Source organism: Vitis vinifera, chromosome 2, assembly GCF_030704535.1.
Source record: "Vitis vinifera cultivar Pinot Noir 40024 chromosome 2, ASM3070453v1".
Taxonomy (NCBI): domain Eukaryota; kingdom Viridiplantae; phylum Streptophyta; class Magnoliopsida; order Vitales; family Vitaceae; genus Vitis; species Vitis vinifera.
In genome coordinates, this window is record NC_081806.1 from 6,934,213 (window position 1) to 7,006,301 (window position 72,089).

At 34.4% G+C, this 72,089-nt stretch overlaps 3 protein-coding genes, 1 long non-coding RNA gene and 3 pseudogenes across 5 annotated transcripts in view; 6 read left to right on the forward strand and 1 right to left on the reverse strand.

Moving 5' to 3' along the window:
* LOC100853585 (pentatricopeptide repeat-containing protein At4g17616) overlaps positions 1-3,755 on the forward strand; it is a 5,875-nt gene extending 2,120 nt beyond the window's left edge. The window contains exon 2 of the mRNA XM_010664398.3: positions 811-3,755. Within this exon, the coding sequence (XP_010662700.1) occupies positions 1,024-3,174 (2,151 nt within the window). The 5' untranslated portion in view covers positions 811-1,023 and the 3' untranslated portion in view covers positions 3,175-3,755. The remainder of the gene's footprint in view (positions 1-810) is intronic.
* An 8,926-nt stretch (positions 3,756-12,681) lies between these two features.
* On the forward strand, positions 12,682-20,639 carry LOC132252799 (uncharacterized; annotated as a pseudogene).
* Positions 20,640-21,424: 785 nt separating this feature from the next.
* LOC132252800 (uncharacterized) lies at positions 21,425-28,485 on the reverse strand. Of its 2 annotated transcripts, none has more exons than XR_009464569.1 (2): positions 27,870-28,485; positions 21,425-21,711 (listed from the first exon to the last, which is right to left on the reverse strand). It is a non-coding gene; the product is annotated as an uncharacterized LOC132252800 (long non-coding RNA). The 2 variants fall into 2 exon arrangements; XR_009464570.1 differs by lacking the exon at positions 27,870-28,485 and adding an exon at positions 22,960-27,863.
* A 10,483-nt stretch (positions 28,486-38,968) lies between these two features.
* On the forward strand, positions 38,969-40,870 carry LOC100853341 (cytochrome P450 81Q32). The gene is made up of 2 exons (XM_003635433.3): positions 38,969-39,903; positions 40,096-40,870. The coding sequence occupies exons 1-2, from the start codon at positions 39,004-39,006 to the stop codon at positions 40,720-40,722; spliced, it is 1,527 nt and encodes a 508-aa protein (XP_003635481.1). The 5' UTR covers positions 38,969-39,003; the 3' UTR covers positions 40,723-40,870.
* Positions 40,871-45,888: 5,018 nt separating this feature from the next.
* Positions 45,889-48,788, forward strand: LOC100261306 (pentatricopeptide repeat-containing protein At4g17616-like; annotated as a pseudogene).
* An 8,603-nt stretch (positions 48,789-57,391) lies between these two features.
* On the forward strand, positions 57,392-59,295 carry LOC100256210 (cytochrome P450 81Q32). The gene is made up of 2 exons (XM_059734072.1): positions 57,392-58,373; positions 58,569-59,295. Exons 1-2 carry the CDS (start codon positions 57,474-57,476, stop codon positions 59,193-59,195), a joined length of 1,527 nt encoding a protein of 508 aa, XP_059590055.1. The 5' UTR covers positions 57,392-57,473; the 3' UTR covers positions 59,196-59,295.
* An 11,810-nt stretch (positions 59,296-71,105) lies between these two features.
* The window catches only part of LOC100256657 (uncharacterized), a 5,165-nt pseudogene continuing 4,181 nt past the window's right edge, over positions 71,106-72,089 (forward strand).

A 72,089-nucleotide genomic window follows, 5' to 3' on the forward strand; every position in this document is an offset into this window, starting at 1 on the left:
TCACAAAATATTTGAATATTTGTGTATATGGTTGCCAAATTCGTAACAATATCCATGCTCAAACTTGTTCCCTGATTTAAATCTTTTTTCCCCTCAAATTTTAGCTGCCTATTGTAAATTGATTCAAGATGGCTAAACAATTCCAATTTTGATTGTTTATTCAGTCATTAGTGGTGGCCAAATTTTGAAAAACTAGCTTCATATATTAAAGGCAATGTCATATCTAATCAACAATAGTTGGGCAAAAAATGTAAACTTTGCTCTTAACAATTCCAATTTTGATTGATTATTCAGTCATTAGTGGTGGCCAAATTTTGATAAACTAACTTCATGTTAAAGGCAATGTCATATCTAATTGACAATAGTTGAGCAAAAATGTAAACTTTGCTCTACTACCAACAACATTGATTTTTTTTTTTTTTTTGTGATATATAAATGTCATACGCTTTCACTACATTTGTATTGGTATTTGCAGAAACTTTGTACGGGGATAGAGGGAAGAATAGAACACACACAAAAAAAAAAAAAAAAGGAAAAAATTTCTTAGCATGAGCTTTATGAACTAACATTTATAATTATAATAACAACAGAGAATAGAAAGGGTATGCCTTTGGTGGTTCTGTAAATAAAATGTTACAACTCATATTTCTCTTGTTTCTTCTTGGGTATGACTATGATATTGCTGAGCTCATTGGTTTTAGATGTTTTCTGCCCTCTTGTTTTCTAGTTTGGTATAACTGTAGTATAATTCACCTATTGGTTTTATGATTTATTCTTTTTGATACTAAAGATACCTTGTGCTTTATCCAGGTTAGTTCTTGAAACAGATTGGTAGTCAAATCTTTGTTGAAACAAGATGTGGCACGATGGAGTTTCTAGATGGGTCATAACTTATTAGATATATTTTGAATTATGAGGACTACCACTCATGGGTTAAGGCAGCTACCAATGTAGGTCTGGTATGTAGAATGTAAGACCCTTTTAGTGGTGCTTACAAACTATTGTGATTCTAATGGTCTATGAATGGCACTATCATTGAGAAAAGTGATCAGTGTCACGAAGAGTTGTTTATTTGTAAGATGCTTGACTTCAATTGGTCGGAAGACTGTCTTAAGGTCAATTGATCACAAAAGCTTACTGGATAGAAACTATTTTCAAAGGGTTATAGGATCAGATGTGCACCATAAAATGTGTCAGAACGTCTCCCTCCAGCATTTCTCTATCAGTAGTCAACCAGAGTTGATATGTTGGGAAGGTTCCTGTCATGCAGTTTTATTGAGAAAGCTTGAAATTGCTTTGAAGGATCATCAAGTAGATGAAGCATGGGAAACTTTCAAGGATATTAAAAGGTTGTATGGATTTCCTAGCCATTCTCTGGTGAGTAGGTTGATCACTGAATTGTCTTACTCTTCCAATCCACACTGGCTTCAAAAAGCATGTGATTTAGTTTATTTAATTCTTAAAGAGAAATCAGATTTACTTCATTCTGATTCTCTGACTAAGCTCTCCTTGTCCTTATCAAGAGCTCAAATGCCTATCCCTGCCTCTATGATCCTCAGATTGATGCTTGAGAAAGGGAGCGTGCCCCAAAAGAATGTGCTGTGGTTGATCATTCTGCATATGGTAAAGACAGAGATAGGGACGTATCTTGCATCCAATTACTTGGTTCAGATTTGTGACCATTTCCTGCTTTTAAGTGCAAGCAAATCCAATCATGCAAAACTTATAAAGCCTGACACAATGATTTTTAACCTTGTTCTTGATGCTTGTGTGAGATTCGGATCATCCTTCAAAGGCCAGCAGATCATAGAGTTGATGCCACAAGTAGGGGTTGGCGCTGATGCACACTCTATCATTATTATTGCCCAGATCCATGAGATGAATGGTCAGAGGGATGACTTGAAGAAATTTAAATGCCATATTGATCAAGTTTCAATTCAGTTGGCTTGTCATTATCGGCAATTCTATGATAGTTTGCTGAGCTTGCATTTCAAGTTTAACGATATTGATGGTGCTGCTGGGCTTGTGTTAGATATGTGTAGATGTTGGGATTCTCTTTCTATTCAGAAAGATAGGAATGATCCTCATAAGACTTGCCTTGTTCCAATTGGATCTTATTATCTCAAAGAAGGCTTGAAATTACAGATTGTGCCTGAGCTGCTTCAGAAGGATTCTGTCTTCAAAATGGATAGTAAACAGGAACTTCTGTTGTTTAGAAATGGGAAATATGTTCTTAGTAATAAGGCCCTTGCCAAGCTTATCATTGCATACAAGAGAGATGGTAGGATTGGTGAGCTTTCAAGGCTTATGCTAAGCCTTCAAAAAGAGTTGGGTACCTTGGAAGGAGGATTAATTTCTGATGTGATTGATGCTTGTATTCAGTTGGGGTGGCTAGAGACTGCTCATGACATCTTGGATGACATGGAACTGGCTGGAGCCCCAGCCAGTTCTATTACATACATGTCACTCTTGACAGCATATTACAAGGGAAAGATGGTTAGGGAAGCGAAGGCACTGCTTAAACAAATGAGGAAGGCTGGTTTGATTGTGGATTTGTCTGATGAAATGGTCATGACTACGTGCTTATCCGGAGTTGTGGATAAAAATAGAATGCACACAAGAACATCAACTTCAATTTGGAAATCAGGTTTGGCTGAGTCTTTGGTCCGAGAAATGAAAAAGCAGGAGAAAGCAATTCTTCCTGTGGTTTACAAGTTCAATTCTTCTATTTATTTCTTCTGCAAGGCAAAAATGATTGATGATGCATTGAGGATATATGGAAGAATGCAGGAGATGAAAATTGAACCCACCGTGCAAACTTTTATTAACCTGGTATATGGTTATTCTTGCTTGAATATGTATCGGGAAATCACAATCTTGTGGGGGGACATTAAGAGTAGTAGGAAGAGTGGAAGTTTAGTGGTATGCAGGGATTTGTACGAGTTCTTGGTACTGAATTTTCTTCGAGGTGGTTACTTTGAGAGAGTGATGGAGGTGATTGGTTGTATGAAAGAGCAAAATATGTACTGTGATAAGTGGATGTATAAAAGGGAGTTCCTAAAGTTTCACAAGGATCTCTACAGGAACTTGAAAGCATCAAATACTAGAACTGAGGCTCAAAGCAAGAGGCTTGAGTATGTTGAGGCATTTAGGACATGGGCTGGAATCGATTGAATTTCAAGCATGGGGTGTTTGAAAACAGTTTTGGTCCCTTGGGCTTGCTAATGTCTATCTTGAACTTGTGTGGAGACGACTGAAGCTGAAATGGTTAAAGTAAAGAAGCAAAGCAAGCAAAATGCAAGGTCAGGGTGGGTACCAATTTCTTAACACTTCCCAAATTACAAGGAAAGATGTTGAAAACTGGATATCATTAACTGGCCCAATCCCAAGATAGCCTAACTGCTGTGGAACTTCATTCTGGATGATCCCGCAATGTGAAACACTATCAATTGTAGGTTTGTAAACTTATCTAATCTAATCAGGAGATGGTTTTTGGAGGGAGCACAAAATTGTGGTCTGTGAGGAGTTAACAGAAAATGGTGTTTGGTGCTCCATGTTATTTGCCCGCAAAAAGCTATTGTGATTACTGAGTTCTTGCGGGTGGAATTAAGGATGAAGAATCCCTGGAATTAGAAGGTGTACTGGTACCTCACCATTTTTCTCATTCCTTTTTCATGTGATCGTAGTTGCACATTCCCGCAGCTAATATTATTTGAATTTCCATGAATATAATTTATGTCATTCTGAATATAAAAGGCTTTGGGTTTTTCCAAGTATGTAGTGAGAATACCTGGTTATTATTCCTGTATTTAGTAATAATACATATATGAATTAGGGAGATTAAGGTCAGCATTTCTCCTACCAACTATAGAAATCTTAACTGTTAATCACGCTTTGAGAATTAAATATGATAACCACTGGTTTATTGAGAATTAAATAGAAATTTATTCAGAGTTCAGACACAGTTGTATTGTGAGTCAGTTTTGAGGACTCCTAAACCTTAGTTTAATTGAGTCTTATTACCTGGGACACAGTCATTAATATTAATTGATTCCTGGTACCTGTTAGAAAGTCATCAATATACTATTTTTAAAATCAATGGGAAAAGAGTTTCTCCCCTTGGAAGAGAGACATGGTCAACCAAATTTTTTTATTTTTTTAAATCTGAAAGTTCAAAATTTCATCTCTTCAAGGAGGGTGGTCATGTTTCATACCTTTCAAACTCACCAAAGCAGGGTTAATGGTGCTAAACTTGAAATTTTGTCATGCCTTCTTCCAATAAAACTGACTCAATCCAAGCTTTTTCTAGTTCTAAAAAGATGGATGATCCACACCAGCAAAAAGAGTAGGCCTAATTAAAGAACTTGTTAATTAACTCAAAGTTTAGGAGATTAATATCACTAATGGTTTCTCCTTCTCCTCAGAAACAAAAACAGCAACTTCACCATATATCTCTCTCTCTCTCTCTCTCTCTCTCTCTCTCTCTATATCACACTAAAAGTCTTGGATTCATACGTATGGATCATGCATGCATGTCATGGCAGGCCACGTCTTCACGTCCTTCTCAAATATATATATAAGGACCAATCAAATAGATTAGGTAAATGCTGAATATTATTAAAAAGATATTAAAAGAGTCAATTAGACCCCATGATAAGCAATCGGAGTCGAATTAAATGGCGATTGAAATTAATTATAAAATATAACAAGTTGGGTGGTACATGCCTGATGAGAAAACAACTACACCAATCAATTAATTATCGATTTCCAGCTAATAAATACTGAGTTTTTTTACATACCAACCAAGATCCTCGCCTTCATTCCTTCAACCCTACAACCAAAATCTAAGAAGAATGTACAGATTTGATTTAAGATTTTGTGTTCCAGTTATCATAAACATTCTGAAATCCCAAGTTGGATGGGATCCATTCGACACAATTGGTCATCCCACTTGGACGAAAATCGGTTGCTTTCTTCTTATTATCGTCGCATTCTCTTTCACCTCCATTGAAGTGCCCCTCACCTGTTCCGTCATGGGAGGGTACATGCATCTCCGTGTGGTGGGAGAGTTCTCCGTGGCTATCACTGTATCAATGGTGGCCTCTTTCACTTTCCCTCAGGCATTGTTTTGGTACACTTATCCTATTATCATACTGGTGTCTGTTAAGTATGCTTGGGTTCTCAATGTGTGGTCAAGTGCTTTCTGGGGTGGCTACAGGCAATGGCCATTAGTGCTCCGGTTTTTAATATTATGATCAGTGCAACTCATCAACAAGAAGAAGAAGACGGGCTAATGAACAGTTCAAAAGATGGAGCTCTCAAAGCTATTATAGTGGAGCAATAGGGCAGCCATTGACGAGTTCGAAGTTGTTGCTTTCAAGTGCCTATGGTTTCAGCTAGTCATTTTTTTAGAGCTTTACTGGAGGATGCTTCTGGATACAGTTGTATGCACTTGGTATAAAAATTATATTTTGTATTAATTTTAAAACCTGATTTAAAATTAAAAAATTTAACCCAAGCACTACTAAAATTTTTTGAATAAAAACCAATTGAGAATAACTTTTTTATTTCTCCTTTGCATATAATTATATTTTTATGAATTTTCTAATTAGACAATGGATATGAAATTAAGTGAAACTTAACATATTAGATTTATTGATGAGTTTATTAATTTTTTAAAAATAATTTGGAGCTCAAAAATTGGTTCACTTAGTACCATAAAATCAAATAATTATAGATTCTTTAATAGATCAAAACTGTTATACTGTCCATAAGCAAATGGGATCTAAGTTGAAGACAAAATCAAATGAGACTTAATTTTTTAGATTCTTAAATGAATTTATTAATTTTTAAGAATGATTTTTAAATTTAATAAATTGACCTAATATATACCATATTAAAAAATTAGTTTAATTTTAAATAAAATACTATTAACCATTATTATTTTTACATTATTAATATTCATTTTAAAAAATCAATTGCCATTATTATTGAGGCCTCGTGTCCCTGGTGATTCACGTAGTTGCCAAAATGGATGGACGCACGATCTCAACCAATATAGGTTCTTGATTCAGTCGTTCCACCTGCAAAAGGCGTCCGGATGGGGGGTCCGGACGCACCCTTCGATGGTTTTGTCAGACATGGTCAGAGAGAGAGATAAATCAGTTGACCTTTTACTAGGTATAGCAAGCTTACATTCCTCTTTGTGTGAAGGTTGATATATATAGTATCAGAAGCTTTGATTCCTTCTTCAATGGTGGGGAGATATTTCATGTTGTCATGATGACACTAGGTGGTGGCAGGACCATCATCACCCTACGGGCAGTTTGACAGAGATCGTGGTAGGTGATGCGGCTGTCAGAGATCATGATAGGTGATGATGTGAAATGATTGTGGGAAGTGACTTATTGTCACTTCATCTTGTCCCTTCACTCTGCAGGTGGCGGACGTGGGCCATGACAGGCTGTTGTGATAACGTGTAAGACTTGCTTACTTCAGTCAATGATCCGGACAATTATACTCGGATGACTTATGCTGGTCATCCGGATGTACTTGTGGAATCCATCCGGATGTTCTATGCTTATAAGTGTCGTTTGAACTTCCTTGAGGCGATCCGGATACGAAAGGCACGTCACGTGTATCTGGATGAGGGTGATCCGATGGTAATGTGTGTCACGTGTCACCATGAGGTGCGTGACACGTGTTCTCAGGAAGAGGGGTCCCTACAATTATGAAGCCATTAATATTGATATTTTATGAAGTGACACCTTACACCCAAGAGTGAGTACTATTGAGTAAGGTAAGGTCGAATTTGATGCTTAAAATGGTTCATGTTTGAGTTTGTTGGTGGTAGGACGTGCAACACATTTTTTCAACACTTGAGTGGATTAATACTTATGAGCTCAACAAGAAGGCACAAGCTCATACCAGGGGGAGTCCTTGACATTGAGGCTAGCCTAACTAAGGGCCAGGTGGCAAGCACCAGGTCGTAAGCATATGGGCAACAATCTGCCCCTAATTGCAAGGTAGCATGGGCTATGAGCTTCGAGGAGGGTTGACACTGATCATGAGGCATAAACTTCATGTGGCTAAGGGGAGATAACAACAAAGGAACTTTGAATCAGTCATGCGACACGTGACAAATGGATGAAGAAATGAGGTCATTGAGGTGGTTGAAGATCCGTGAATTCAAAGAGGATTATTATTATAGATGTGCTATGCAGTTGGTTGATAAAGCCTATAAAGGTGTCACTAACCATTTAAAGCCATGAACTCAATGGAGTGAACATGAGTCTAATCAAGTGTTCATATAAACTATGTAAAGTAATACAAGTTGAGGGGAAAAAAAATGACCTTGTAATCTTATTGCCTTTAGAGTCTCTTTGTTTTTAAATTTTCCTTGTGCAATCTTATCCCTTCAATTTTTTCTTTTTAAAATTTTGAATCAAAATTAATTGCAAAATGAATCCAAAATTAACGTATCCATAATTACGAATTAAATGTGTATATATATATATATAATAAAAAGCTTGACTTAATTACGTATTAAAAAAACTTTGTTGAATTTGGAATTTATTTTTAATAAAATATTATTAATCATTATTACTTTGAAATTAATATTATTCATTTTTTAACAAAAAAAAATCACTTTTCTTCATGAACACATTAATAATAATATTTTATAATACATAATAAACTAGTATCAACGTTTAATAAAATATAATAAAAAATTATTTATTTTTATTTTTAATTATAAACTTATTTTGAAATTAAATAAATCTTGAATTAAATTCAATTAATATTCCATAAATTGGATTTAAAATTTTCTTATGAAATCAAAATAGAAAACTTGTTTTTAAGAACAACTAAAATTTATTAATCCAAGCGTGGTTTAATTTTTTTTGAAATGTGTTTTTAGAAACTACTTACCAAACACAATCTTTCAGAAAATATAAAAAAACATTAACTTAAAAATATACTTTTTAAAAAAAAATAAGTTTTAGAAAACATGATTAAAATAACTCTTAATATGTAAAATAACTTGCCAAAAGTCAAAGTATCGGTCCATAAGTATTCAATAGAGATGCAAAATTTTAAAACAATTTAAGAAAAATCTCAAATTTTAAATTTGAAACAAATACAGAAGTTTGGATGATTTTGAGGCTTGGTTTTTAAGTCCATCAATTAACCATCCAAATGGGTGTTTGAAACATGGTTGGCTTATTGTGAGTACCTTAACTCAAACGATGCCACCAAGGCTTTATGGAGTGACACCATACATTTAAGAGAGTGCCTATTAAGAAAGGCAAGGTGGAAATTGACGTCTCAAGCTTGATGACACCAAGGGCAAGTCACAAGGGACCTTGAACATTAGTAATGCACATGGATGAGTCTTATTAGCTCACATACATAAGCATAATGCCATGGGTATGGTGGAACCTTGGGCACAACAACATGGGCATGATTATGGTACACATATGAGCAAGGTTGACTTAGGTTACACTAATAATTAAGTGGGTTGATACATATATGAGCCAAAATAGAAACATGTGGTTGTGGGCTAAAAGATGGTTTAACACCGAGACATATTGCTCACGAGGACCAAGAAAGGGTTTGACAGGGACATGAGTTGCTTAGACACATAGACAATAGACTAATACCTACAAGGGGGCTTGACTAAACTAATGTTTGTGACTTCAACAATAAGGCACAAGTTGACACTGCGTATAGCGAACCGCTAAAGCCCTCCCCCCCTTCCAACTACCGCGCCTAGCACACTAGAGACTGAGGAATGTTCGAGCTGAGCAAAGACTTCAAAGTTAGTTCAGGCTGACCTCTAAACTAACCAAATCGTGCAGAACTTCATCGATAAGGGTGCTTGCCTTATCAGAGTCAACCTTCTCTCGATTTAAACAAAAGCAACTACATGAACAACGCCTTCCGGTGACAACGTAAAAAAGAAATTATTGTAGTTCTGCTTCTCATTCTAAAAAGAGAGATTTGTCGGAAATAGTCGGTTGGATTGGTCTAATCAAGAAAGGCATGGGAGTCTTTGGGCATTGCTTGATCTAAGTCAAGCTTGGGCTGAGTTAAGTAAAGACTGACCATAAACGAGAGTCTTAGCATTGAGGCTAACCTAGGCAAGGAAGACACCTTAGCATTAGGGCAAACACAAGAAAAAGGTTGTTAAAAAAGTCTTTGCACATGATGAGCATCTAGTGGCTGAGTTAGGAAGATACTTAACAACGATTAAGTCAAGCATCAAGTGGCAAGTACATGTGTAGCGCGTTGCTCCTAACATTGAATGAGGTGTGTAGACCCCCCGAACAGTAGCATTCTTTGGGGTGATATTGCTTTTATTGATTTATGCTTCTGACGACCCGGAAATGAGGCTGGTGGTGGCGGCAAGATGGGACATAAGACTGATGTGGGTTGCCTAGGGCAGAAAGAAGGAGAGGCTGGCCAGCAGAGAAAAGAAAAGGAAAAGGGAAAAAGAGGGGCGGCAGCTTGGAGCAGGGCAGAGTAGAGAAAGAGGGGAGGGACTCAGGCATTTTTCTGATTTGTTCCCGCTAGGAGAGAGCTCTTCCAGGTGCGAATATTATGGATCTTCTGTTTGCATTTTCTTGTTGCATTGTTCTTCATGCATTTTCCTTGATGTCTTTAGCTTTTATTCACTGTTTGGATGCAACTTTTCTGCTACTCTCTCGTTTTTTTTTTATGATTTTCACTTAAGGATATTTATGCATATGAGAGCATCAGAATCATACATATATTCTTTGTCCTTCCCTGTACGTGGAGCTTGGAGCATGCATGGATATCTCTATCTCTCTCTACCCGCACCCTCATGCATGTGTCCATCTAAACATATCGCCTAAAACCCATTCTTTCTCTGTATCCTCATGTCCTTCATCCACTCATACCCTCCATTTTTCCTCCTCATTTTCCTCTCATTTTTCTCACCCCTCAAAACACTAGAAGAAAACGTCTACCAGGACAGCAGCCGGAGATGCTTAAAACTCACACCCCATTTCGAACCTAGCGCCAAAGCTCCAAAATCCCAGCAAATGGAGAGCCTCGGATGCAGTTCTGGGAGCATGAGGCTCTCTTGCGGTGCTCCGGCGAGTCCCATGCACCTCGCGTTCTGCGTGAAGGTGCCACCATCAACTCTCCCCTCATCGTCGTCGCCCTTTAAAGCCACTCTACCCAGCCCGCCTGCTATAGGAACTCGGTGGCAACAGCATTGTCGGCGACGCATGTGGCAAACTCTCCCCCAGATGGCCAGGTTCGACCGAGGAAGCGTCCTCGGACGCTGACACCAGGCCGTGGCTGTTGGCTCCACTCCCGAACGCTGACACCAGGCCGCAGCTGCTGGCTCCACTCCCGGACGCCGACGTTGGAACACGACGGCGAACGTGGCATGGGTGGCGGTAATCGAGGCGGCGGGACGGAAAGTTGGCAGCTTGGACCAACTCCGAGGACCTCCGGCGACGCCTCTCTCACCTCCGCTTTCTCCGTCATAGTCTTCCTGAGGTGAAAAAGAAGAGCGTGGCTGAAGGGCCCAAAGAGAAAATGAGTATGGATTTGGATTTTAGTGGGTTGGGCCTAAAAGAGAAGCCCAAGTTTGTGAAGGCTTTAATTGCCTTGGGCTTGCCCATTGACACCTTTGGACTTGGGCTTGGATTGGGGCACTAGACCCAAGTTGGTGATGGATTATTGTATTAGGCTTGCCCAATGAAGACATTGGACTTGGGCTTGAGTTGGAGCCCAGGCCCAGTTTGTGTGGATGATAGGCTCCGTGCCAATCCTTCAAAAGAAAAAAATCCTAAGTTCAATTTAATACTTCAAAATCTTTGTTTAAATCATATTTTTATAAATCACATGATTATCCCTTAGTTATTATTTATTCAAAGTCCAATCTATAAATCAAAATCACATGTTTTAATTTAATTCTTCAAATGCTCTTTTAAATCTCATATTTATCAACTAGAATTATTATCTTATATTCTCCTATTTTACTTATATCAATCCTTCAAAAATCTCATGCTTTAATTTAATTCTTCAAACACTTGTTTAAATCTCATTTTCATAAAATCAAATCATCATCCCGTATTATTAGTTATTCGAATTCTAATCCATTAAGAAAATCCCATGTCATAATTTAATTCTTCAAATGCTCTTTTAAATCTCATATTTATTCAACTAGAATTATTATCTTATATTCTCCTATTTTATTTATACCGATCCTTCAAAAATCTCATGCTTTAATTTAATTCTTCAAATACTTGTTTAAATCTCATTTTCATAAATCAAATCATCATCCCGTATTATTAATTGTTCGAATTCTAAATCCATTAAGAAAATCCCATGTCCTACTTTAATTCTTTAAATGCTCGTTTAAACCTTATGTTCATCAATGAGAATTATTACCCTATTCATTCACCTATTTTATTTATACCAATCCTTCAAGAATCCCATGTTTTTAATTTAATTCTTCAAATACTTGTTTAAATCATATTTTCATAAATCGAATTATTATCCCACATTTATTTAGTTATTTAAAATCTAATCCTTCAAAAATCCCCTGTCTTAATTTAGTTTCTCAGTAATTCGTTTAAATCTTATTTCCATCAATTAGGATTATTATAACGTATTTGTCTATTTATTTAAAACCTAGTTCTTCAAAAATCTCTTGTCTTAATTCAATTTTTCAATCCTATAAATTCTACAGTTCGTCTAAATTTTATCCTCATCAATTAGAATCATTATTTTCATATCTATTCAAAATCTAATCTTCCGAAAACCCCATGCCTTAATTAAAACTTCAATCCAAAAAATTCTACTATCCATCTTTATTCACCGGAATGTTATTCTCGTTAATTAGTATTATAATCACGTACCTACCTATTTAGTCAAAGTCATATCCCTTAAAAATCCAACGCCCTAATTCAAATTCTCAATTAGAAAAATTCCACTATCCTTTTTTTTTTATTCGTTTAAACATTATTTTTGTTCATTAGTATCATTACTCCATACTTATTTACTTATTTATTTCGATCATTAAAATTCAATTCTTCAAAACCGGACCTCCAAATTTAACCTTGAGACTAAAAAATTCCACCATTCTCTTTTATTCATTCAAATATCATCTTTGTTATCATTGTTATAAATTCCACGTTTACTTATTTCTTTATTCTAAAAATTCCAATAATTAGAGTCCAATTATTCTAAGATCCGACTTTCAAACTTAATTTTCAAAATCCCACTATTCACTATTCATCCGTCCAAATATCGTTTTGATTAATTAACAACATTATTCCATATTTACCCATTTATTTCTCTTAAAAATCTCAATCATTAAGGTCTAATTCTTCAAAATTCCAATTTCTAAATTTAGCTATTTGAAACTTCAATTGTCCAATCTTCGAACTTAATTTTCAGTTTCCCATGCTCCAATTCCCGTATTTGTCCTGCTACTTATTATTATCATTAGGGAAAATTAGGTTTTGGGCTCTTGATACGGAATATTTATGGTTTTGAAAACCTAAGTGTATAAAATATGAGATGTCACTGTTAATATGTAAAATAATATACAAAACATGCACTATTTCCTGTTTATTTTTACTATTCCCAGATTGCCCCTAAATTTTTCCATCTCATCAGCAAATCCTCTCCATGTCAGCAGAACAATTTGAAACTTGAACTCGTTCTCAAAACTGAAAAGAAACCCGACCCGAGAACCAAAAGTAGTGAGTCTCTCTCACTTCTGGTCATTTTGCCCTAACCCCATCTCATGAAATTCCCAATTTCGATATTCCATTTCCAGTTTTTGGGATCCAATGAAAATCGTAAACCTAATGCTCAGTGCATCCACTCAGTTATCGTTGAAATCAATTTTGTTAGGGTGTATTCAGCGGAAGAATGCGAAGAGCATTTCGAAGAAGCTGTGCGACACCGTTTCGGAGTTGGCGTCGTCGATTTTGCTGGAGAACGGGTGGCCGAATCTGTTGTCGTTTATGTTTCAGTGCTTGACCTTCGATTCGACGAAGCTTCAGGAGGCAGTGTTCTTGATTTTTGCGCAGTTGGCGCAGTACATCGAGGAAACCCTAGTTTCTCATATCAAGCATCCACACTCGATGTTTTTGCAGAGTCTGACGTCGTCGTTGAGCTCCAATGTGAAAATCGCGGCCTTGAGCGATGCAATTAATTTCATTCAGTGTTTGTCGAGTTCGACGGACCGGGATCGGTTTCAGGACTTGTTGCCGGCGATGATGCGCACGATAACAGAGGCGTTGAATTGTGGGCAGAAGGCGACGACAAAAGAGGCGCTCAAGTTGTTGATCGAATTGGTCGGGACAGAGCCGTGGTTTCTGAGACTGCAGTTGGTGGATGTGGTGGGGTCTATGTTACAGATTGCAAAGGCTGAGACCCTGGAGGAGGGGACGCGACATTTGGCGGTGGAGTTCGTGATAGCTCTGGCAGAGGCGAGGGAGCGCGCACCTGGGATGATGAGGAAGTTGTCGTAGTTTCTAAGTAGGCTTTTTGCTATATTGATGAAGATGTTGTTGGATATTGAGGATGATCCAGGGTTGCATAGTGCGGATAGCGAGGACGAGGATGCGAATGAGAGCAGTAATTACAATGCTGGGCAGGAGTGTTTGGATAGGTTAGTTATTTCATTGGGTGGGAATATGATTGTACCTGTTGCTTCAGAGCTTTTGCCGGCATATTTGGATGTGCCGGAGTGGCAAAAACACCATGCAACTCTGATTGCTGTTGCTCAGATCGCAAAAGTCTGTTCAAAGGTATTGGAATTGTTATTTTCTTTTTAATTTTGCTTTGTTTTTTTTTATTTTTCAAAAGTACTTTGATTAAAATCTCATAGGATTTTCTTGGAGTTGTTCTTTTCTCTTAAATTGTTCTTTCTTTCTTTCTTTTTTCCAAAGTACTTATATAAAAATCTCATAGGATTTTTTTGTATTCTAACTGCTCACTTGGTGGAGTTTATCCGGAATTTAGCATAATTCTGGTAATTGAGTTTGGTTGTGAAGTATTTAACCCAATTTTCATTAAGGAAAATTATTTACTACCTTTGTTAAAAACACATACTTCCCACACTAAGGAAGGTGAATATTTAACATTTTGGAGTATGGGTTGAAAGGTGGTCAATTTGTTTTGAAATGAGAGGAAACAATAATGGGAATACATTGTTAATATGGTTTGTTAGTATAGGTTGTTAGTTTGTCTGTGTTGCTTGTTTGTTTGTATTTATTAGAAATAAATCATAATAGTCCCTACATGCTACTATAGTTATTCATTCTGACTATTTTATTTTCAGGTGATGATAAAAAATTTGGAGCAAATGGTGACAATGGTTTTGAATACATTCCCAAATCCCCATCCTCGTGTGCGATGGGCAGCTATTAATGCCATTGGGCAACTGTCCACAGACATGGGCCCAGATTTGCAAGTTCAGTACCATCAACGAGTGCTACCAGCTCTAGCTGCATCTATGGATGACTTCCAGAATCCACAGGTGTAGGTTCGTAATTTTTTATGTGTGTTTTTGTCTGTATCTTAACCAGTTATGAATGTTATCTTGCTATATTTTAACGGGCAAAAATTTTATCTTGTTCTCATGGATGCAAACTACTACGTGGTTATCTTATTTGTTTGTTTATTTGATGGCTACATTATGCCTTCTAGATGCCGAGTCACTTATATTTTTCTTTTTTTGAATTTTGTAAACATAGTTATAATTTTTATGTCTGGATCAATCTTGGTAGCTTTTTTCTCATAGGCAAAATGCTTTTCTAATTTTATTATCTGTAATGGGTGATTTTGTCGATGTAGAAGTCTGGATATTTCGGCACTTAGAACTAAAATAGGAAATGCCCCCAAGGGTAGTGAATAGGTTCTTTACAGTTTGGTTTACTGGACTGTGGTTGCTTTCCAATATTTGAATTTTTTGCCATCAGAATAAGTAGGTATTTCTGATCTGGTATGCTGGTGGTCCTTTTCAAATCTCTTTACGTATTTGTTAAATCTTGTTAACACAACATAACTTATTCATTTTACCTCCAATTCCATGAGATGAGTTGTGGCAACAACTGATTATGCTCTTTATGAGGTGAGAAACCTAAAAGGAAATGTAATTGCCATATGGATTATTTTATAAGAGAAGATCATAGTGGGAAAAAACAGCACGTGGGAATCGTGGTATGGATGTATTTGATTGTGTTGGAAAATTATGCTTTAGTTTTGAATGATAACAGGTTTGAATTTTTTTCCTGTTTAAAATTTTGGAACATGGTATGTTCAGAAATTATGGGGAAAAAGATTTTTTTTTTTTTTTTGGGTTTAAGTTTTTTTTGTCGGGGTGTTGGAAGCATTTGAAAATCAAGAGGACTGCCAAAGGCCTAATTGATTGATAGATGATATCACATTGCAAAAGGTGGAGGGTTGTATACTTGTATCATGCAAGATGTATCTATTCCTATCAAATCAATAGGAAAAGTAGGTTGTATTGCACAATATCAAATATCGTGTTATATATTATTTCATATCATGTGATATAACATGACACATTTTCACAAGATAATCCAAACTGTCCCTTTTCTTTTAGGTTTTCCCCCCTTTATATCGTAAATTTTCAAATAGTTCTCTCCAAGAAGCTTCAAATCCAATTTTATTTTGTTCCATATCTTTCTTTACATGGAAAATATTTTTTTGGACACAAGTTTGGAAGGATTTCAAGTCTTTTTGAGGTTCCCCATTAAATGTAATTTTCTTTATTTATTTGTTTTTTATGGGTCTCCTTTGGTTACCTTCCATTTCTCTTCCCTCTTGTATAAAAAATGAGTTGATAAAAGGTGCTTTTACACGCTTATAGTCTTCTTTCGATATATTGATTAGGTAATTTTTGTATGTATGTATGAAATATTTTTATGTGTGAGATAGTTGATAAAAGGTGTTGCACATTTTATACGTGAAATTTTTTTTTTCTCCTATCTAGTTTCTAAATACAGGTTGGATTGCTAAGGTCATTGAACATGTTAGAACCAATATGACTTTATGAAATAAATTACATAGAATTAGATAGGTCATTCATTAGAGAATTGGTTGCTAGAGATTTTGGTTGCAGTTGTGAATTTTTTGTTAATAGGAAAATAAAATTTTATTAGAAGGCGTCTAGCAAAAATGGAAGTACACCATGAACACAGGAATTATGAAGGGAAAGTTGTGTTTTGGGGCCCCATTTCCCAATAATATTGTTTTCAAAACACAAGTTTGCATAACCCAAGATATGTCCACTATTTCAAGAAAATTTTTCCTTTTCATGCACTCTGGTCTGAGGTGTTATTTCATACCGAAAATGCCTTCCCCTTGGGCCAGCTCAACAGACTCATATGTGAACCGGAACAAATTTCTCCCGGATTTTGCTTCTTGGGTTCCCCTTTGTGACCCTTAGAGCATCCCATTATGTGGTTCTCTTGAGTGCTCAAGAGGTCCACCAAAGGTTTTTTGGGACTGTAACTTAGGTACTACCTTAAAGGCCCTTAGGTACTACCTTAATGGCCTTTAGGTACTACCTTAAGGGACCCTAGGTACTACCTTAAGGTAAACATGAACTCAACCTCTCCCAAGCCTCAAGTCTTCCTTTGTGACCCTTAGAGCATCCCATTATATGGTTCTCTTGAGTGTTGAAGTGGTCCACCAAAGGTTTTTTGGGACTGTACCTTAGGTATTACCTTAAGGGCCCTTAGGTACTACTTTAAGGGCCCTTAGGTACTACCTTAAGGGCCTTTAGGTACTACCTTAGTGGCCTTGAGGTACTACCTTAAGGGACCCTAGGTACTACCTTAAGGTAAACTTGAACTCAACTTCTCCCAAGCCTCGGGTCTTCCTTGGTGACCCTTATAGCATCCCATTATGTGGTTCTCTTCAGTGTTGAAGTGATCCACCATTGATTTTTTTGGGACTGTACCTTAGGTACTACCTTAAGGGCTTTTAGGTACTACCTTAGTGGCCTTGAGGTACTACCTTAATGGACCCTAGGTACTACCTTAAGGTAAACTTGAACTCAACCTCTCCCAAGCCTCGGGTCTTCCTTGGTGACCCTTATAGCATCCCATTATGTGGTTCTCTTCAGTGTTGAAGTGATCCACCATTGGTTTTTTGGGACTGTACCTTAGGTACTACCTTGAGGGCCCTTAGGTACTACCTTAATGGCCCTTAGGTACTACCTTAAGGGACCTTAGGTACTACCTTAACTAAACTTGAATTCTACCTCTCCCAAGCCTCGAGCCTTCCTTTGTGACCCTTATACCATGCCATTATGTGGTTCTCTTCAGTGTTGAAGTGATCCACGATTGGTTTTTTGGGATTGTACCTTAGGTACTACCTTAAGGGCCCTTAGGTACTACCTTAAGGGACCTTAGGTACTACCTTAACTAAACTTGAATTCTATCTCTCCCAAGCCTTGAGCCTTCCTTTGTGGCCCTTATACCATGCCATTATGTGCTTCTCTTGTGTGCTAAAGTTGTCCACCCTTTGTTTTTTGGGACTGTACCTTAGGTACTATGTTAAGAGCCTTTAGGTACTACCTTAATGGCCCTTAGGTACTACCTTAAGGGACCCTAGGTACTACCTTAGTTAAGGATTCCCCCATCCTGTGATACTGCAGAAAGACCTTTGAGGGCTTTAATATTTGATAGGTATCTGACTCACACATCATGGTTGAACTTCTCAACATTCATGAACTCAAGTTCAATTATGCTCTAATGGTCTGTCACTTGTCCTGTATAATGCATGGTCTCTCTTCTCTTATTATTGAATGAAAGTTTAGATCACATTCAATACTAGTATTCTTACATAATGAATAAACAAATGCATATCATACATGCCAGTTAATTATGTTATAATCTTAGTGATTTTATTGAACATGCAAGCTAATGAGTTTGCTGGCTTACATGACAAATTTTTTTATAGATACACATTTTCCAAATAGAAATTGACTACCATATACTTCTTATGGTGATACAAAAGGTTGTGTAAAGGTTGAACTTGGAAAAAGGAAGCTGTGTAACCTTGGCAATTCAGAATCCATTTCTAAAAGTCATGCCTTGTACATTGCATTTCTGAAATGTCTTCATATTTGAATTGGCTGAAACATATCAATGAAGTGGAACCTTGAATGATGCACAAATTGATTTTTACCTTTTTTGATAGGCGTAAGTCCGAAAGTAAACATAAGCATGAATGTGGCTGCTAAGAAAATAAATGAACATTTGAAAGACTGAAAGGAGAAGAGGCTTTTTTTCTTGCCTTTTTTATTTGTGTTGGGGGGTGGGGTTTGGTTTTTTTGGATTGAGATATGCGTAAAAAGAGGGATGCTGGTGCAAAATGTTGCGTGCCCAACTCTTGTGAATTTATTGTGGAATTAAATGCTGCTGTTGTCTAAATAACAGCTGATGTAAAAGTTTCAGAAAACATTTATAAAATTATATTTTCACAACATAAATAATAAACTTTCATATTTTGGCCCAAAAATATAGGGCTTTTTAATGTTGAAAACAAATTGTCCTATTCCATGCATTCTTCTTTTGTTTTCTCTTTGCTATTTTAATTTCAGCATATAACATATTAGCCTTTGCATTATTTGGGTGTGTATAAATATCATTTCTTCAAACCTTTTCAGTTACTATGATCCATATAGAGTGATCGTATATTTTCGAGTCATTGATGGGACTATAAAGAAAGGTGATAGGATTTATTTTATGGCTAGCAAGAAGGTAAAGTATTTCTTTCAAGTATTATTTGTTTTTTGTCTTTCTTTCTGAACTCAATTAAATTACATTGGCAGGCATTATTTTCTCATTGTAGATATTTGCACATGGTTCTATACACCACGTTCCATTTTCCATCAATGTAGTGTTATTCAAATAATTAACTTTGAAGAATTGTTGTGCATATTAAAGTTTTCTTTAGTGGTCTTTATGATCACTGTTTTGGTTTGAAAGATTCTAAATATTCATGACATCCTTTATGCTAATTTCTTAACTGCTTAATCTTTGATTGCAGGATTATTTTGCTGATGAAATTGGAGTTTTATCTCCCAATCAGTTCCAAGTTGATGAATTATATGCTGGTGAGGTACAATAATACATCTCAAACATTTGGTTCTTTATATGATTTCTTGGTTTCTGCCTTTTTTGCTTCTTGATTGAGGTTTCTCTTATGTTTAGTTTTTGATGTGAAAAGTTGGTATGCATTTTCTAAGCGTACCATTTTCTGACTTAAAATAGTAAATGTATATAGGAAATTGAGAAATGGTTCATGTAGAATGATGGCACTTTCCATTTGCAAGGCTCATTCAAAGCAAAGTTCATACAATAAATATACTTTAGGTAAAAGAGCAGACTAGGTTTAATGTGGGCTTACCCTTACTAGATCCATTTGTACATCTGAATGAATCATCTGGTTTGCATCAGACCTAGCTCATCTATAGATCATTAAATGTATGCTCGATTTGATAAGCCAAATGAGGGATGATCCTGAAATCGAGGTAAAAGGGATATAGAGTGAAGCTGAGAGAGTAGTACATCCTGAAATGGAAGCAGGATGCATGGCTGGGAGTGACCAAAAGATTGGCTGGTAATTGGATCACTGCCTGAATATTGATTTTACCTTATGAGGAAGAATGTATCCACAATTAGAATCATCATTTGTTAATTTTATGAATTTGTATTAGATATTTGTTGTTATTGTTGCTGTTACTGTTATCAACCAGGTGCAGAATGTATGTGTCCATCATATTTGTTGTTTTACTTATGGTTTGTCTTATTATAGGAAAACTTGATGCTGAAGGAACAAGTGGAAGCTCTGCTTCAGGAGAACATAATTCTCTAGCGGGCTGTGTCTATTCAGCATGAGCGTCAGAAAGAGAGTGAAGAGAGGAACCAGGAATTACAGCACCTGAAGCAGGTGGTCACCCAGTACCAGGAGTAGTTGAGAACGCTAGAGGTAAAGCTCATAAACCTGAAATCTTCTGAACTACATGTTAGTTAATTTTAGATGGGAAAAGTTTCAATCCATTTCACAGATTGCATGGTTTTTCTTAAATTTGCTTTTCAGTAGTTCCCCAATCTTTTATTCAAAACATGATTTCTTGGTAGCCAGATCATCATTACAAAAATTGTTTTCCTGGTGTTTTTGTAAATTTTCTGTAGTGCAATGACACTATTATTTGATCTTGTGATGGTGTAACACGTGAATAACTATGCACTCTCAATGCACCTGAGGCAGGCTCAGCAAAGTAGCTCCATCCCTGGCCATTTCCATCCAGATGTCTTCTAAAGAACATGCTATTGTGCTTTTCAGGAGACAACTGTTGGGAAGCACTAAGAATATATAGACTGGCTTTTAACTTTGTAAGGTGTTGTCTCATACACAGATTATGCCTACGATTCGAAGACACTAAAATTAGTCTAAACTTACATTGTGAAGGGGTGCTTTTTGCCATCGTTCTCCTTGATTTGAAAATGGGTGTGATGCCCATAAATGTTTGAAACTAGATGTTCGATGGTAAACTTCGTTTTTTTTTTTGGATAAAGACACAATTACCATATTTGTTTCTTCAACTACTTTTGTTTTGCCCCTTGATAGCCGTCTTTCTCATTGAGAGTTCGCCAGAGCCCATATTTATTCTCATGAGTAAGATTTTGCCTTCTTTTTTTCCTGGTGGGATCCACACTTGTTCATGCCTGGAATGAATATACCCTGAATGTGGGGTTAGGATATCTCTTCTTACACAAGCAGAGCTTTGATTGCTCACATCACGAGCTATACCCTTGTTGCGCATTACGCGTGAGGTGATTCTTGAGATGGGATGATCTCATTTTACTGTGTGTTGCCACAGGCATGCCATTGTTCTGTTTGGGTGCGAGTGAATTCGGTTTTGAATACTTTGCCCTTGATGCCTTTGCCTGAAGTGGTAATGAAGAGGACTGGGTGGGGTTGTGGGAGGCTTAAGGTTCCGAGTCCACCAGGAAAAAAATGTTACTAAAACGATCGTATTGAATTAGCTCATAATTAACTTACCATGTCACAATTCTGTAACTATACATCTGGATGGTTCTTGGGGTTCATTATCATACAAATTCAATCAATACCTAGGTAAAAAATAGTACCATTTTGTATAAGAGGCTTCAAATATTAATGGTTCCATTTGTGAGACCTGAGTTCATCCAAACAGATCATCTCATCATAAGCATCTGTAATCAGTACTTATAGGTCCATCGTTTTCACAGGATACTTGAATGCTCATTCTGGTGTTTGATTTAATGCAAGTTCAACATCAATTTTTTTTTTAATGCACTAAGGGTGGCCCTTTTGCTTATGTATACAATGGAGAAGCCAACAGAAATAGGAGACAAGATTAATATATATATATATATATATATATATAAAAGTTTTACACCACAATGTACGGTATCACCCAACCTTAAAAAGATGGAAAACTTTCCATGCCAAGCTGGTTGATTTGTCAACATTTTGGGCAGTACCAGGCTGTCCATCACTCCAAATTTTCAAACCATATTGTATTGCCCTGCATATCTTATCCCTAGCTTCAGCTTTGTTCAAATACAAAATTACAAGAGCAGGTTCTGCTCGAGTTGCATCCGGAGCACTCATCTTTTAACCTAAATTCACCTGCTAAGTCAAAACATCAGCGTTCATTTCAAGAGAAAAGCAAAAAAAAAAAAACATAATGAGGTTATAATGTAACATTAAATAAACATAATATACATGTAGAGAAAATTACATTGACCAAAGCAACAACAGTAAAAAAATTAAATAAGAACCAAATGAAAAATCATGCTTTCTTGCCATTAAATAAAATGATATTTATTGTCCAAATCAAATGAAGCTAGCACGAAGTCAACTTGTTCCCAGAATCAGATATACAATCAAAGCTATTCTTAATAACAGTAAGCAATAGTTCCATGCTATTCAAAGTGAAGTATTAGACACTGCAGGGTACAGAAAAATGCTAATAGCCTAGTTATTTATGGTCCAAATAACATATTCCAAATCATGGTTTACTCTCATTCCCACAACATAACTAACAATCAAAAGAATCACTCACCTTCAGAATCATTTTGAGGATTAAAATATATTAAAAGTAACAAATCGAAATATAATAGAACAGAGAGTTTCATTTTAAATAAAATGTTTTATTAATCCACTTTTTACTAATGGAAAAAGCAAATTGATATTTTATTTGAGATTGTTTATTGTTTTCTAAATAAATACTCTAAATGAACCTACACCATCATGCCACATTTCAATGTACTGGTGCAACACACACCACATTGATCCATTTTCTAGATCAAACTTAGCTACTCAGGAAAACTTGAAGTAAATAGAAGTTTGCCAAAGTACAAATATACCATCATACATAAGCACGATGTTCAAACTATCTGTAATTTTACTCTCTCCAACAGTGCCCCCAAAGATTGACAACAAATCAACAAAATTGACTATTACCCAACTCATAAAATCCTTAAATCCCAACTATTTCAGCTTTGATACAGAAATCCCCCATTGCCATTTGGCTCTGCTAAAGGCATACTCTGTTAAATCAAATGAAATCATGTGTTTTCTCCCCATTAATAAGAAGCCAACCAGTCAATGCAATCTAACATAGACACAGATCAAGCATCAAGACACTCTCTTCAGCAAAGGAGAAGGGCACATATGAAACAGGTTTTAAGCATTTGGGCTATTCCACATCTATGATTTTTATCCACCCAAATAATAAAAAACAAACATACTGATCAAAGTCTCAAACAATGAAAAATCACAAAGAACCATTTGCAGCAGATAAATGGGAAAATATTATACAGATGCTCCTACATGAACCCAAGTTGCACGTTTTGATATAGGAAGCTTGCTTACCCAATGTAGGCTCCTTTTTCTAGGGTGCTAGAATGGGCTGCCTAGTAGCAGACCTAAGCCTCTGCATTTTGCAGGAAATGGCTGCATGTAAGCACGGTTCCACATTTCATTATAAACAGCACAAATCAGCAACACTCTAAGAACTGGCTTCGGCGACTAGCTTTTAAAGTAGTTGAAAATTTTCCATTAAAATGCATGCATCAAATGGGATGTTGCAATATAGTTATCAAACTATGATCACACCAAGTCTGATGTGGTTGGGTTTGAGTTCAGCTTTCTAAAAGTACCATCATACAATAACATTCATAAAAATTAGGTTCAGGTTATGTCACTCTTACACTATTTTGTGATTCAAGGTGAGCATATGTTTTCCAGAACCTAGTCTCAAGCCAGCCCATGTATGGATAAACCAAATCAATTGTCAGCATCAGCATACCAGCAGATCTGATTCCTAAGAGTTCAGAAGGCCCTCAAATTCCAAATCCAAGACTCACCCAGTGAGATCATCTTAACTCTCCTATCCCTTTTTGAGCCAGTCTCCAAATACATTATCTATGTTCATCGAAATGGGTCAAATATTGGTCAGTTATCATAGTTGCCATGCATTTTAGAGCCCATGTCCCCGAGATATACACTTTATCTTACATTGAGAACAAGGACATTCATGCCATCCTTGCTGCTGACATGTACAATTACAGATAATGTTTTTTTACTACCTTGTGTTTGGGTGAAATTGGATAGGGTACAAACTTCTCAACCAAATAAAGTTGGTTTGAGTGAAAGTATTTTAAATTTCTTTCTTTCAAGTTTAACCATAGTTAAAAACAAATGACACATTGGATTATGAATCAAATCTGGGATCTAACATTAGACCTTTTCCACATGTCCTGTTTGCAATTTTTCATTTTATATGCTAGTATAACTTGCATGCACACTGAACAGATGAACTTTTGAGCAACTTATGCAGGTAATGTATTTCTCGTTAAGCATACTCCTAATATTAGAAGCAGATTGGGGATGAGCATGCATTTCAGTAACATGACAAATGCTAAGCATACTCAAATGTGACTCCACCCCCCAAACACATACATATCCTTTAAATGGGAGTATTGCTTACCTTGCTAGTACCATTGATTGAGTTCATCCCCATATTGACTCCATGTCATCATTACTGTCAAATTTTCTCCAAGTTGGTTCATCAAAGCTCTTATCTCCTTAAAGGAAAGAGTCTGTTTACCTTAAGGTAGTACCTAGGGTCCCTTAAGGTAGTACCTGAAGGCCACTAAGGTAGTACCTAAGGGCCCTTAAGGTAGTACCTAAGCTACAGTCCCAAAAAACCAATGATGGACCACTTCAACACTGAAGACAACCACATAATGGGATGCTATAAGGGTCACCAAGGAAGACCCGAGGCTTGGGAGAGGTTGAGTTCAAGTTTACCTTAAGGTAGTACCTAAGGTCTCTTAAGGTAGTACCTCAAGCCACTAAGGTAGTACCTAAGGGCCCTTAAGGTAGTACCTAAGGTATAGTCCTAAAAAACCTTTGGTGGACCACTTCAACACTCAAGATAACCACATAATGGGATGCTCTAAGGGTCACCAAGGAAGACCCGAGGCTTGGGAGAGGTTAAGTTCAAGTTTACCTTAAGGTAGTACCTAAGGTCCCTTAAGGTAGTACCTAAAGGTCATTAAGGTAGTACCTAAGGGCCCTTAAGGTAGTACCTAAGGTACAGTCCCAAAAAACCTTTGGTGGACCACTTCAACACTCAAGAGAACCACATAATGGGATGCTCTAAGGGTCATCAAGGAAGACCCGAGGCTTGGGAGAGGTTGAGTTCAAGTTTAGCTAAGGTAGTACCTAGGGTTCCTTAAGGTAGTATCTAAAGGCCATTAAGGTAGTACCTAAGGGCTCTTAAGGTAGTACTTAAGGTACAGTGCAAAATAACTTTGGTGGACCACTTGAGCACTAAAGAGAACCACATAATGGGATGCTCTAAGGGTCACAAAGGAAGACCCGAGGCTTGGGAGAGGTTGAGTTCAAGTTTAGTTAAGGTAGTACCTAGGGTCCCTTAAGGTAGTACCTAAAGGCCATTAAGGTAGTACCTAAGGGCCTTTAAGGTAGTACCTAAGGTACAGTGCAAAATAACTTTGGTGGACCACTTGAGCACTGAAGAGAACCACATAATGGGATACTCTAAGGGTCACAAAGAAAGACCCGAGGCTTGGGAGAGGTTGAGTTCATGTTTAGCTAAGGTAATAACTAGGGTCCCTTAAGGTAGTACCTAAGGGCCATTAAGGTAGTACCTAAGGGCCCTTAAGGTAGTACCTAAGGTACAGTCCCAAAAAACCATTGGTAGACCACTTGAGCACTCAAGAGAACCACATAATGGGATGCTTTAAGGGTCACAAAAGAAGGCCCGAGGCTTGGGAGAGGTTGAGTTCATGTTTACCTTAAGGTAGTACCTAGGGTCCCTTAAGCTAGTACCTAAAGGTCATTAAGGTAGTACCTAAGGGCCCTTAAGGTAGTACTTAAGGTACAGTCCCAAAAAACCTTTGATGAACCTCTTGAGCACTCAAGAGAACCGCATAATGGGATGCTCTAAGGGTCACAAAGGAAGACCCGAGGCTTGGGAGAGGTTGAGTTCATGTTTAGCTAAGGTAGTACCTAGGGTCCCTTAAGGTAGTACCTAAAGGCCATTAAGGTAGTACCTAAGGGCTCTTAAGGTAGTACCTAAGGTACAATTGCAAAAAACCTTTGGTGGACCACTTGAGCACTCAAGAGAACCACATAATGAGATGCTCTAAGGCTCACAAAGGAAAGCCCGAGGCTTGGGAGAGGTTGAGTTCAAGTTTAGTTAAGGTAGTACCTAGGGTCTCTTAAGGTAATACTTAAAGGTCATTAAGGTGTACCTAAGGTACAGTCCCAAAAAACCATTGGTGGACCACCTGAGCACTCAAGAGAACCACATAATGGGATGCTCTAAGGGTCACAAAGGAAGACCCAAGGCTTGGGAGAGGTTGAGTTCATGTTTAGCTAAGGTAGTACCTAGGGTACCTTAAGGTGGGAGCTTTTAAATAGGATATTTTCATTGTCAATTTATTTTCATTGTCAATTTATTTTCATGTCAATTTATTTTAATTGATTTTTTTTTAGAGGGAAAAGGTGTCCATGCCCCTTTTTAGGATCATTTTTAGCCAAGTCTTCACAACCTAAAATTTGAGTTATGAAGGATTGAACAATTAGACAAACACCTGCACTTGACACTCATACCCCAACCCATGCAACATAGTCCACAATCCTTTAGAAGCACATTAATCAAATTCTCTCCTAAGCACAACAAAAGTCTTAAGAAAACTAATCAAAGTAAATTCAAAAATATACATCAAACTTCCACCAAACAATATGAATGTATTTCAGAAGATGATAGACATACAAATATGAATTCTAGCTTTTACGAATAAAGGATAATACCAACAAGAATAATTAAAACATAAGTCTCTACTTACCTAATTAAAACATAAGTCTCTACTTACCTAATAAAACCTAAGACGTAATAAATATGAACCTGATCATTGATTTAAATAAGCTACCTTGATATGTATCATTGATTTTCACACATTTTAACCAAGCTTGCAAGCGTACATGTTTTCTTACAACACAAAACTAACACGAACTAGGAAACATTTTGATAATTTCATCATTTCTTTTTTTTTTTCTCTCTCTTTGATTGGGTTGATGATTTCATTTCTTTTCTTAAAAACTCTTTCTAGTGCATTCATGGAGAAAAAGCCAAGAAAACTGTTTTTCACATTTAAGTTCTCAAAAAAAAAAAAATTATTCTTGAAAACAATTTAAAATTTTATTTAAGAAATTTTTTAAAACATTCCTTAACACCTAAGCAACCATTTATTGTTGCAAAACATCTCATTGGGAAAATACAAAAAAAAAACATAAGATCACTAGTAAACAACCATTTAGGGTGTTGTATTGAATTTCAAATCCAATTAAGAGATAAAAAAATGTGCCATAAACCTTAAAAGCAGCTCAAAATATTATATACAAGCCTAGTCCCTTCTTGTATCTCAAAAGCCCGTGAAACCAGAGGCAAAATCCTAGTGTTTGGGGCTATCACTGGTCTAGTATCTAGCCATACTTCAAAAAAGCCTGTGAAACCAGAGGCAAAATCCAAGTGTTTGGGGGAAACCCATGTCGAGTCTGCTTTCATAGTCATGTTTTGCCTAGAGCAACATTATCAACATTGTCACAACCCCAATATTTTGGAGCTACCTTGTCTTACTTCTGCTCTTTATCTCCTTATTCTCCCTATCCTTATTGTTTACCATTAATTCTCTGAGAGCCTCGAGAATCCTTTTAGCAAAGGTGGATAGGCAGATTCTATTTGATCAAATTCCTAAGAAATTATACTAACTTACCATTGCTTCATTCATAAATTCGTATAAGCGAGTAAAAAAGAGATATTTGATTCCTGTATAAGTAAGGAGACTTTTGAGGAACATTGGACACGTATCTAAGAAGTTTATAGTCTGAAAATGTTAGACCTAAACACGACGTGTAAGAATCAGAATAGTTCCCAATTCAAAAAATGTCTAACATCAATGATGGATCCCCAAAATTACTCTATCAACCAATTAATAAGGATTTTCCAAACCACAAAAATGTAATAAATCTCGATTCAATCTTCGAAAGAAAAACTAGTTCAGCCCTATCGAGAATATTCTCCACAAACTAAGGACCATTCGGATGAAAGAAAAATAAAATGCTTCAGAATGGTCCATTTTCTTAAGCATTTTCTTCTCTTTTACTTCAAAAAATCCCCAGGTGTCATGTAATCACAGATTCAATAACCAGAACACACCAATTTCATAGCACCGACTGAGGAAAAAGAATACCTTCTGGACGAGTTTCTTCATATTCTCGGAATTGTTTGCCAAAGTATACATCAGATCAATCGGGATTGAGACATAGAAAGCGAACTTTCCGATTTCCAGGATTCCCTTTGAAGTTTCGATGGAAGACATTTTCGTGAGGAAATTACGCAAGTGAAAATTTTTTTGGGCACTTTAAAATTGGAGCAAGTGAAGCAGGCGTATTAAAAAGGGAAAGTTGTGATTGCAGGCTGCTATGGAAGATATATGGCTTTGAAAACCCACATATCTGAAATATGAGAAAGATTTGATTGAAGGGTTGTCGAACGAAATGCCGCGACATGAAGAGGTAGCTAGCAAATTCAACGAGGGGCTTGTGGGAAGAAGATGAGAAATTTAGAAATTGGGAATTTCCTGAGATGGGGTTAGGGCAAAATGACGGGAAGAGAGAGAGATTCCTGGTTCTCGGGTCGGGTTTCTTTGTGCTCTGCTGACATGGGATAATTTGCTGATGACATGGAGAAATTTAGGGGCAATCTGGGAAGAAGAAAAGTAAACAGGACATAATGCATGTTTTGGATATTATTTTACCAATTAACAGTGACATCTCATATTTTATACACTTAGGTTTCCAAAACCATTAATATCCCTGTGGACCCCGCATTTCGGCTCAATGCGTTTCCCACTCGATGGCGAGCTCGATTTTGATTTGAAAGATGATTTTTATTGGTTAAAAGAATGACTTGGAGTCGCCACTTATTTTTGTTTTATTTTTAAAGGGTAAACAAAATAAGAAAGAAAAACCCTAAGTGTGACTCCTTGTTTTGGAAAAGGTGGTCTGTGAAAAACCGGATCGGGTCCGGGGGTCAGGTTACTTATCAGGAAGGTACGGTATGAACCGTAGCACCCCTCTAAGTCCCTAAATGGGTCTCTACTAATAAAATGAAGCAATCATGGCAATTAATTAAGAGATCAATGAATACCCAGAACTATCATGCACATATGAGAGTCAGTAAGATGCATATAGACTAACCAGATTGGGAATGAGTGCGTACCTGGGCAACGAACCATCATGCGCTATCAAGAGAGGAGGGTTAATACACAATTAAAGGACGATCTCATGCATGGCAATTAAATCAATCAATCAGTCAATTAGAATTCACATATGTAGGGCCCCCACCAAAGCCCCTTTCGTCTTGCTTGTATCAATTCCGATAACTCCATTATTCGGAATTACAAAATTTGATTCTTTGCTTATTTCAAAACATTTTTAAAACATAGGAGCAGAAGATTGTTTTGAAGACCAGAATGGAATTAAGCTATTTGAGAGAAAATCGGATTTTTTGGAATTTAATTGAAAAACTGGAATCTCGAAGATCGCTAGAAAATTGGAGTTGTAAAGTTTATTTGAAGATCGGATTCGTAGGAATTAGATGTAAGAATGAGAATTTTGGAAATTAAATTTGAAAGAAATTGGGATTTTGAGGGATTATTTGAAAGTTCGGGATTTTTTGAGGAAAACTAAGTTACGAAAATTAGGGCTTTGGGAATTAAATTTTGAAAGAAAACAGAATTGTGAGGTATTTGAGAAGTAGAGATTATGAGAGTCGATTTATAAAAAGTTGGCAATCTTGAAAATCATTTGAAGGCAAAATTTATAGAAATAATGAATAAACCAATAGTGACAATGATAATGATAAGCAACGGGATAAATACGGGAATTGGAGCACGAGAAACTGAAAATGAAGTTCGGAGATAGGACAATCAGAATTTCGAATAGCTAAACTTAGGAATCGGAATTTTGAAGAATTAGACTTTACTGATTGAAATTTTTAAGAGAAATAAACAGGTAAGTATGGAATAATGTTACTAATTAATCAAAACGATACTTGGACGGATGAATAGTGAATAGTGGGATTTTGAAAATTAAGTTTGAAAGTCGGATCTTTGAATAATTGGACTCTAATTATTGGAATTTTTAGAAAAAAGAAATAAGTAAACATGGAATTTATAACAATGATAACAAAGATGATATGTGAATGAATAAAAGAGAATGGTGGAATTTTTTTAGTCTCAAGGTCAAATTTGGAAGTCCGGTTTTGAAGAATTGAATTTTAATGATCGAAGTAAATAAGTAAATAAGTATGAAGTAATGATACTAACGAACAAAAATAATGTTTAAACGAATAAAAAGGAGGATAGTGGAATTTTTCTAATTGAGAATTGGAATTAGGGCGTTGGATTTTTAAGGGATATGACTTTGACTAAATAGTTAGGTATGTGATTATAATACTAATTAACGAAAATAACATTTCGGTGAATAAAGATGGATGGTAGAATTTTTGGGATCGAAGTTTTAGTTAAGGCATGGGGTTTTCAAGTTGACAAATATGAGATTTAAAAGAGTATTTGAAGAATTAAAACATGTGATCTTGACTTTCTTTTATAGATTGGACTTTGAATAAATAATAAATACGGGATTAATAATTCGAATTATGAAAATATGATTTAAGCAAGTATTTTGAAGAATTAAATTAAAGTATGAGATTTTTGAAGGATTGGTATGAATAAGATAGGATAATATAAGATAATAATCCTAATAGATAAATATGAGATTTAAAAGAGTATTTGAAGAATTAAAACATGTGATCTTGGTTTTCTTTCATAGATTGGACTTTGAATAAATAATAAATACGGGAACAATGATTCTAACTAATGGAAATATGATTTAAACAAGAATTAAATTAAAACTTAGGATTTTTGAAGGATTGACATAGATAGATAGGAGAATATAAAATAATAATTCAAATTGATGAACATAAGGTTTAAAAGAGTATTTGAAGAATTAAATTAAGACATGTGATGGTTTTTGGTAGATTGGACTTTGAATAAATAATAAATACGGGATAGTGATTTGATTTATAAAAATATGATTTAAACAAGAATTAAATTAAAACTTAGGATTTTTGAAGGATTGACATAGATAGATAGGAGAATATAAAATAATAATTCAAATTGATGAACATAAGGTTTAAAAGAGTATTTTAAGAATTAAATTAAGACATGTGATGATTTTTGGTAGATTGGACTTTGAATAAATAATAAATACGGGATAGTGATTTGATTTATAAAAGTATGATTTAAACAAGAATTAAATTAAAATTTAGGATTTTTGAAGGATTGGCATAGATAGATAGGAGAACATAAAATAATAATTCAAATTGATGAACATAAGGTTTGAAAGAGTATTTTAAGAATTAAATTAAGACATGTGATGATTTTTGGTAGATTGGATTTTAACTATTGGAATTTTTGAAAGAATTAAATACACAAATGCGGACTAATAATAATAATAACGAGAATAATATTTAAACGGATGAAAGTAAGTAGTCGAATATTTGAAATTGAAAATCGATTTAGGAAGTCGGATTTTTGAAGAATGGTTTTAAAAGACATAAGTTGTGGAGATGGGACTTAAAATTTGGATGGTAGAAAATTCATTGAAGCCAACATAAATTAATTATATAAAAATTTTCATATATGATGATTAGACATGACTAAAGCAAAGAAGATGAAATGTAAATTATTTTGGGTTTTTAAAAACAATATTTCCATCCTAATAATTTATCCTTTAGTGATGTTTAAGTTGAGTTAACATATTAGGTAGAAATAGAATAAAATAAAAAACAAAAATGAATGAATAAATTAATTAATCACAAAGGTTAGAGGCTTGAAAACTTATTTAGAATTAGAAAAGCCAAATAGGCTATCTCAACATGGGCTTGGGCCGCGTGAGTGGCTAGCATGGGGAGCATGAGGCCATCCAGCAATGCAATTGGGCTTGGGTTTCAACCAGGCCCAAAACTGTCACCAAGAGCAAACCCAAAGCACCATCACCATCAGAGCTTGGGCCTGGGCTCCAACTTAAATCTGAGCCCAAGTCTTCATGGGCAAGCCTAATACAAACACCTCTTCCCCCTCCAGACTTGGGCCTAGTGCCCCAACTCAATTCTGGGCCTAAGGTCTCTACGGGCAGGCCTCAAGCAGCTATCCTCTTCTCCGTTTGTCTCTCCACCCGCGCGGCAACCTCGAAGGGAGCCTTCCACCACCGGCGACGCGATGAAGAGGGGAGCCGTGGCGGAGTCCAGAAGACGCTGCTGCCATGGTGGCTGGTGCAGGCGCGCGCGTAGCCGGAGCGGGTGGTGGCGGCCTGGCGACGTGATGAGGAGGGGAGCCGTGGTGGAGTCCAGAAGACGCTGCTGCCATGGTGGCCGGTGCAAGAACGACGACGCCATGCGCGTATGGAGGGTCGTGAAGCTCTCCAAGCCTCGGACAAACGCACCTCTGATGAAGACGGGGAGAGCGATGGCGGATATGAGAGGGAAAATGGTGGAGGCAGCTTGCAGTGGATAGGTTTAAGGGAGAAAATGGGTATGCTGAGCAAGAAATGAGTGTGGCGGGCATCACGTGGCCATGCATGATCATGCAACTCATTCTTCAGTTTCCGAACAACATAGCATCAAGAGATATCGCATGAGACAAACATGGAGCCTCATCCATAAAGCTGGAGCGTTTCCTTTGCCTCCCTGTAACTCTCTCCTCCTCAGCAAAAGCTCCCTCTTTTCTTTTTATCTCCTTTCTATCCTCCCTGTCCCGTGTCTTCCTCAGCAAGTCTCAACTTGCTCTGCCCCCCATCACTCACCAGTCAGCCAGCCTGGTTCTCTTTACCTACCCGCTGCCTCTCCATCTAATCTGGCCGCCCCCATCAGCATAAATCCCGGGGTGGTCAGAGAAAAGAAATATATAAAAATAATAATAATAAAAAAAAACATAAGCCCTCTCATGGGGGGTCTACAATCCCATATCAAGAGCCCAAAACCTAATTTTCCCTTATCATTATCATTATCATCTTATTCATTATTTCTATAAATTCCGCCTTCGAATGATTTCTAGGATTTCCAATTTTTACACATCAACTTTCGTTTTCAAAATTCCAACCTCTTTCAGATTCAGTTTCTAAAAATTCTCATTCTCACATTCAATCTCTAAAAGTCTAATCTCCAAATAAATTCTAAAACTCCAATTTTCTAGTGATCTTCGATATTCCAATTTTTCAATTAAATTTAAAAAATCTAATTTTCTCCCGAATAGTTTTAATTCCGCTCTGGCTTTCAAACAATCTTCTGCTCCTCTGGACTTTAATAAGCAAGAACGAATCTTCATAATTCCGAAATAATGGGATTCGTGAGATTAATTCATGCAATATAAATCGGGCTTTGGTGGGGGCCCAACATATGTGATTTCCTTATGATTGATTGATTGTTTGTTTGATTTAATTGTCATGCATGATCGATTTTATTTTGCTCTATGACATGCTCGAAATTATTCCTTAATTGCGCGTTAACCTCACTTCTTGATAGCGCTTTATGGATCACTGCCCAGGTATGCATCTACACCCGCTCGGGTCATTTTTCTGTATGCATGTTTAGATTCCCATATGTGCATGATAGTTCCGGGTATTCATTGATCTCTTAATTAATTGTCATGATTGCTTCATTTTATTAATAGAGACCCATTTAGGGACTTAGAGGGGTGCTTACGATTCATACCGTACCTTCCTGATAAGTAACCTGACCCCCGAACCCGATCCGGTTTTTCACAGACCACCTTTTCCAAAATAAGGAGTCACACTTAGGGTTTTTCTTTCTTATTTTGTTTACCCTTTAAAAATAAAACAAAAATGAGTGGCGACTCCAAGTCAATTTTCTTAATAAAATAAAAATGAATTTTTCAAATAAAAATTGAGCTCGTCATTCGAGTGGGGAACGCATGAGCCGAAATGCGGGGTCAACAAGGTGGCAAGATGTGGTTGAAGATATTTGAATTCAAAGAGGATTGTTTTTATAAATTTGTTATGGAATTGGTTGATAAAGCTTATAAATAGAGGTGTCACCAACTATTTAAAGCCATAATATGAGATTCTTAATTGAAATAGGATTGAAAAATAATCTAGAGGTTATTTGATAAATCAATTTAATGATTTAATAATTTAATTTATACTATTAAATAGATTAAACATATTTGTGAAAGAAAAGTTGTCGTTTATTTTATGGTATAAAGCGATAAACCTAACACCTTGAGAAAAATAAATTAAAATAAGTATTTATTATTAAAAATTAAAATGGTGATGTACTAGTAATAAATTGAAATTTGCATTATTAATAATTTTTATTGTAATTTTAATTTATTTGTGAAAAATATTGGATGAAATATTAAAAATATGAAAAACAATAAAATTGGTATTTGAAGTTAGAAATTGCATCATTTTCAATCATTGTAGGTATAATTAGTCTTTTTAAATTTTTTTTAAAATAAATTAAAATAAGTATTTATTGTTAAAAAATTAAAATGGTGATGTACTAATTTTTGAGTATTTTTGGTTTCCATTTTTTTTTTCATGAATTCTATCAAATATAAGTGTAATTAGTATATGAAAACATAAAAGACATTGAAGTGAAAAAATAAAATAAAATAAAATTTAAAGAAGTAAAAATTTTAAAGGGCGTTCTCACATTTTTTAAACAATTTCTAATTTTTAATTTTTTTTTTTTTTTTAATGAATTCAACCAACTCTTCGATTTCTTTATCATTAGGAACCCTTCCAACACGTTTTTGGTTCTTCCACAATGAACAGTCAGATGTGCTTATCATTAAGAAAACTTCCAACACGTTATTGGTTCTTCCACAATGAACAGTCAGATGTGCTTATCATTAAGAAAACTTCCAACACGTTATTGGTTCTTCCACAATGAACAGTCAGATGTGCTTATCATTAAGAAACCTTCCAACACGTTATTGGTTGTTATTGGTTCTTCCACAGTGAACAGTCAGATGTGCTTATCATTAAGAAGCCTTCCAACACGTTTTTGGTTCTTCCACAATGAACGGTCAAAGGTCGCGTCCTTATTATTATTATTTTTTTTGTTACTTGGACAAGACAAATGAGCTCATTATTATTATTATTTTTTTCTATATAAATTTTTTTTAACAAGTGGCGATGTTGATCAACGTGACACTTGATTTTTCATTTTTCTTTTTCCCCTCTATAATATCTCAACCTTCTTTTTGTTTTTAAATATGTTGGGTTGATATATTTTTTTTAATTTCATTTTTTAAACATTTCATCTTTTTATATTTATTAATTTTAATTAATTATTTTAAATTTTTATATGAAAATCACAATTAACAATTATAGTTTTAGCTTTTTACTTATGAACTTTAACTTGACAACAGTTTTAATTTTTAATTTTTTTTTGGGCTAAAAAATTGTTTAATGTTTTTAATTAACAAAGAAAAAAATTCAATTGTGGTTATAATATTTTGCTTTATTAAAATTTTTAAATTTTAATTTAAATAAAATAAAAATAAAATATACTTTTTTATTAAAAATTGTAGTTAATTATTTATATTATTTTTTTTCTTAATTTTATTAAAAATTAAAATTTTTACACACTGAAATTACACATTGATAAACATAATTTTTGAAAAAGAAGTATCGTGGACTTGCATTTTTCACGTATGTCCTCATTTTGAAATGGTGAGACTCACTTTTTTTATTTGTGAAAATTTGATTTTTGAAAAAGTTGAAGTCGCCACTTATTTTAGTTTATTTTTTAGAAGGAAAAAAGAATAAGAAAAAAAAAAAAATCATTGTATGACTTTTTATTTGGAAAAAACATATCTTAAAGAACTGAATCTAAATTCGGGGGTTAAGTTACCTATTGGGAATGTACAATAAAAAGTCTTAGTATCCCTTTAAATCCGTATACCTACAATTTCTACCTAGTAAATTGAAGAAAATGTGACAATTAGTTAATTAATCATATATACCAATGTTAAAGATACAAATTAAAATATAAAAAAATAATTATAAAATCAAATTACAAAAATGTAAGGTAAATGACATGAAAATTATACAAATTGATTTATTAAATTGATTAAAAACAAATATTTCAAAAATTAGTTTTCAAGAAATTTCAAATGAGATTATTAAAAAAAATTTGAATTAATAATTTTAATTTATTTATTTACAAAAAAAGCCAATTTATTTTTAACAAATGATTTAATTTAGTTTTATTTGTAATTTTTATTTTCTAAAAAGTTATTTACACTTATTCTACCAAAAGAATTTATTATAGAATTTCAAATTGACAATAAAAAAATGATTTTTACTTACTTTTACTAGAAAAAGAATTAAATTTTACAACTTGATATACAAAAGTATTTCAATTTGATTTTATTTTTAAAGGAATTAAGTTTTGTAACTTTATTTATGAAAATATTTTCAATCCAATTTTATTAAGAAAATGATTTCTACAACTTTAATTTGCAAAAAAAAAAAAACTCGTCCTATTTTCATTAAAAAAAAAAAATTTAAAACCTCTATTTATAAAAATTACTTTTAATTTCATTCTAATTCTAATTAAGGAAACAAATCACTTTTTGGGTAATTTTATTATGAATTAACTTTTGAGACAATTTTTATTTACAAATCAATTTTATGCACACTTGTTATTAAACAAATAAATTTTAAGAATGGTACTAATTTATTTATTTTTTTGAATTTTATTAAAAACAAATTTCTAGATTTTCATAAAAACATTTTTTTGGATCTTTATTAAGAAAACTTTCTTTTATTAAAAAGAATATTTTCTAATAAGAAAATTAAATATGTACCTGAACAAGTCATTTTATTCCATGAAATTTGATTTTCCACGTGTCATAAATTTATGCTCAACATAATACCATGATTTGAAATATCTAAAAATACAGATATATCAGTACTTAAATTTTAGGATATATAAAAAATATTGTAGAAATATCTGTGAGATGAAAATTATTCAAAATTTATGAAAATATTTGAAAAAACTCCAAAAAAAAGTTATAAAATAAATAAAAATATACATATTAAAGTTATTTTGTAAGTGTAAATGAAATTAAAAAGAAAAATATTCATAAATAAAAATATATCGGTCTTAATAAATAATATTTTATCAAATTAATTTTAATTTATAAAATATTATAACTTCATTATTATTATTTTAAATAAATTTATATTTTTAATATTTTAAAATAAAGACATTTAAAAGGATAAATATAAAAAATTTAAAAGTAAAGTGATAGTATTTTTATAAAATAAGATTAATGAGATAAATGATGATATATTTAAGATAAAAATTATAATTTATTTAATTCAAATGCATTCAATAATATAAAATAAATAATGATACATATATATGATATTTTTATATTTAATTATCATATAAATGATATAAAAAAGGATTTATTAAAAAATTATAATACTGATTTTTATATTTTTATATTTTAATTAATTAATTAAATAAAATTTAAAATAAAATAATTAGAATTAGTTTTTTTTAATAATGAACTTTAACATATTTAAATTTAAATTTAAATTGAACATATACTAACAAAGGACATCTTATCCTAGTGGTAGCCTAGACTTGAGCCTAGTTCGAATCCCTCAAGTCCGTGAGCGGGTAGGACCGTAGGACAACATGACCAGAGAATATCGATGATATTTTCGAAAAAATACCGAAATATCCGTTGATCGATTGGACGATATTTTTTCTAGCGTGAGTGGGTTGGACAAAGTGCGTTGAGTGGTCGGTAGGAAAATCGGTGATATTTTCAAAAGAAATATCGAAATATCTGAAATATCCGTTGACTAGAGTGGTGTGAGTAGTCGATAGAAAAATCAGCGATATTTTAATATCTGAAATATCCGTCGATCGGTGACGAATATCATGTCGAAGAGGGCCTTCAAATAATAATAATAACAACAACAATAAAACTAAAAAAATAAAAATAAAAATTACCTTCGTTTGAAACCCTTGGTGCAATGGGTTTCATGGCAAAGAAAAATAGAGTGGGGAAGAGAGTCTAATGGTGAGGCCGTGTAAGTGTGTGGGAAAGGAAGAAGAAATGAAGGAAAATGGGGAAGAAAGAGAGAAGGGAGTGGGTTGTGTCTGGGGGAAAATGGAATGAGGAAGAAAGAGAGAAGGGAGTGGGTTGTGTCTGGGGGAAAATGGAATGAGAAAATAAGAGAACGAAAGGAAAAAGGAAATGGGAGAAGAGAGTCTGGAGTCTCTGCCATGGGAGTGGGAGTTGGGAAGAGAGGAATGAGTGGGTAGGTGGTAAGTGGGAAGTGAGAGGAGAATGAAAAAAAAAAAAAAAAAAAAAGGAAAAGAAAAGAAAGGAAGAAAATAAAAGAAATATATATATATATATAAAATAATAAAAATTAAGAATTAAAGGAGGTAAGTATTTAAATTTAAGAATAAAATTAAATTCAAAATTATTATAAAATTAATTTTGGAATAAATTTTAGGTGTATAATAAAAAAAATACTAAAATATGTTTAAAATATTATGAAAATAGTTACTTTTAATATATTTTAATATTATTTTTTCATAAAAGTGTAGTATAAGATTAAATATAATATATATATATATATATATATATATTATTTTATATAAATTTAAATTTTAAAATTTTAATAAAACAAAATATCAAAATCACAATCAATTTTTTTCTTTTTAATTAAAAAATATTAAATATTAAATATTTTAACTAAAAAAACATTAAAATCACGATGAAATTAAATACTCATAATAAAAAAAAGTTAAATTTGTTCATTATATATTTATTTTTATATTAGTTATTTATTATATATTATTATTATTATTATCATTAGTTTATATTTAAAATATTTATAAATAATTAAAATAAAAAGATGCAAGAGTGAAAAAATTGAAATTAAAAATTAAAAGCTAGAATGCAAAACCAGGAAAAAGAAAAAAAGAAAAATAATGTGGCATGGTTTTATTACGATGTTTTTGACTTGTTATGTCAGAAAAAACAAAAAGAGGAAAGTACGATAGTTGACAGGTGCGGGGAGAGAAGAAAAGTTGAAGGTAATCTTTGGATTTTGTTCATATTACTGTCGAAGTGTATGAAAGTTATTAAAAAATCTTTTTTTTTTTTTTATTTAATTTTTTTTTAGTTGTACCTTTGATCCAAGGATATAAATTGTATCTAAGCCTACCTTTCCGTGCACTCCTTCGACGATACTACCATGGAAGTGTCTTCACTTCACTCATCTCTCTCTCTTCTCTTCGTCTTTCTCTTGCTTGTTATCGGAATTTTGTTCCCAAGAAGAAGATATGGGAATCTCCCACCGAGCCCGCCTGCAGTTCCAATTTTAGGTCATCTCCACCTCCTCAAACAACCGGTCCATCGATCTCTACAACGCCTTTCACTAGAGTACGGTCCAATCTTCTCCCTCCGATTCGGATCCCAGCTCGTTGTCATCGTTTCCTCTCCCTCCGCCGTCGAAGAATGCTTCACCAAGAACGACGTCGTCTTGGCCAACCGCCCTCGCTTAGCGTCCGGCAAGTACCTGGGGTTCAACTACACCTCCGTGGTCTCAGCATCATACGGCGAACACTGGCGCAACCTCCGCCGCCTCTGCGCCCAGGAAATCTTCTCCTCGAATCGCCTCAACATGTTTCTAGGCATCCGCAGGGATGAAGTCAAGCTTCTACTCCTCCGATTGGCTCGAGATTCGAGGGAGGGTTTTGCAAAGGTAGAGCTGAGACCGATGCTTACAGAGCTAACCTTTAATATTATAACGAGGATGGTTGCAGGAAAGCGATACTACGGAGAAGGCGTGGAATTTGAGGAGGCTAAGCGTTTTCGGGAGATTATCAGCGAGGCTTTCAAACTGAGTGAGGCATCATCAAATCCAACAGATTTTTTGCCCATATTGCGATGGATTGGGTTCGGAGATCATGAGAAGAAGTTAAAGAAGACCATGAGAGAGACTGAGGTGATCTTGCAGGGTTTGATTGATGAGCATAGAGGTGGTAATGACAGGGGTTCAGTGGATAATAATTCTATGATCGACCATCTGTTATCCTTGCAGACAACAGAACCAGAGTACTACACAGATGACATTATTAAAGGGCTTGTATTGGTGAGTGAAATGTTGTTTTCTCATCTACTGTATTTTCGAAGTTTATTCTAAAATTTCACAGAAAACAAAATTAAAACCATACAAAAATGCAAGTTAATATTTGTAGTGGAAAACTTGGTTTTTTAAGTGTATGATGTTGGTTTTTGGTGGGTTTTTTAGTTCTTTTTTCAACTCACAAATTCTTCCATACAGATCTTAATTCTTGCTGGAACAGATACTTCAGCAGCGACGATGGAATGGGCAATGACCCTTCTCCTCAATCATCCGGATGTTTTGAAGAAAGCTAAAGCCGAGTTGGATATTCACGTTGGAAAGGACCGCTTGATAGAAGAATCTGATCTTCCCGAACTGCGGTACCTTCAAAGGATCATTTCTGAAACTTTGAGACTATTTCCTGTGGCCCCTCTTTTAGTGCCCCATATGTCCTCAGATGACTGTCAAATAGGGGGATTTGATATACCAGGAGGCACATTTTTATTGATAAATGCATGGGCCATTCACAGAGACCCTCAGGTGTGGGAAGATCCTACAAGTTTCATACCTGAAAGGTTTCAAAATGGAGAACGTGAGAATTACAAACTACTACCATTTGGAATAGGAAGAAGAGCCTGTCCTGGAGCAGGCCTAGCTCATCGAGTGGTGGGTTTGGCTTTGGGGTCGTTGATTCAGTGCTATGACTGGAAGAGGATTAGCAAAACCACTATTGACACCACTGAAGGGAAAGGGCTCACCATGCCCAAACTGGAGCCATTAGAAGCCATGTGTAAGGCATGTGAGATTATAAAAACAGGTTCACTAGAACTAGAAAACAATATCTAGTCGGTATTAGCACTCTGGTCATTTGCTTGTATTGATGCAATTAGCATACTCGGATGCATTTCGAGTGTCATACCCATTATAAATATGTATTATGTGCTAAGATTGTCATTACGTCAATTGTCATACTAGCAGATTTCTTTTGCTTGCATGCAAAATCTCCCACCGAGCTCACCTGCTATTCCAATCATAGGGCTCTCCACCTTCTCAAACACCCACGCCATAGATATATACAAGCCCTTCCACTGAAATATGATCCTGTCTTCTCCCTCCGCTTGGGTCTCGCCTCGTAGTGATTGTTTCCTCTTCTTCTTGGTGGAAGAATGCTTCATCGAGGACGATATTATCTTTGCTAACCGGCCACGCTTAGCAGTTTAGGTACAGCACCGTATGGCGAACACTGGCGCAACCTCCGCCGCATCAGCACACTTGAAGTATTCTCTTCCAATCGCCTTAACATGTTCCTAGGCAATCCCAGGGATAAAATCAATCATTTATTAATCGCTTGTCTAGGAACTCCAATCGAATAACGCATGCGCCTTTTCCATGTTGAATCCTGAATCCAAATTCGAAGCATATTCATAGATGATAAATTCCCTTACACATTTCTCATGTTAATTTCCTCCAATTTTATTATTTGCTTACACAAATTCTTTTTGTTTTAAAAAATATGTTTAAAATTGTCTTCTTTATTTATTTATTTATTTTTTCTTGTGCACGTGTGAAAACGAAGAGTTGAAGCAAGTTAAGATTTCTTTGTAAACAAAGAATAGAGAATAGTGAATAGTACGTAGAATAAGAGAAAAAAAAAACCAAGCAAAAAAATTCAAATTTTGAAAAGTTTCGAGCTTTTAATGATAAATTTTTATAATATTAATTAATATTAATAAGGTGATTTTAAAGATAATGAAATTTATAACACGAGAAACTTGAAAAGTTTTCAAATTTTTAATAGTAGATATTTATAATATTAGTTAATATTAATAGGATGATTTTAAAAAGAATGAAATTTATAATGTTAATAGATGGATTGATAATAAAATGAATTTTGTAAGGTTAAATATTAAATATTAATAGGTTGTAATAAATAAATTGTTAGTATTTTTAAAATTTTAAAATAGATTAATGAACATTTTTAGAATGAAAAAATTTGACAAATACCTTATACTTTTATTGATAGTATGGATTAAGAATTTTTTGAAGTAAAAATATTTGTAAATGAAAACATTTAATACTCTTACAAATTAATATACACTCACATTCCTCTTATTTTTCTATTTTCTTCTTTCAATCTCTTCACAAAATTAAAATTTTAAAAATTATTTAAATTTAAAACATCTGACAAATTTGAAAAAAAAAAAAACTGAAAAGACATAAATTTATTCAAATCTAAAACTTTTAATAAATTAAACAATAAAAATGAACTTTTTAGAAAACTAATTAATTAAACTTTTAAATTAAAAATTTCACGTAAAAATTCGCTAAAATAAAGAAATAGGTAAATATATATATATATATATATTAAAGGGACTGAAATACTAAAAAAGAAAAAGATAAAAAAGAATATTTCACTGCCGCCGGCCTCTCGGCCGTTTCCGTTCGCTGTCGAGGCTCATAACACCACACTCCCCGAGGTCCATCACTCTGGACAGACCCTTTCGTGCCTTTCATGGCCGTCTTCTCCACCCGGTGATTCACCATCTCGCCGCCACTTGTTCTTCCTCTAGGTTTTTCAAACATGAGGTAAGTTTTTTTATCTGTACAGTAGCTATTTGTGGCTTTGGATGTGGACTTCAGGCATTGATAAGGGATTTGGGTTTGGTTTGGATTACTTTATTTGGGTTGGGCCTTGTTAAAATGTTTGGGCTTGCGCATTGCTTTATTCGATTTGGATTATGGGATTTGGATTTTTTTTTTCAATTTAGACTGTTCATTTATATTTGATCATAGGTTTTGGACTCTACTTAATTTTCGATATAGGGTTTTTGAGATTGAATATGATTTAGGGCTTTCTTAATTTGGGCTTGGATTGTGGGTTTTCATTAGGACTTTGGTTATTTTAATATGTATGTTGGGCTTTAATATTTTTGTTGGATGTAGTTTCATCTTGAAAACCCAAATTAGTTCTTTAATCTTTGGGTTTGGTAATTCATTTGGACTTTGGGCTTTAATTATTTAAGATTTGCTTTGACTATATTTGGGTTATATTTAACAAGTTTTGAGTTGTTTGAGTGTTTAGGAGGTGAGAAAATAGGGAAAATGGGTGTTATACAAGGTTCAAAAAATCGGCCGAGTCCGGTACGACTCGGTTGAGTCGTATCCACCTCGACGCCGACCGCGACGTATCCGTCTTGACACTGGCCGTGATGAGTTCGATACCAGATACAATTTATACTTAGACTTGGCCTTGAATCGGTTGGACTCGGATGACTTGACCGATATTCCGAGTTAACTCGATCAACTCGAAAAAAAAGAAAAAAAAAAAGACCAATCAATAGATTCCCTGCAAAAGAAACCCATCACAACAAGAATCAAATTTTCAGAGAAATCAGAGATTCTTTTGCAAAAGAAAACCCGTGAAAATTTGAAACAAACCCGTGATCCTTTCAAAAGCCTTTAAAAAAAATCTTGGTTGAAAAATAACTTACTTAACCCTAAATCCACCATTGCCGGAATGTAGATTTTTCGTCTTTGGTGTGCTACCGGTGGGAAGGTAGCGAATCATGGTTGTATGGTAGCAGTGGGAAGGTCCGATAGTCTAAGAGGTTGCAGATCGTGGTCTTCGTGGTGTGTTGGGGAAGAAGATAACAAGGTTGCAGATCGGTCTTCATGGTATTGGGGAAGAAGATAGAGGGCAAGGGTTTGAGAAGAAGCCAACAGGTAATAACTAATAAAGGTAATAAAGGAAAGAAGATCGGTCTTTCTTTTGTTTCCTTTCTTTTGCCTCAATTTGGCAGCTGTGAAATCATTGTTTTACTACAAAATGCACATTTCTCTCCCTTTTCCTCTTTTTTGCTATCGTGTTGTGCTTAATGAACCATGTGAGTATATATATACCCCTGTATATATGGTTTAGCACACTTTATTGTTGCTATAATCTATCATTCCTTTTCGTTTTTTTTTTCTTTTGTAAAATAGAAAATGGTGGTAACTTTTATTGACAATGCAATAGTTTTTAATACCTCACTTTAAAATTTTTGAAAATCATTTTTAACAACACAAGATTAGTATATACATATTGTGTAAGAGAGGTCTTACTTTTTACATATAAGTTTTTATTTTATTTTATTTAAAAAAAAAACAGAAAATGTATCCAAATGAAGTAAGGTATGGTTTGGATATATTTGTTATTTTTTGTTTTTAAAAGCATAAAATGATAAATCCTATACAAAATGTAATAATTTATTGTTTGAGACTTGCAATAATGATTTTTAAAAACCATTTATGAAAATTGAAGAATTGGAAAATAATGTTTATATGAAATTGGAGAATTCATAATGATAATATTATGATGATATTAAATATATTTATATGTAATGTTTTTATTTTATATAGAGATTATATTTTTAATTTATTAAATTATATGATTTTTTTTTATCTTATAATATTAAATTGGTTCACTAAATTCTTTTTGTATGGTATAGAAATATAAAATATATTTATATGGTACAAATATTGTATTTTTAATTTATATTTTTATCTTATAATATTACAAAATTAAATTACATTAGAAAATTAATAATTATTTAAAACATTTTTTTTCTTCAAATAATCATAAATGATTTAATAATACGAAATGAAGGGTATGTATTTATATGGTATAGAAAAATTACATTTATATTTGAATCAATTTTACTTCATTATATTATGTAGATTTTTTATTTTATAATATTCTACAATTAAATTACAATAGGAAATCAATAATTATCAAAACAATTATTGTTTTTGTGAGATTCGTGTGAATTTTGCTTTACCCACATCATATGTTGCTGAAATTTTTGTTTTTGTGTGTGTGCGCGTGTTTTGTTTTTGGTTTTCTCATAAACCAAACAAAACCAATTAGTAGTTTGTGGGACTTTGTTCTTTTATATGGAACTTTTAGATTGTCAAGTTCACTGCTTACTGGCTCTTAAAAAAAAGGCTAAGGATCTCATACTTCATCATACTGATTCTTTTTTTCATGAAACTGAAACCAGCTGAGATTGTTATGAGATTGACACAATGTTCAGGTGCAACTCTTTTTTTTTTTTTTCACAATAAACATGGCTATTTATTTATTATTATTATTATTTTACTTCTTGAATTTGTGGGCAAGTCTTTTTTTTGGATGACTTGATTCACAATTTTCCAAGTTTTATCCAATGTTGGAACCCATGCGTATTTTTATTTTTATTTTATCATTTTCTCGAGCCTCACAAAAATTTTGAAATATTTGTGTAAATGGTTACCATATTCGTAACAATATCCATGGTCAATCTTGTTCCCTGATTTAAATCTTTTTTCCCCTCAAATTTTAGCTGCCTATTGTAAATTGATTCAAGATGGCTAAACAATTCCAATTTTGATTGATTATTCAGTCATTAGTGGTGGCCAAATTTTGATAAACTAGCTTCATATATTAAAGGCAATGTCATATCTAATCGACAATAGTTGGGCAAAAATGTGAACTTTGCTCCAAACAATTCCAATTTTGATTGATTATTCAGTCATTAGCGGTGGCCAAATTTTGATTAACTAACTTCATATTAAAGGCAATGTCATATCTAATTGACAATAGTTGAGCAAAAATGTAAACTTTGCTCTACTGCCAACAACATTGATTTTTTTTTTTTTTTTTTTGTGATATATAAATGTCATACGCTTTCACTACATTTGTCTTGGTATTTGCAGAAAATTTGTATGGGGATAGAGGGAAGAATAGAACACACAAAAAAAAAAAAAGGAAAAAATTTCTTAGCAGGAGCTTTATGAACTAACATTTATAATTATAATAACAACAGAGAATAGAAAGGGTATGCCTTTGGTGGTTGGTAAATAAAATATTACAACTCATATTTCTCTTGTTTCTTCTTGGGTATGACTAGGATATTGCTGAGCTCATTGGTTTAAGATGTTTTCTGCCCCTCTTGTTTTCTAGTTGGGTATAACTGAGGTATAATTCACCTATTGGTTTTATGATTTATTCTTTTTGATACTAAAGATACCTTGTGCTTTATCCAGGTTAGTTCTTGAAACAGATTGGTAGTCAAATCTTTGTTGAAACAAGATGTGGCAGGATGGAGTTTCTAGATGGGTCGTCACTTATTAGATATATTTTGAATTATGAGGACTACCACTCATGGGTTAAGGCAGCTACCAATGTAGGTCTGGTATGTAGAACGTAAGACCTTTTTAGTGGTGCTTACAAACTATTGTGATTCTAATGGTCTATGAATGGCACTATCATTGAGAAAAGTGATCAGTGTCACGAAGAGTTGTTTATTTGTAAGATGCTTGACTTCAACTGGTCGGAAGACTGTCTTAAGGTCAATTGATCACAAAAGCTTACTGGATAGAAACTATTTTCAAAGGATTATAGGATCAGATGTGCACCATAAAATGTGTCAGAACGTCTCCCTCCAGCATTTCTCTATCAGTAGTCAACCAGAGTTGATATGTTGGGAAGGTTCCTGTCATGCAGTTTTATTGAGAAAGCTTGAAATTGCTTTGAAGGATCATCAAGGAGATGAAGCATGGGAAACATTTGAGGATATTAAAAGGTTGTATGGATTTCCTAGCCACTCTCTGGCGACTAGGTTAATCACTGAATTGTCTTACTCTTCCAATCCACACTAGCTTCAAAAAGCATGCAATTAAGTTTATTCAATTCTGAAAGAGAAATCAGATTTACTTCATTCTGATTCTCTGACTAAGCTCTCCCTGTCCTTATCAAGAGCTCAAATGCCTATCCCTGCCTCTATGATCCTTAGATTGATGCTCTAGAAAGGGAATGTGCCCCAAAAGAATGTACTATAGTCGATCATTCTGCATATGGTAAGGACAGAGATAGGGACATATCTTGCATCCAATTACTTGCTTCAGATGTTGTGACCATTTCCTGCTTTTAAGTGCAAGCAATGCCAATCATGCAAAGCTTATAAAGCCTGACACGATGATTTTTAACATTGTTCTTGATGGTTGTGTGAGATGTGGATCATCATTCAAAGGCCAGCAGATCATAGAATTGATGCCACAAGTAGGGGTTGGTGCCGATGCACACTCTTATCATTATTATTGCCCAGATCCATGAGATCAATGGTCAGAGGGATGACTTGAAGAAATTTAAATGCCATATTGATCAAGTTTCAATTCAGTTGGCTTGTCATTATCGGCAATTCTATGATAGTTTGCTGAGCTTGCATTTCAAGTTTAACGATATTGATGGTGCTGCTGGGCTTGTGTTAGATATGTGTAGATGTTGGGATTCTCTTTCTATTCAGAAAGATAGGAATGATCCTCATAAGACTTGCCTTGTTCCAATTGAATCTTATTATCTCAAAGAAGGCTTGAAATTACAGATTGTGCCTGAGCTGCTTCAGAAGGATTCTGTCTTCAAAATGGATAGTAAACAGGAACTTCTGTTGTTTAGAAATGGGAAATATGTTCTTAGTAATAAGGCCCTTGCCAAGCTTATCATTGCATACAAGAGAGATGGTAGGATTGGTGAGCTTTCAAGGCTTATGCTAAGCCTTCAAAAAGAGTTGGGTACCTTGGAAGGAGGATTAATATCTGATGTGATTGATGCTTGTATTCAGTTGGGGTGGCTGGAGACTGCTCATGACATCTTGGATGACATGGAACTGGCTGGAGCCCCAGCCAGTTCTATTACATACATGTCACTCTTGACAGCATATTACAAGGGAAAGATGGTTAGGGAAGCGAAGGCACTGCTTAAACAAATGAGGAAGGCTGGTTTGATTGTGGATTTGTCTGATGAAATGGTCATGACTACGTGCTTATCCGGAGTTGTGGATAAAAATAGAATGCACACAAGAACATCAACTTCAATTTGGAAATCAGGTTTGGCTGAGTCTTTGGTCCGAGAAATGAAAAAGCAGGAGAAAGCAATTCTTCCTGTGGTTTACAAGTTCAATTCTTCTATTTATTTCTTCTGCAAGGCAAAAATGATTGATGATGCATTGAGGATATATGGAAGAATGCAGGAGATGAAAATTGAACCCACCGTGCAAACTTTTATTAACCTGGTATATGGTTATTCTTGCTTGAATATGTATCGGGAAATCACAATCTTGTGGGGGGACATTAAGAGTAGTAGGAAGAGTGGAAGTTTAGTGGTATGCAGGGATTTGTACGAGTTCTTGGTACTGAATTTTCTTCGAGGTGGTTACTTTGAGAGAGTGATGGAGGTGATTGGTTGTATGAAAGAGCAAAATATGTACTGTGATAAGTGGATGTATAAAAGGGAGTTCCTAAAGTTTCACAAGGATCTCTACAGGAACTTGAAAGCATCAAATACTAGAACTGAGGCTCAAAGCAAGAGGCTTGAGTATGTTGAGGCATTTAGGACATGGGCTGGAATCGATTGAATTTCAAGCATGGGGTGTTTGAAAACAGTTTTGGTCCCTTGGGCTTGCTAATGTCTATCTTGAACTTGTGTGGAGACGACTGAAGCTGAAATGGTTAAAGTAAAGAAGCAAAGCAAGCAAAATGCAAGGTCAGGGTGGGTACCAATTTCTTAACACTTCCCAAATTACAAGGAAAGATGTTGAAAACTGGATATCATTAACTGGCCCAATCCCAAGATAGCCTAACTGCTGTGGAACTTCATTCTGGATGATCCCGCAATGTGAAACACTATCAATTGTAGGTTTGTAAACTTATCTAATCTAATCAGGAGATTAATCACGCTTTGAGAATTAATGATAACCACTGGTTTATTGAGAATTAAATAGAAATTTATTCAGAGTTCAGACACAGTTGTATTGTGAGTCAGTTTTGAGGACTCCTAAACCTTAGTTTAATTGAGTCTTATTACCTGGGACAAAGTCATTAATATTAATTGATTCCTGGTACCTGTTAGAAAGTCATCAATATACTATTTTTAAAATCAATGGGAAAAGAGTTTCTCCCCTTGGAAGAGAGACATGGTCAACCAAATTTTTTTATTTTTTTAAATCTGAAAGTTCAAAATTTCATCTCTTCAAGGAGGGTGGTCATGTTTCATACCTTTCAAACTCACCAAAGCAGGGTTAATGGTGCTAAACTTGAAATTTTGCCAAGCCTTCTTCCAATAAAACTGACTCAATCCAAGCTTTTTCTAGTTCTAAAAAGATGGATGATCCACACCAGCAAAAAGAGTAGGCCTAATTAAAGAACTTGTTAATTAACTCAAAGTTTAGGAGATTAATATCACTAATGGTTTCTCCTTCTCCTCAGAAACAAAAACAGCAACTTCACCATATCTCTCTCTTTCTCTCTCTCTCTCTCTATATCACACTAAAAGTCTTGGATTCATACGTATGGATCATGCATGCATGTCATGGCAGGCCACGTCTCCACGCCCTTCTCAAATATAAATATAAGGACCGATTAAATAGATTAGGTAAATGCTGAATATTATTAAAAAGATATTAAAAGAGTCAATTAGACCCCATGATAAGCAACCGGAGTAGAATTAAATGGCGATTCAAATTAATTATAAAATATAACAAGTTGGGTGGTACATGCCTGATGAGAAAACAACTACACCAATCAATTGATTATCTTTTTCCAGCTAATAAATATTGAGTTTTTTTACATACCAACCAAGATGCTCACCTTCATTCCTTCAACTACCCTACAGCCAAAATCTAAGAAGAATGTACAGATTTGATTTAAGATTTTGTGTTCCAGTTGTCATAAACATCCTGAAATCCCAAGTTGGGTGGGATCCATTCGACACAATTGGTCATCCCACTTGGACGAAAATCGGTTGCTTTCTTCTTATTATCGTCGCATTCTCTTTCACCTCCATTGAAGTGCCCCTCACCTGTTCCGTCATGGGAGGGTACATGCATCTCCGTGTGGTGGGAGAGTTCTCCGTGGCTATCACTGTATCAATGGTGGCCTCTTTCACTTTCCCTCAGGCACTGTTTTGGTACACTTATCCTATTATCATACTGGTGTCTGTTAAGTATGCTTGGGTTCTCAATGTGGTCAAGTGCTTTCTGGGGTGGCTACAGGCAATGGCCATTAGTGCTCCGGTTTTTAATATTATCATCAGTGCAACTCATCAACAACAAGAAGAAGAAGACGGGCTGATGAACAGTTCAAAAGATGGAGCTCTCAAAACTATTACAGTGGAGCAATAGGGAAGCCATTGATGAGTTTGAAGTTGTTGCTTTCAAGTGCCTATGGTTTCAGCTAGTCATTTTTTTAGAGCTTTACTGGAGGATGCTTCTCGATACAGTTGTCTGGTTTTATAAATGCACTTGGTATAAAAATTATATTTTGTATTAATTTTAAAACTGATTTAAAATTAAAAAATTTAACCTAAGCACTACTAAAAAATCTCGAACAAAAACCAGTTGAGAATAACTTTATTATTTCTCCTTTGCATATAACTATATTTTCATGAATTTTCTAATTAGACAATGGACATGAAATTAAGTGAAACTTAACATATTAAATTTATTGATGAGTTTATTAATTTTTAAAAATAATTTGGAACTCAAATACATGTTCACTTAGTACCATAAAATCAAGTAATTATAGATTCTTTAATAGATCAAAACTATTATACTTTTCATAAGCAAATGAGTCTAAGTTGAAGACCAAATCAAATGAGACTCAATTTTTTAGATTCTTAAATGAATTTATTATTTTTTAAGAATAATTTTTAAATTTAATAAATTGACCTAATATATACCATATTAAAAAATTAGTTTAATTTTAAATTTATTTTAAATAAAATACTATTAGCCATTATTATTTTTACATTATTAATATTCATTTAAAAAAATAAATTGCCATTATGAAGCCATTAATATTGATGTTTTATAATATATATTAAAATAGTATCAAGGCTTTATGGAGTGACACCTTACACCCAAGAGTGAGTACTATTGAGTAAGGTAAGGTCGAATTTGACGCTTAAAATAGTTCATGTTTGAGTTTGTTGGTGGTAGGACGTGCAACACATTTTTTTCAACAAGTGGGTAGCATGTGGCATAATTTGATTCAACCAAAATTCAATTGGTGTTTGGGATGTTGGCATTTTTCCCTTGAAAAGGAAACTTGGGTGAGGTTTCAAATGAAATTTGATTTTTGAGTTTTTTATAATTTATGAAAAATCATTGTGGTTCATCAATCAGCTATGATGTCTTCTATAGGCACTTCGAAAACGAGTTTGATCACACTAAGGTGACATCATGAGGGGCCTAAGATAAAGCACACGGATGAACCTCTCTAGCACACACATGAACACGATTATGGTACACATAGAGCATGTTGTCTCGGTTTGGACTTATTAATGGGTTAACAGTTCACACATACATGAGCCAATATAACAATACATGGTCTTGGGCTAGGAGAGGGCTTAGCACCAAGGCGTATTTCAAGCATGGAGTCAAAAGAGGGCTTGACTTGAACATGTAAGCAATAAATTGATACACACAAGATGCTAACAAAACACTAGAGTGGATTAATGCTTATGAGCTCAACAACAAGGCACAAGCTCATACCAGGGGGAGTCCTTGACACTGGGGCTAGCCTAACTAAGGGCCAAGTGGCAAGCACCAGGTCGTACGCATATGGGCAACAATCTGCTCCTAATTGCAAGGTAGCATGGGCTAGCTTTGAGCTTCAAGGAGGGTTGACACTGATCATGAGGCATAAACTTCATGTGGCTAAGAGGAGATAACAACAAAGGAACTTTGAATCAGTCATGCGACACGTGACAAATGGATGAAGAAATGAGGTGGTTGAAGATCTGTGAATTCAAAGAGGATTATTATTATAAATGTGCTATGTAGTTGGTTGATAAAGCCTATAAAGGTGTCACTAACCATTTAAAGCCATGAACTCAATGGAGTGAACATGAGAGTCTAATCAAGTGTTCATATAAACTATGTAATACAAGTTGAGGGGAAAAAAAAAAGACCTTGTAATCTTATTGCCTTCATAGTCTCTTTGTTTTTAAATTTTCCTTGTGCAATCTTATCCCTTCAATTTTTTCTTTTTTAAGTTTTGAATCAAAATTAATTGCAAAATGAATCCAAAATAACATATCCATAATTACGAACTAAATGTATATATATAATAAAAAAAACTTGACTTAGCTAAATATTAAAAAAACTTTGTTGAATTTGGAATTTATTTTAAATAAAATATTATTAATCATTATTATTTTGAAATTAATATTATTCATTTTTTAACAAAAAAAATCACTTGTCTTCATGAACACATTAATATTAATATTTTATAATACATAATAAACTAGTATCAACCTTTAATAAAATATAATTATAATTTTATTATAATAGTATTCATATTAAAAAATATATATTTATTTTTATTTTTAATTATAAACTTATTTTGAAATAAAATAAATCTTGAATTAAATTCAATTAATATTCTATATATTGGATTTAAAATTTTCTTATGAAATCAAAATAGAAAAATTGTTTTTAAGAACAACTAAAATTTATTAATCCAAGCATGGCTTAATTTTTTTTTTGAAATGTGTTTTTAGAAACTACTTACCAAACACAATCTTTTAGAAAATATAAAAAAACATTAACTTAAAAATATACTTTTTAAAAAAAATAAATTTTAGAAAACATGATTAAAATGACTCTTAATATGTAAAATAACTTGCCAAAAGTCAAAGTTTCGGTCCATAAGTATTCAATAGAGATGCAAAATTTTAAAAGAATTTAAGAAAAATCTCAAAATTTAAATTTGAAACAAATACAGAAGTTTGGATGATTTTGAGGCTTGGTTTTTAAGTCCATCAATTAACCATCCAATTGGTGTTTGAAACATGGTTGGCTTATTGTGAGTACCTTAACTCAAACGATGCCACCAAGGCTTTATGGAGTGACACCATACATTTAAGAGATTGCCTATTAAGCAAGGCAAGGTGGAAATTGACGTCTCAAGCTTGACGACACCAAGGGCAAGTCACAAGGGACCTTGAACATTAGTAATGCACATGGATGAGTCTTATTAGCTCACATACATAAGTATAATGCCATGGGGTATGGTGGAACCTTGGGCACAACAACATGGGCATGATTATGGTACACATATGAGCAAGGTTGACTTAGGTTAGATTAATAATTAAGTGGGTTGATACATGTATGAGTCAATATAGCAACATGTGGTTGTGGGCTAAAAGAGGGTTTAACACCAAGACATATTGCTAGCATGAGGACCAGTAAGAAAGGGTTTGATAGGGACATGAGTTGCTTAGACACACAAACAATAGACTAATACATACAAGGGGGCTTGACTAGACTAATGTTTGTGGCTTCAACAATAAGGCGCAAGTTGACATAAGCGAGAGTCTTAGCATTGAGGCTAACCTAAGCAAGGAAGACACTTAGCATTAGGACAAACACAAGAAAAAGGTTGTTAAAAAAGTCTTTACATATGATGAGCATCTAGGGGCTGAGCTAGGAAGATACTTGACAACGATTAAATCAAGCATCAAGTGGCAAGTACATGTGTAGCACGTTGCTCCTAACATTGAATGAGGTGGCAAGATAACATTGAATGCGGTGGTTGAAGACATTTGAATTAATCATGAAAAAGTCTATAATAAATCATAAAAAAGTAGAAAAATAAACAACCTAAATTCTGAAAACAAATTGCTTTTAATAAAAAACCAAGAAAACAAACACTACCTTAGTATTGAGCTAACCTAAGCAAGGAAGACACCTTAGCATAGGGCAAACACAAGAAAAAGGTTGTTAAAAAAGTCTTTGCACATGATGAGCATCTAGGGCTGAGCTAGGAAGATCTTTGACAATGATTGAATCAAGCATCAGGTGGCAAGTACATGTGTAGCACGTTGCTCCTAACATTGAATGAGGTGGTTGAAGACATTTGAATTAAAAGAGGATTGTGCAAGTACATGTGTAGCACGTTGCTCCTAACATTGAATGAGGTGGCAAGATAGCATTGAATGAGGTGGTTGAAGATATTTGAATTAAAAGAGGATTGTTTTTATAAATTTGTTATGTAATTGGTTGATAAAACTTATAAATAGAGGTGTCACCAACTATTTAAAGCCATAACATGAGAGTATTCGTTGAGAGAATAGCTCGAGTGTTCTTATTAACTTTGTGTAAAGTAATACAAGTTGAGGAAAAAAATTACCTTGTAATCTTATTACCTTGTATTTTTTTTTTTCTAACTTGCAAATTAGAATGATGGTGTTTATTATTTCAAAAATAATGTAAACACTCACATGCATATATAATATTAATCAAGAAGACAATATTTTTAATACTAATTTACCAACCTTCCAATAATTTTGAAAGTGTAAATAGAGTAATTGGTTGAATTAAAGTCTTCAAAATATTCAAAATTTCTCCATTCTAAAATTACCTAATTGTTCTCCATACTAATCCTAAATATTTTTTAATAAAGATTTAAATATTTAAAATCATTAAAATAAATATTTTCTTATTAAAGCAATTTTTTCAAAGTAATAAGATAAAAATAATGAAATCTTCAAAACTATAATTACAACAAATATTTTTAATTTTAAAACTAATTTCATAATTTAAATTAATGATTTAAAAAAATAAAAATGTTATAAAAATAATTTTTGTTTATTTTTAATTCCATTTAAATATGATTTTAAATCTATATTGATAACAATGAAATTATGTTTATAAAGGCAAAATAGTAAAAATATATATTTCATTTAGTTTACTTATAATGAACAATTCAAATATAATTGATTTTAATTTTATTTCTTATGTGTTAATTTTTGTAGGGAATGTCTTAATGACATAGTTTGGTAAAAAAAAAAAAAAAAAAACTATCAATAATCTCTTAATATCAAATTCAAGTTGTTTAAAAATTGTACAAAACCTATTAGGAGTCTTATACACCCTTGTACACTTAGCACATTTCCCTTGTACAGTTAGTGTAATATCATTGTACAATGACACAAATTTCATATTTCTCATAAGTTATATGTTCATGTAGGTGTATTAATCATATTTTCAATGGTTTGGTTAAGAAAATGGTGGATGAGTTAGGATCAATTTTTTTTTTCCCCAAATATCATTATTGGGGAAAATATTAGAATTTCCATGTGAGAGTTAAATAAAATGCATGACATAGACGTACAATCCTTGGGTGACAAGGAAAATAAAAAAGTGGTTAAGAATTGATTAAAATAATTCAAAAAGGGTAATCTTGTACACATTTGTATAATTAGTACATTTCCCTTGTACAGTTAATGTAATACCCTTGTACAATAGCACAAATTTCATATCTCTCATTTCTAAGTTATGTGTTCATGTCCACGTAGGAGTGTTTAACCATATTTCCAATGGTTTAGTTGAGAAGATGGTGGATGACTTAATGTTAAAATTTTTTTCCCCAAATATAATTATTGGAGAAAATATTAGAATTTCCTTGTATAGTCAGTGTAATACAATTGTACAGTGGTGTAATAAATGAATAAATATTTTTTTTCATATAAAAAAAAAGTACCAAACAAGGTTTTCAATTTTCATTTTTAAAAAATAGTTTTCATTTTTTAATTAAACGTATTTTCAAAAAGAGACAATAGAAAATAAAAATTATTTTTAAAAATAAAAAATAAAAACTAGAAAAATATTTTAAAACCAATCTCAAATATAATCTATATAATTTTTAGTTACTTGTTTTTTTTATCTAAAATAAGTAAATATACATTTCAACTCTTTTATATAAGAAAAATTCAATCTCTACTATGTATTGATATAATCCACTTCTAAAATTAGGTCATATGAAAACATTTTAATTGAGTACTTAAAATAAAAACTCTTCATCCATTCTCTTTATTTATTTTTCTTTTTCTTATTTTAATAAATTTTCAATTAATTCAAATAATTAAAAAAAAATCATTAATAAACAAATTTGTAACATTTCATATAATTTATTACTAAAAGTCATGTTCAAAAAATTATTAAAATAAGGAAGGAAGAAGATTAAAAAAAAATTTAAACTTTTTATTTTATAATAGTAAAAAAAAAACTTTAAAATACTTTTTAGTATAAAAAAATTAAAATAGTGAATATATTTATTTTTAAATGGTATTTTAATCATTAAATTATTTACTTCTAAAATGTAAAAGATAAAAATAAATGTAAAAGATAATTTTTATTTATTTAAATTAATATTTTTTTTAGAAAGTATTTTCCAAAATAGTATTTGAGTCATTAATATAATTTTTGTTTATTTATAATTTAAAAATAAAAAATAATGTTAAATTTTCAATTATTTTATAAAAGAGTTTTAAAAAATAATAAAAAATTCCAAAAATGGTTAAATAAGAAAGAATAGTGACAAGTAGTAGAATAAAGACAAAAATGAGTGAAGTGAGTATTTTTGTTAATTACTATCTCATATCCTTATTATTAATTATGGGTGATTGGATGACTTTTTCTTAATTATGAATCCTATATGGGTTGAAAACACTATTATGGTAAAGGAAAAAGGAAATGGGAAAGGGAAAGAAGATGGGAGAAGAGAGTCCGGAGCCTGCCATGGGAGTGGGAGTTGGGAAGAGAGAGAGAGGAATGAGTGGGTAGGGTAGGTGGGATAAGTGGGAAGGGAGAGAAAAAAGAAAAAAAGAAAAAGAAAAAAATAATAATATAATAATAAAAACTAAGAATTAAAGAAGGTATGTATTTAAATTTAAGAATAAAATTAAATTCAAAATTATTATAAAAATAATTTTGGAATAAATTTTAGGTGTATAATAAAAAAATATTAAAATATGTTAAAAATATTATAAAAATACATTACTTTTAATATTACTTTTTTTTTTTATAAAAAGTAGTACGTGTTGATGATATGTAATTTTAATATAGATTATTTTATTTTATTTTTAATATAATTAAGAGAAAATTAACATAAAAGATTAAATATAATTTTTATCAAATATATATATTATTTTATATAAATTAAAAATTTTAACAAAACAAAATATTAGAATCACAATCAAAATTTTTGCCTTTTTAATTAAAAATATTAAATATTTTAACTAAGAAAAATATTAAAATCAGATGAAATCAAATACCCATAAATAAAAAAAAGTTAAATTTGTTCATTATATATTTATTTTTATATTAATTATTTATTATATATTATTATTATTATTATAATTAATTTATGTTTAAAATATTTATAGATAATTAAAATAAAAAGATGGAAGAGTGCAAAAATTGAAATTAAAAATTAAAAGCTAGAATGCAAAACCAGGAAAAATAAAAAAAGAAGAATAATGTGGCATGGATTCCATGTGTAAAGCTTATGTTAGAAAAAATCATTATGATGTTTTTGACTTGTTATGTCAGAAAAAACAAAATGAGGAAAGTACGATGGTTGAGACTTTTTTTTTTTTTTCAAAAATTACTGTCGAAGTGTACGAAAGTTATTAAAAAACCTTTTTTTTTTCTTTTTTTTTTTTTTAGTTGTACCTTTGATCCAAGGATATAACTTGTATCTAAGCCTACCTTTCCTTTCACTCCTTCGAAGACACTACCATGGAAGTGTCTTCACTTCACTCATATCTCTCTCTTCTCTTCGTCTTTCTCTTGCTTGTTATCGGAATTTTGTTCCCAAGAAGAAGATATGGGAATCTCCCACGGAGCCCGCCTGCAGTTCCAATTATAGGTCATCTCCACCTCCTCAAACAACCGGTCCATCGATATCTACAACGCCTTTCACTAAAGTACGGTCCAATCTTCTCCCTCCGATTCGGATCCCAGCTCGTGGTCATCGTTTCCTCTCCCTCCGCCGTCGAAGAATGCTTCACCAAGAACGACGTCGTCTTGGCCAACCGCCCTCGCTTAGCGTCCGGTAAGTACCTGGGGTTCAACTACACCTCCATGGCCTCAGCATCATACGGCGAACACTGGCGCAACCTCCGCCGCCTCAGCGCCCTGGAAATCTTCTCCTCGAATCGCCTCAACATGTTTCTAGGCATCCGCAGGGATGAAGTCAAGCTTCTACTCCTCCGATTGGCTCGAGATTCGAGGCAGGGTTTTGCAAAGGTAGAGCTGAGACCGATGCTTACAGAGCTAACCTTTAATATTATAACGAGGATGGTTGCAGGAAAGCGATACTACGGAGAAGGAGTGGAATTTGAGGAGGCTAAGCGTTTTCGGGAGATTATCAGCGAGGTTTTCAAACTGAATGGGGCATCATCAAATCCAACAGATTTTTTGCCCATATTGCGATGGATTGGGTTCGGAGATCATGAGAAGAAGTTAAAGAAGACCAGGAGAGAGACACAGGTGATCTTGCAGGGTTTGATTGATGAGCATAGAAGTGGTAATGACAGGGGTTCAGTGGATAATAATTCTATGATCGACCATCTGTTATCCTTACAGAAAACAGAACCAGAGTACTACACAGATGACATTATTAAAGGGCTTGTATTGGTGAGTGAACTGTTGTTTTCTTATCTACTGTACTTTCGAAGTTTATTCTAAAATTTCACAGAAAACAAAATTAAAACCATACAAAAAATGCAAGTTAATATTTGTAGTGGGAAACTTGGTTTTTGAAGTGTATAATGTTGGTTTTTGGTGGTTTTTTTTTAGTTCTTTTTTCAACTCACAAATTCTTCCATACAGGTCTTAATTCTTGCTGGAACAGATACTTCAGCAGCGACGGTGGAATGGGCAATGACCCTTCTCCTCAATCATCCGGATGTTTTGAAGAAAGCTAAAGCCGAGTTGGATATTCACGTTGGAAAGGACCGCTTGATAGAAGAATCTGATCTTCCCAAACTGCGGTACCTTCAAAGTATCATTTCTGAAACTTTGAGACTATTTCCTGTGGCCCCTCTTTTAGTGCCCCATATGTCCTCAGATGACTGTCAAATAGGGGGATTTGATATACCAGGAGGCACATTTTTATTGATAAATGCATGGGCCATTCACAGAGACCCTCAGGTGTGGGAAGATCCTACAAGTTTCATACCTGAAAGGTTTGAAAATGGACAACGTGAGAATTACAAACTACTACCATTTGGAATAGGAAGGAGAGCCTGTCCTGGAGCAGGCCTAGCTCATCGAGTGGTGGGTTTGGCTTTGGGGTCGTTGATTCAGTGCTATGACTGGAAGAGGATTAGCGAAACCACTATTGACACCACTGAAGGGAAAGGGCTTACCATGCCCAAACTGGAGCCATTAGAAGCCATGTGTAAGGCATGTGAGATTATAAAAACAGGTTCGCTAGAACTAGAAAACAATATTTAGTTGGAATTAGCACTCTGGTCATTTGCTTGTATTGATGCAATTAGCATACTCGGCTGCATTTCGAGTGTTATGCCCATTATAAATATGTATTATGTGCTAAGATTGTTGTTATGTCGATTGTCATACTAGCAGATTTCTTTTGCTTGCATGCAAAATCTCCCACCGAGCTCACCTGCTATTCCAATCATAGGGTTCTCCACCTTCTCAAACACCCACGCCATAGATATTTACAAGCCCTTCCACTGAAATATGATCCTGTCTTCTCCCTCCGCTTGGGGTCTCGCCTCGTAGTGATTGTTTCCTCTTCTTCTTGGTGGAAGAATGCTTCATCGAGGACGATATTATCTTTGCTAACCGGCCACGCTTAGCAGTTTAGGTACAGCACCATATGGCGAACACTGGTCAGGACACTAGAAGTATTCTCTTCCAATCCTTAACATGTTCCTAGGCAACCCCAGAGATAAAATCAATCATTTTTAAACAATCACGAAAAATTTTGAAGCTTTTAATAATAAAATTTTATAATATTAATAAGGTGGTTTTAAAGAGAATAAAATTTATAACGTTGACGGATGAGGAATTTAAAAAGTTTCCAAATTTTTAATAATAAATATTTATAATATTAGTTAATATTAATAGGATGATTTTAAAGAAAATGCAATTTATTACGTGAATGGATGGGTTGATAATAAAATAAATTTTATAATGTTTAATATTAATAGGTTGTAATAAATAAATTGTTAATATTTTTCAAATTTAAAAATAAATTAGTGGACATTTTTGGAATGAAAAAATTTGACAAATACCTTATACTTTTATTAGCTTTAAGAATTTTTTGAGAGTAAAAATATTGGAAAATAAAAAACATTTAAATACTCTTACAAATTAATATACACTCACATCCCTCTTATTTTACTATTTTCTTCTTCCAATCTCTCAATAAACATACAAAATTTAAAATTTTATAATTATTTAAATTAAAACATCTAAAAAAACCTGAAAAGACATAAATTTATCCAAATCTAAAACTTTTAATAATTAAACAATAAAAATGAACTTTTTAGAAAACAAATTGATTAAGCTTTTAAATTAAAATTTTCACGTAAAAATTCGCTAAAATAAAGAAATAGGTAGTATATATATACTAAAAAAGAAAAAATAAAAAAGAATATTTCACTGCCGCCGGCCTCTCGGCCGTTTCCGTTCGCTGTCGAGGCTCATAACACCACACTCCCCGAGGTCGATCACTCTGGACAGACGCTTTGATGCCTTTCATGGCCATCTTCTCCACCCGCGGATTCCCATCTCGCCGCCACTTGTTCTTCCTCCAGGTTTTTCAAACATGAGGTGAGTTTTTTTATCTGTACAGTAGCTGTTTGTGGCTTTGGATGTGGACTTCGGGCATTGATAATGGATTTGGGTTTGGGTTTGGTTTGGATTGCTTTATTTGGGTTCGGCCTTGTTAAAATGTTTGGGCTTGCGCATTGCTTTATTCGATTTGGATTACGGGATTTGGATTTTTTTCAATTTAGACTGTTGATTTATATTTGAACATAGGTTTTGGACTCTACTTATTTAGGGCTTTCTTCATTTGGGCTTGGATTGTGGGTTTTGATTAGGGCTTTGGTTATTTTAATTTGTATGTTGGGCTTTAATATTTTTGTTGGATGTAGTTTTATTTTGAAAACCCAAATTAGTTCTTTAATCTTTGGGTTTGGTAATTCATTTGGACTTTGGGCTTTAATTATTTAAGATTTGCTTCGACTATATTTGGGTTATATTTAACATGTTTTGAGTTGTTTGGGTGTTTGGGAGGTGAGAAAATAGGGAAAATGGGTGTCATATCCCTTTGACAAGTCCTACATGTGTTTGGTTTGGCCAAATATTGTGCTGAAGGCTAATAGAGAGGACCATGTTCTATAATGTGGGCTTGATGACCTCTTAACCATAAAATTATACTCAGAATATAAGCATGTTTCAAAATTTTTTAAGGATAAATGAATGGATTAAATAAATATTTATAAAACCTTAAACTTTCAGTCCCTCGTTCTCTCCACTCAGGTTCACTCTGTAAAGTTCGCAAAGCTCCCGTTTCTTTTGGTGGGCATAATCTCTGGCCGTAGGCAGGTACTCTCTGCAAAATTCTCATCTTCCACAGTCCCTCTCTCAGATTGATCGGCAGTTCCCCGATTTATCTCCAATAAACTCAACAATTTTTGCAAACTCACCGAGTTCAGGGGAGATTCATGGGAATTTTGCTTCACATATGTTGCTGAAATTTTTTATTTCTATAATTCCTTCGATGGTTGAATCATGTGCAGCCTGTTGCCTAATGTTCAAACTTTTAGTTTTCATTTATTTTTCTTCATTTTCTCATAAACCAAACAGAATGGATTAGTAGTTTGTGGGGTTTTCTTTTTCTTTTTTCTTTATATGCAATTTTTAGATTGTCAAGTTCACTGCTTACCGACTCTTAAACAAAGGCCTAAGGGTCTCATACTTCACCATGCTGATTTTCGTTTTCATGAATTTGAAACTCGCTGAGATTGACACAATGTTCAAGTGGAAACTTATTTCACAATAACATTTTTTTTTTCCTAACTTCTCAAATTTGTGGGCAACTCTGGCCTGCCCAAGTTTTACTCCCTGTTGGAACCCACGGATTTTTTTTATTTATTTTTAATCATATTCATGTAAATGGTTACCAAATTCATAAGAATATCCATGCCCACAACATGTTCCTGATTTAAATATTTTCCCCCAAATTTCAGCTGCTATCGTAAATGGTTCAAGGTGGCTAAACAATTCTAAATTTAATTGAATATTCAGCCATTAGTGGGTGCTGAATTGTGACAAAGCCAAGTTCATATTAAGGGCAATGCTATATCTTATTGACAATTGTTGAGAAAAAATGTGAACTTTATGCTACTACTGACAACAATGATTTGTTTCTATTATCTACATTTATATGGGTACAAGCTGGTTTTATGGAAACTTTGTATGTGGACATGGGGAAGAATAGAAGACAAGCTAGCCAAAAAACAATAAGAATCTTAGAAAGAGCTTTATGAACTGATATTTGTAATTATAATAACAACAAAGAATAGGAAGGGTATGCCTTTGGTAGTTGGTAAATGAAAATTTTCAACTCATTGTTCTCATTTTTCTTCTTGGGTATAACTAAGATATTGTTTAGCTCATTGGTTTTATGATTTATGCTTTCAGCCTGCTCATTTTCTAGTTGGGTATAACTGTGGTGTAAGTTAACCTATTGGTTTTAAGATTTATACTGTTTGATTCTAAAGATACCTTGTGCTTTATCCAGGTTAATTCTTGAAGCAAATTAGTAGTCAAATTTTTTGTTCAAACAAAGATATAGCAGGATACAATTTCTGGGTTAAGGCAACTACCAATGCAGGTTTGGCATGCAGAACATATGACCTTTTAGCAATGCTTACAGGCTTCTGTATATTGTAGTTTTAATGGTCTATGAATGGCACTATCATTGAGAAAAGTGATCTGTATCAGAAGATTTGTTTATTTGTAAGACATTTGACTTCAACCAGTTGGAAGATTGTCTTATGGTCAATTTACCGCAGAAACTTACTTGATAGAAACTATTTTCAAAGGGTTATAGGATCAGATGTTTGACATGAAATGTGTCAGAACATCTCCCTCCGGCATTTCTCTATTTGTAGTCAACCAGAGTTGATATGTTGGGAAGGTTCCTGTCATGCGGTTTTATTGAGAAAGCTTGAAATTGCTTTGAAGGATCATCAAGGAGATGAAGCGTGGGAAACCTTTAAGGATATTAAAAGGTTGTATGGATTTCCTAGCCACTCTCTGGTGAGTAGGTTAATCACTGAATTGTCTTACTCTTTGAATCCATACTGGCTTCAAAAAGCATGCGATTTAGTTTATTCAATTCTGAAAGAGAAATCAGATTTACTTCATTCTGATTCTCTGACTAAGCTCTCCCTGTCCTTATCAAGAGCTCAAATGCCTATCCCTGCCTCTATGATCCTTAGATTGATGCTCTAGAAAGGGAATGTGCCCCAAAAGAATGTGCTATGGTTGATCATTCTGCATATGATTAGGACAGAGATAGGGACATATCTTGCATCCAATTACTTGGTTCAGATTTGTAGCCATTTCCTGCTTTTGAGTGCAAGCAATTCTGTGAGTGTTTAGCTAGGTTGGCAATTCCGGACAAAATTCCTAAGTGTCCCTTAACTCGGCTTTCCTATTCCTATTCGGACTACTTGACTTTGAAGACTAAGACTTTGCTAAGAGGCCAAGGTATGTAGTCGAGTGTGGAGTGATTGGGTGTGAATCAACCCGGTTTTTAATCTTTAAATGTGTTAGAAAGTTGGGAAAAATGGTTTTTGGTGCAAGGCTTTTATTACTCTGTTTCTGGATCGATCCAGGTGTAGGGGTGGATCTATCCAACTAATGTTTTTTTGATCAAATCTCAGCCATTAGATTAAGGGTTTCTTTTTACACTTTAAAACCCAATCTTCTCTCATTTTCTGAGCAGAGAGACTGCTGAAAACGTGGGGAGAGCAGCCACACTCCCAAGTGTTCTTCATTTCTCATTTTTGCTTTCCTAAGTTGGGTTTTTGATTGCAAAGAAAATCCACTTCTCTTAATGTTTTCAAAACTAGTTTTCAATGGATTTTCTTGAGCAATAAATGGGTTCATTCATTCCTTCATTCACATCTAAATCTCTCATTCTATTTGGGTTGTGCAAAAACCCATTTTCTTCTTGTGTGGATTCAAGAAGAGGCCGAGATTGAGCTTGGTGCGGACTCCAAGTGTGCTCCAAAAGGAGAAGCTGAAAATGAAGGTACTAGTCAAGTATTCCGGGAAGGATTGGTTGGCTTGAGCTAGGTAAAACCTTGTACTCAGTTTTTTATTCTTCATAGTGGAGTTTTCAATCGGTGATAGGCCCATGGTTTTTTGATCTCTTCGGAGGTTTTCCACGTTAAAAATCCTGTGTTCATTGTCTCTTTCTCTCACTCTATATTTTGTTTTATTTTTGAGGAGTGTTGAAGCATTTGCATGTGTTTTGCATTTATCAATTGTTGGGAGAGTGTTGATGCATACATTGTTGCTTGTGGAAGTTTTACTAAGGTTAGGTAATCTTTGTTGGGAGAATTTTTAAATTGTTCTACAACACCTATTCACCCCCCTCTAGGTGTAGTTCATCATTGAGATTCACATTTTCAATTGGTATCAGAGCGGGTTTTTAAAAGAAAAATCATTTTCGGTCCTTGAATCTCAATCATGGAACCTCATCAAGAGGGAGCTTCTATTGGGAGACCACCATTTTTAACCGGCGAAAATTATTCTCATTGGAAAGTGAGAATGCAATATTTTCTCAAAATGCAAAGTGAAAAAGTTTGGAATGCTGTTGAATTTGGTTGGTCTCCGCCTAAGGTGTTGGATAGAGAAGGAAGACCAACTAATGTTATCAAGCCTAAGTTGGAATGGGATAGAGGTGACAATGAAGCTAGTGAGAACAATGCTAGAGCCATGTATTCTATCTTTAATGCCATTAGCACGGATGAATTTCGTAGGATAGCCACATGTACTTCGGCTAAGGAGGCTTGGGATATCCTCCAAGTGACTCATGAAGGTACTAATGCTATGAAAGTGTCCAAACTTCAAATGTTAACCTCTAGGTTTGAGACAATTAGGATGGAGGATCATGAGAACTTTGGAGAGTTCTATGCAAAACTGATGGACATTGTGAATTCTAGTTTTAATCTAGGTGAGCCCATCCCTAATTCCAAAGTGGTTAGAAAAATTCTAAGATCTCTTCCGGAGAGATTTAGAGCAAAAGTCACTGCCATTGAAGAGTCCAAGGATGTGGATTCCTTGAAAGTGGATGAACTTGTGGGTTCACTCCAAACCTTTGAAATGACTCTTGGATCACCTAGGAAATCAAAGGGCATTGCCTTGAATGCCATTAAAGAGGAGTCCTTAGGTTCCGAAGGTGAGGGTAATGAGAAAATGTCGGATGGAGAGGTTGCTAGATTTGCTAGAAAATTCAAAAAATACATGAAGTTCAGGAAATATAAGAAGAAGTCCAATGAAGATGCTAGAAAATGGAATAATTCAATGGGAAAATCAAATGTAAAAGACAAAAAGAAAGACAAGAGTGTCAAAAAGGACCTTGAGGTTGAATGCTTCAAGTGTGGAGGAAAGGGACACTATGCCACAGAATGTCCCTCAAAGAAAAAAGGAAAGAAAGCCATGCAAGTCACTTGGAGTGACTCAGAATCATGTCAATCTAGTGAAAAAGAATCCAATGCTAGTGAGGAATGCACTAATTTCACAGCTTTTATGGCAAGTGTCATTGATGAACCACTCAAAAAAGAGGTACTTAGTGAGTCTTGTGAGTCAAGTGACTCAAATGGTGATGAGATGAGTTTTGACTCTGCATATGAGACTTTGTACAAGGAGTGCTTAAGTCTCAAACAGGAACAAGTTGAGTGGAAGACTTCTAAAAGGAGTTTAATCAATGAGATTAAAACTCTAAAGGGAGAGAAAAAATCTTTGCTAGATAAGATTGCCTTTCTTGAGGGCGAACACTTTGACATGAAGAAAATGTGTGATGAATTGAAGAGTGAAAATCAAGTGTTTAAGAATGAGTTGAGTCTTAGGAAAGAAGAGTCACATCCTAGCTCTAAAAGACTTAGTGATTTGATCAATTTAGGGAGGAAATCATTTGATAAAAGAGGCTTAGGTTTTGTTGATGAAGCTACCACTCCAAGTAGTAGTAAAACAATTTTTGTCAAGTCTTGTGAAGAAGTGGCCCCTAAGAAAATTCCTCCAAAACTGAAACTTCATTGCACTCATTGCACTAAAATGGACACACCATTGATAGATGTTATGCTAGGATGTTTGAGAGTTTCCAAAGAAAGTTGACCAACCTAATGAATGAATCATTCACTTTGAGAAATAGGTTGTTACAAGGAGGCAAGAGAGTGTTCATGAGAGATTCAAATGTCCCTCATTATAGTGGCTTCCAAGGAAGCACTTCAAATGGAATGACCAAAGTCACAAATGTAAAACAAATATGGGTGAAAAAGAGTGAGCTTAATTGCCTTGTTGTTCACACTGCACTTAGAGCTAGTGAGTTACACTCATGGTATTTTGATAGTGGTTGTTCACGTCATATGACAGGTAATAGATCATTCTTCACTAATTTCACTGAATTTGATGGAGGAAATGTGACTTTTGGTGATGGCAATGTTGCTAGTGTGAAAGGGAAAGGCACAATTTGTGCTCCCGGGATCCCTAACCTTGAAGAGGTTTTGTATGTGGAAGGATTGAAAGCTAACTTGATTAGCATTAGTCAAATATGTGACAAGAAGTTCAATGTTCAATTTTCACAAAATTTATGTAAAGTGTTTGATTTGAATGGAAATTGTGTGATGATTGGTTTGAGAACTTCTGATAATTGTTATGCTGTTTGTCAAAATCCTTCTACCTCTTTTTCTTCTTCTCTTGTGTGTGGTAGTTCAAAAATTGAATCAATCGATTTGTGGCACCGTAGGTTGGGTCATTTAAACTACCGTGACTTGATGAAGGTTGCAAATAATGAAGTCATCAAAGGGATTCCTAAGCTTGGAAAACCCTCTAATCCTATTTGTGGTCCTTGTCAAAAGGGAAAACAAACAAGGAGTACACATAAGAGAGTTGATGAAATTTTGACCTCTAAACCTTTAGAACTCTTACATATGGACCTCATGGGACCAATGAGAACTGAGAGTTTAGGGGGCAAGAAATACATTTTGGTGATGGTTGATGACTATTCTAGGTATGCATGGGTTGCATTCCTAAGAGATAAGAGTGAGGCATTCATAAATTTCAAGGACATTGGTTTGAAAATTCAAAATGAAAAAGGGCATCCCATTGAAAGAATTAGGAGTGATAGGAGGAGAGAATTTGACAATTCAATTTTTTTTGAATTTTGTCATTCTCTAGGAATCAAACATGAGTTTTCCGCTCCTAGAACACCTCAACAAAATGGGGTAGTTGAGAGAAAAAATCGTGTCCTTCAAGAAATGGCCCGAACAATGCTAAATCAGCATGAACTCCCTACACATTTTTGGGCTGAAGCCATCAACACCGCTTGCTATACTTCAAATAGAACTCACATGCGTCCTCATACTAGGAAGACTTGTTATGAGTTGTGGAAAGGTAAGAAACCCAGTGTGAAGTACTTTAGGGTGTTTGGAAGTAGATGCTATGTCTTGAAAGATCATGAAAATCTTGGAAAGTTTGAATCCAAGAGTGAAGAAGGGATATTCTTAGGATATTCCTCCAAAAGTCGGGCATATAGAGTATACATTTTGAGTTCAAAATGTATGGTGGAATCAATCAATGTGATTGTGGATGATATAGGATCAAGGTCAAGAGAGTGTGATGATGATAGAATTGATGTGTCAAAAGATATTGAAGTGATTGAAGAAAAATCTGAAGATGAAAAGTTAAGTGAAGATGAAGAAAAGAAAGATGAGCAAGGAAAGAAAGGAGATAGGGGGAGAATTGAGCCATCAAAGAAAAATAAGTCAAGGGTACCTAAGAACCATCCTTTGAGCAATGTGATTGGGAACTATGAGGATAGCATGGTAACAAGGAGACAATCCAAGCTAAATGAGGTAAGCTATGTTTGCTATACCTCCCAAATTGAACCAAAAAATGTTGAAGAAGCCTTGAATGATGAAGCTTGGGTAGATGCTCTTCATGAAGAGCTAAATCAATTTTCTAGAAATGATGTCTGGTTCTTAGTGCCTAGATCAAAAGATGTGAATGTCATTGGAACAAAATGGATTTTCAAAAATAAGATGGATGAAAATGGTGTGATTGTGAGAAATAAAGCTAGGTTAGTTGCTCAAGGGTTCAAGCAAATTGAGGGAATTGATTTTGATGAAACCTTTGCTCCAGTTGCAAGACTTGAATCCATTCGAATACTCTTAGCTGTAGCTTGTGTATGGAAATTTAAATTGTTTCAAATGGATGTCAAGAGTGCCTTTCTAAATGGGATCCTTAATGAAGAAGTGTATGTGGAGCAACCCAAAGGGTTTCAAGACCCTAGGTATCCAAATCATGTCTATAGACTTAGAAAAGCTCTCTATGGTTTAAAGCAAGCTCCTAGAGCTTGGCATGAAAGACTCACATCCTATCTTCTTAAGAAAGGATTCATGAGAGGGGGAGCTGATCGAACATTGTTCATTAGAAGAAATGATGAAGTGTTCTTGGTAGCACAAATCTATGTGGATGACATTGTGTTTGGCTCTACCTCTAGTGAGTGCGCTTTAGATTTTGCCAAAGAGATGAAAAGTGAGTTTGAGATGAGCATGGTAGGAGAATTGACCTATTTTCTTGGTTTCCAAGTGAAACAACTCAAGGATGGGATTTTCCTATCCCAATCCAAGTACGCAAGGGAACTTGTCAAAAAGTTTGGGCTTGAGTCAACTAAACATTTTAGGACACCAATGCCAACCAACCTAAAGCTAAGTAAGGATGAATCCGGGAAAGGGGTAGAGGAAACATTGTATAGGAGCATGATTGGTAGTCTCTTATACCTCACTGCTAGTAGACCGGACATAGCTTTTAGTGTTGGAGTGTGTGCTAGGTATCAGGCATGTCCTAAGGAATCTCATCTCATAGCTCTTAAGCGTATCATTAGGTACATTGCTGGTACTTTAGAGTTGGGTCTTTGGTATCCATTTGACACTCATTCTGATGTAGCTTGCTACACTGATGCCGATTGGGCTGGAAATGTGGATGATAGGAAAAGCACTTCAGGTGGTTGTTTCTACATTGGAAATTGTTTGGTTGCTTGGATGAGTAAGAAGCAAAACTCTGTTTCGCTTTCCACAGCTGAAGCAGAATACATTGCTGCCGGTAGTTGTTGTTCCCAGCTTTTGTGGATCAAGCAAATGTTGAGAGACTATGGGATTGATCAAGGAACCATGGTAGTGTTTTGTGACAATACTAGTGCAATCAACATCTCCAAGAACCCGGTTCTGCACTCTAGAACAAAACACATTGACATTAGACATCATTTCATTCGTGACTTAGTAGAAGACAAAGTGGTGTCATTGGAATATGTTCCAACTGAGGGTCAAATTGCTGATATTCTTACTAAACCTTTGGATGTGTCTAGGTTTGAATCACTTAGAAAGTCCATAGGTTTATGCACAGTCAATTGACCTTCTCTAGAACCTGTCTAAGACACCTTCTTGCATATCCTTGAGTCCTAGTTGTCTTCCTATGTTCCTAACTTTAATCAAGTTGATGTCTTTTTGTTTTGGTTCAATCCTTTCTTCATTTTTCATAAATTTTCAACATTTGTTGAGTTCATGAGAGTGACATGCTTACTCTTTTGTTTAAGAGTTAAATTGACTCTTAATGATCTTAAATGCTTCAAGATGTTTTTATCTCCATGGCTTGATTGGTAAACATGATATTGAATCCTTGCTATTTTGATTTGATTAGATAAACCTCAAAAGGTTAGCTTCATTTCTTTTAAGTGAGTAATAGCTCATGGTTGAACCTTGTGATTACATAAATTGTGAGTAATGTTCTTTATAGTCTAAATGCAAACTTATGTTTATCTAATGAGCATTAAAAAGTGAGTAAAGTCATCCAGAATATCCTTGAGTGTTTAAGATTATTCTTCCTTGATTGTTTGCCCTCTCTTTGAAATTTAAAAAAAAAAAAAAAAAAAAAAAAAAAAAAAAAAAAATATTAAGTTTCCCAGAATGGTTATGGCTCCTTGGCAATGTTTCAAGAGTTAAAAAGCCTCCATTGCAAGAGTGGGACATCCCTTATGTTGTTATGTTGTAAAGGCCACCTTAGTGATCCTCAAATTTAAAAAAAAAAAAAAAAAAAAAAAAAAAAAAAAAATATTGATCCTAAGAGTGAAGCTCATGTTTGTGAAATCATTTCAATGCTCAATGTGAAAAACAAATGTTGTATGAATTTTTTTTGGGATGTGAATAAGCCGTGTTAAACAGAAATCCGGCCAAGAGAGGTGCAAATTGACTTCTTGGAATATTATCTTGAATTTCTCTAGGAAGGAAGTGTGTCTTGAAAATGATTTTTTGCTTTATGGGTGGATATAGGTTTATAAGTGGAAAGAAATTAACATACTCACTATTTTATGGCGTCATGAGTAAGTCTTCTTTGAGCTTAAACATACTTGTTAGAATGTTGATAATCATTTGTTTTTTACCTATTCATTTAATAAATTTGGAAGGTTCTTCAATCTTTGTGTTTATTAATTTTGTCTAAAGTTAAGCTCTTGGTAGCATTCTTGTTCAATATGAATCAATTCTAACTCATTGATTGAAAGATAAGTATGTCATCCTATTGAATCTTAGCTATGGTGAATCAAATTTTCAATGTTTGGAAAGCTTGTTGGACTTCTTGTGTTTTTATTGTAGATTTTTTTGCCTAAGTCATTTTTCAGTAGGGTGTCGATCGATCTGCTGAATGTGTGGATCGATCCACTGTGTGCACAGTCTTGTCACCGAGAGCCCTTGAACGATGTGTGGATCGATCCACCAAGATCGATACCATTTGACTCCAACACTTAGAAATTTTTTTGTGAAAAGTTTCCTGCAGTTGCACAAGTTTGTTCCTTCACCGAGAGCTCTTGAACGATGTGTGGATCGATCCACCAAGATCGATACCACTTATGCATTTGTGTCAAATTCCATTTCTGCCCTCATCTGGTTCAACTCCTTTGGTTTAATGAATCAGGGGTATTTTCGTAATTTTTTTTATTTAAAAAAAAAAAAAAAAAAATTCAAAATCCCTAAACATGTTTTCTTTGTTTTGTGTGAAAATTTCCAATTGTGTCCTCAAATGGTTACACTCATGGGTTAAATGGATGAGGGGCATTTTCTGTCTGTTGTCTCATTCTTTCCGAGCCCTAGGGTTTTCGTTCCAGAGAAGAACCCTTCGTCTCTTCTATTTGCCGTTGTTTGGTTCGTTCCGGCCGTTGTCACCGGAAATCTTCGCCGTGCACAGCTCTCTTTCTCATTTCTGTCTGTTGTCGGCATTTCGGTGTACTGTTAGCTCATCTTGTCTCATGGTTTTTCTCTCTGTTTGTCGCCTGTTTGTCGCTGGACTGCAACTCCATTTCCGTTAGTCGGCATTCGTTCCAGTTTTTCTTGTGGTATCACTGATCTGATATCTTCCCCGTCAAAGGATTGCTGATCTGGTAGCCCTTGGTCTGGTCGTCACAGCTTTTCTCGTGTGTACAGGTTGGTTTTTCTTCCATTGGTGTTGTTGGTTAGTTTTTGTGTGAGATTTTCTCACAGTAGGCTATTTGTGTGGATTATTTGGGAAATATGCCTCCAAAATGTCGTAAAAGCAAAGCCCCTGTTAAAGGGTCATCCTCTAGAACCTCAAAAGGAGCTCGAGATGAAAATTTATCCATCATTCCTTCTATCCAGCCTCCCAGTATCCCCAAGGCTCCTGCAAAAACTTCAATTGATGGGATTCCCTTCAATGCTTTCCCGGCAAAATTATGTAGAGACCAGTACACTAAGGTTTATCGTCAGAGGTCTCTTGTTCTTGAGAGACAACTTCATTTAGAATCCTTTCTCGACACACCAATTCCAGACCTGTTTGTAGAATTAGGATGGCTTCCTCTAGCAAACTTCACTGGGTCTGCTTGTGCTCCTATTGTCCGAATGTTTTATTCGAACATTATTGAGCATGACTTGGATCAGTCCTACCTCCAGTCAAGTCTTTTTGGAATTGTTGTTAAAGTCACCCCTAAGATAATTGCTGAAGTCTTAGGCATCCTGTTGGTTCAAGCACCCTCTGTGAGTGATTTGGAAATCACATCTGACCTGTTGGATA

Bases quoted from the DNA above. Each gene is read 5' to 3' on its own strand.
- LOC100256210 (XM_059734072.1), top strand. From the start codon at position 57,474: ATGGAAGTGTCTTCACTTCACTCATATCTCTCTCTTCTCTTCGTCTTT. The intron at 58,374-58,568 runs GTGAGTGAACTG...TCTTCCATACAG, and splicing joins TTATTAAAGGGCTTGTATTG to GTCTTAATTCTTGCTGGAAC.
- LOC100853341 (XM_003635433.3), top strand. From the start codon at position 39,004: ATGGAAGTGTCTTCACTTCACTCATCTCTCTCTCTTCTCTTCGTCTTT. The intron at 39,904-40,095 runs GTGAGTGAAATG...TCTTCCATACAG, and splicing joins TTATTAAAGGGCTTGTATTG to ATCTTAATTCTTGCTGGAAC.